General features: G+C 41.0%; 1 long non-coding RNA gene across 1 annotated transcript; it reads right to left on the bottom strand.

Moving 5' to 3' along the window:
• Window positions 1–18,177: 18,177 nt before the first annotated feature.
• LOC148189871 (uncharacterized) lies at window positions 18,178–60,140 on the bottom strand. The gene is made up of 4 exons (XR_015776181.1): window positions 58,506–60,140; window positions 41,372–41,568; window positions 20,818–20,989; window positions 18,178–19,426 (listed from the first exon to the last, which is right to left on the bottom strand). It is a non-coding gene; the product is annotated as an uncharacterized LOC148189871 (long non-coding RNA).
• Between the last annotated feature and the right edge of the window lie 11,949 nt (window positions 60,141–72,089).

Below are 72,089 nucleotides of genomic sequence, written 5' to 3'. Positions count from 1 at the left end.
ATCAACACATTGTGGCTAATCCCAGACTAAGATTATTCCTAACGGGAAATCTTTAGTGGGGATGCTCTGACTCAATTTCCATCTGGGATTACTGAACTCTTTCATTCACAGGTTTACATCTCACTGTGGATAATCAGCCTTTCTTGGCTTGCCATTAAAAAAATGAAAATATGATATATATGTGGTGTAAACACACATGCTGGTGTGCACCCCCACATGCACACACACACACATACACACACACACACACACACATTTATCTACTGTAACGTGGTGATACTGTAACCTCCCTGGATGAAGCCGAGTGTGAATTTGAGATGTGTTCTTTGCTTTTTTTCTTTTTTTTGAAGGGAACATGAGGCCTAGGACGCCCATGTAGGTCAAAAACAAATCCTGCGCCTCGAGCTGGGAAGCCAGAAACTTCTTTGAGCATCTGAGGGAAAGGAGCAGGAGCACTGAGTTTCTTCCAGGTGCTGCTTTTCACAGTGGTAATCCTGCCACGGCGTGACTGTGATTTTTACAGAAAATCTCTCCAAACAGGGCCCAGATGGTGGGAGGTAGAAGCACACACATACACAGGAAACACATTCATTCACAGACGTGCGCGCGCGCACACACACACACACACACACACACACACACACGGGACTGTACACAGACACAGGCGTACACTTATAAAATACAAAGCTGGTGCACACACAGACGAAGGTGAGAAGTGACTTGTTGCTCCTGGGTGGTCTCTGTGTAAAGATAAGGGCAGGCAGGAATAAAGCCTGTTACATGGAGGCACAAGTTAGGGACTGTTCCGTTATGTTCCTCTTTTATACACATGTGGAATGTCTGTGGCAGAGTATGAGCTCTAAGTTTAGCTCCGATTACAGAGGGCTCTCTTAATGACAATGAGTCACAACTGGAGCTGTGTAAACCTTCTTCTCGCCTCGATTTCGACTCATCAGCTTTGTTTGTGGAGGAGTTCTACCATGTGGTGTAATTAGGCCGGACCGTCCGAGTCGTCAGCCCTGAATGTTTCATAAATAAGACTAAATGTATAGGCTAAATATATTTTTCAAAAATAATAACAGGCTGAAGGGACTGTTCATTATTTACTAGAGGATGGGGGGTGGGGGATGGGGGGACTGGAGTGGGACTTTGTTTTGTGTTTTTGTTTGACCCTCCACCATGAATTAGTTATTAGATTTTAAAAATCTGACCCTTTGATGTTAGAAAGTTGAAAGTAAAGGTTGAAGACAAAATCCTGGATATGAAAAAAAACCTCTGTGTTTCGTGCATGCTGGTGCAAATGCTTCGTGTTTGGCCAAATTTTAAATGAGATGTAGAATAAAGTGAGGTTGGTGAAATATTACTAGTTTTAGCTCAGATTTGGTTATGTTTTTTAGAAGCGTTTGTCACACATGATGTGTTCAAGGACCGTCAGATATTTGAAAAGCCAACAATAATTTGTTTTATAGTTTCTGGAAACGATAAATCAGCCAGTTCTCATCCCAAACTCTTTGCATGATGCCAAAAGGCAACAATGTAATATAAGCAAGATTAGAGCACCTGTCGGTCAGTGGATGAGTACAACAAACCCTGGACTTTCATGCGAGAGTGTTTTGTTCATTTGAATGTGATGTTTTTTTTCTACATATAACCATGTTCCTCCTTCTCCTAATTCTAACCATCTGTGCCAGGATGTGCGTTTGTTGACATCACGGTAACAGCATCCTGCAATGTAAACAGCAGATGCAGAAGGATATTCGAAATGTAATAAATAGAATCAAAAGTCCACTTCAACATGTGACGAGTTGGGATTAGAATGGGTTTGATAAATAGTGTAATTTTGGTGGCATCTGTGGTAAAGAAAAAAAAAAATCAAAATGTAACTATTAAAAGTTATATGCCCCTCTCCTAAACCAACATTAAAAAACAAGTTCATCCTGAGTGCTTAAAAAAATGATGTGACATGCCTCCCCCTTTTTGCACCCCCAACCCACCTCTGTCATAAGTAATGAACAGTCCCATATTATTTAAAAAAGCACGATTTAATAATGTGTTCATACTTGTACTTTAACTAATGTACGTAGTTACATTACACCACTGTTAACATAAATAAATACATTTAACTTTTTTCCAACTTTAGTTGTTACATTTTTAATAACAGCATTTATAAAGTAATTAATAACAACTATTGATATTTTTCCCATTGCAACTCATAAATAAACTGAAGAGTAAAAGAAGAAAAAGGTTTTAAGGGTCAACAAGGTGTCAGAGAGCATGAAAGGCATAAAAAAATAGTTCAAATAAATTTTCCAGACCCCATTTTAAAGTCTGGGCTAAGCCCCCTATGTCATCAAGTTCTAGAGACACCCCTGGTTCTACGTGTCCTAATACAGGAGACAGCTGTGCTTTGTAGTGCTGTTGGTCAGGCATGATATCCTGACAGTGGTTAGCATGTGGAGGCTGTGGATACGGAGGACGTTTGAAATGAAGAGATAAAAGAGTTAATCTTTTACCGTTTCTAAACCCATTCCCTCCATAGCTCCCTATTTATGTACAAGGAAAGAAAGGAAGAAAAAAAAACTTGCTCCATCTCTCCCAGCCTTTCTCCATCTCTCCCTTTCTGTTTCATGTGGTTACTGGAACAACAATGTACATTCGGAGTGCTAGGCCTTTGATGTTGTTGCATTCACCGAGCCGTCTTAAACCGGAGGAGAAAAGAGAGGGCGAAAAAGACGCAGGAGAGATTCTGTGGTGTGCTTTCTCTCTCTCTCTCTCTCTTTCCATCTCTCTCTCTCACTGGCAAGGCATCTGACATCTCCCGGCAAAAGACAAATTCGGTTTCGCCTGTTAAGTCGTCAGTCAAAGCTGCGCAAGAGTTTTTTTTTCTCTCTCTCTCTTTCTTGCTCTCTCTCTGCCTCTTTCTCTCTCTCTCTCTGTGTCTTTGCTTCATTTCCGTGGATGCGGTGTTGTGAAGGCCGCTTACACGCTTTTCAAACAATAACAGCCCCCCACCAACCCCACAGCCCCAACCCCACCACCACAAGTTTCCTCTCTGCCAGAACCCTACACATGCCAGCACATCCTTTAGAGAGCCTTGAACCGACAACAAACGCTAAGCATTTTCACCGCCGAGAGAAAAGAGGGGCCCATCCGCAAGCCCCTGTGTAATTAAACTAGATCTAATACTGTTATATGTTTCTCTTAGTGAGAGGGAGCGTTTCAGGGGCCTCTTTCTCACAGCACTGAATAGCTGTTTCCAGGTCAACACAGTGCCCTGCTCAGAGCGGGATGAAGCTATAGGAAAAGGACATTTCAGGTTTTTAAACGCGCTTTTTCAGGCCTCGGAGAGTGAGATGTGCACTAGAGCACTGAGCTCAAACATCCCATTGAATGAACTTAACCCTGTTTTTGAGCTTCAACTGCCTGAGCCTACAATCACAGCATTTGCACACATTTAAAGACTAAGAGTATCCTATATTTCCCTATAGTCAAAAATGTCATGATCAACAAAATCATCTCGCAAAACCATCTCTTGAAGGGATACTTTGTTCATTTTCTCTCAGATTTGTATCAAAACAATGTGGGTAGTATGTGTAGATGATCTGTGATGGACTTTCCTCCATCTATGTCACGGCCATCTTGCCTCTTTTGTTTCTACAATGCCGGCATGCTGTCTATAATCACACACTGGGGTGTGTTGTGCATGTGATGCTGCCGTCATTTTGTTCTTCGCAAAAATGCAAAGGCGACATAAAATGGGACAAGTGCCTTCTCTGTGTGAAAAGGGCTTGTGTGTGTACTGAAGCAGGAACTACCACAGTCACAGTTAGCCAGGTGTTTCTATCTCTATGTGTAGACAGATTTTGTCACTTTGATAACCTCACAATTGTGCAAGACGCAATCACAAAACTTTACAGGTGTGTAGCTGACATCAAAATGAAGGCCGCGTTGTGGTTATGGATGTGGTCTAGAACGAGCCCCGGAAGTAGGGGAGTAGGAGGTAGGGAAGGAGCCATTGGCCTTCAACCTTATGTCCCTGACCCACATTCATCCTAAATTGCGGATCTCTGTATCTCAGCTGGAGTAATCCTATCACAAGATGGTCTCTGGTTTCAGTGGCTTTAGGAAAGCAGTGGCTTTGGCACAGGGGACTAACATTTATCAAGTTTTGGATACACATATACCGTTTTTTCCACATGGAATCGGCTCATTTCGGTTGCGGCACCTAATGTTGAACCAATCAGAGCATTTTTCGACCGAAAACAAATTGGTTCAAAACCTAAAAGGTTGGTTCTCAGATGGAACCAGGTTGGAATAGCAGGTTTTTCCTTCACCTGAAGTGTGAAATGTGAAGATATCAGTAATATTCTACAGACCATAATGGGTCATCCCACCATGTGGATTTGTTGACATCCCGATGATGACATCACGGAGTGTAAACAGGTGACACATACACATACTTTTAGGTGATACCTAAAAGTCACAAGTAGACGTAGAAGGTCGCTGACCAAGCGGCACCATGTGACAAGTTGGGATGAGAACGTGTTGCAAAGTCAAGTGAGAAATCGTCATTGTGCAGCAGTCACATTAATAGTTGGTTAAAGCTTGTTTTTTTTGGTAGAAACAAATATCTGTGACAGAACAAAAGATAATAAATGCATTCTGTGATTTTGACAGTTTACTTTGGTTGTGCACTGTGCAACACCCTCCGGCTGGTTCACTAGAAGAAAGTTCCAGGAATCATGAATAGAACCAGTTCAAGAACCAGAGCTAATGTGGTGTAAAAGGAGTATGATGGTACTTATTAGTATCAGATTACATCATTTATGATTTTGGTTTATCATCATTTTGTTGACAACTGAATAATACGGACTATCACCAGAAATATCCTTTAACCCTCATGCACTGTTTCAATTTTCTGACCAATTACACATTTGGTACAAAAAATGTACCCTGTTAAAAAGTGCCATAAAAATACTATATATAAATATTTCTTTCAACTTTCACTGCATTAGATTTTTTAACCAACATCTGTCCTGATAATATCTATCAAATATCTATTAATTTTCAAGATTTTAACTCCTTAAATCCAGTTTGTTTACATGATACCACTGTTTTTTAATTTTGTTGTGGATTATCACAATCTCGGACAGGTCAATGATTAGTGGCAATATTGATTTTTTTGTATTAATATTTTTTGTGTTAAGACATTTTTTTAAAAATGAAACTTCACTCTTAACATGTTTGGAACACAAAAAATGTAACCTGTCAAAAAGTGCAATAAAATTGCTATATATAAGTATTTTTTTCAACTTTCACTGCATTACATTAATCAACCAACATCAGTCCTGACAATAACTACCAAATATTGAATCATTTTTAGGATTTTAAAAAATACAGGTAAATTGCCCAAGCATAAAATACTAAAATTTATCAAAACTTATCCAGCACCACAGAATGAAAGCCTGCTATTATGGGATGCATGCTTTAATGCTGGAATGACAGTGGGATAAAAAAAGAGTTTTTCATTTATACAGTGTATTATCGACATATTATATGAACTGAGGCTCAAATCCTAAGGAGAAAAACAAAACAAACACCTTTGCTAAAATGTATGCAATATGCACTGACATAGCCAAAATGATCCAAAAGTTAAAAAAACTAAAAATGTACCAATAGTTGTATGCGGGTTAAGTAATCTGATTATTTAAGGCTTCCTGCAGTAACCTCACACCTTAAACATCATGAAAATGAAAAGCTTGCAGCCTTTTATAGGTAATCTATTTAAAAGTACACTCATAGTGAAGTAGCCATGTATCATAGCACATACAGTATAACCACACAGCGACAGAATGCTGTTACAATGCTAATTGTACTTGATGTCCTTCTTTGCAGCTCTCTGTTACCTATAAGAGACAGCCTGTGTCTGAAAACCAACATCCCCCCAGCGCCTCTGTCCATCACCTTGGCAGAAACGCATCACATCTCAATCTCTCTCCGCTGCGGTAGTCCGCTAGCCATGGGTTCACCTCCACCCCGGCCTCGCTGCTTAGACTGAAAGCACGAGGAAGACATGAAAGAGACAATCAAACATGCGGCATCAGAGCTGTCACTGGTGCCTGCAGAATGCAAAGTGTTATCAGGAATACAGCTGAACCTGATCCTCTGCTGCTCCGTCCTTCCCACAGGCAAAGTTATCCTTTCAACTCGCTGTGGCTTTCAATAACACACAAACAACAAAATAACGCCACCGCCGTCGACTTCAGAGGCGCCTCAGCGTTTGAATATTCACACAACACAGCACTGCTAATGGTGGGATATCTAAAATCTGCTCCGAGTACAGCTGCTAACGGAAAAGAGAAACAGGAGCTGAAAAAAAATAATGTAAATGACTGTATTTTTACTTTAACCCTTTGAAACCTGAGCCACATCACTTGTCTTTCCTTTGAACTATGTGCAAATTGGTTTGAGTTCTTTCACAAACAAGACAATGAGCAACTTATCGTCAACTTAGTGTTAACAAAATTATTTTTTTTTAAACTAGGGAAAAATGTCGAGGGAAAAAAGAAAAAAGATAGGGAAATCGCTTCACAAAAAAGCACTTCACGAGAGAGAAAAAAGAAGACACACGAAGACATGAAGAAGGAAATAGCAATAAAATATACAAATCATGAGAATCATGAGGTAAGATACAACATACAATAACACTACAATATTATTATTAGATCAGTGAATTAAGAATGAATCAATATCATGTCACAATGATTATATTTTCAGAATTCTCATAATTACACATTAGAAATTGTGTCATAGAATTATATAACTGTTAAGCATTTTTGCCAAGTCTTGTTACCTTTTTTAAAAACTTTATTTCAGGGTTTTTTGTGTACTTTTTTTTTTTTTACTAATTTCTTGCTAATTTGTGGATCATTTCTTCTTTTGTTGCTTATTGCTTTCTACCCATGTTTTTGGAAAAAAAAAAAAAGTCAAAGCCACCATACAGGCCTGCAGTTTTAGTGCATCCTGGGTAATTTCACCTTATTGAAGCATCTAAGTCATGGGAACATTTCTATAAGACAAGTGAGCGAGCTGAAGTTGTTCACAGTGCAGTCGGCCTATAGCCTCTTTGAATCACTGAACACAGTGCTACTATTGTCACAATAAAGGGGATGTGTGAGGATGTGCAGGGAGAATACCCAGAAGCCTCAAATACCCCACTGTCGGTGCAGATGAAAGGGCCCACCAAGCCAAATCACTTTATCAGCCCAACCAGCCTCTCTTATTGTGGGCCGCCTCTCAGACGGTGGCTGCCGAGATGTCACACCGCTAATTGAGAGTCACAACAAGGACCTTTGTTTGGCCTGTTCCACCGCTTGTGTACAGCTACTGTAATCACCACAATAATTTGGCTCCCTGAAACATCAAGTGGCGGTGTTGTGGAAGCTGCAGGAATTTGCATTGCACCCTTTGATCTGGGAAATTGAAACAAAGCGAGCTCTCACTCTGCGCAGGGTGTGAAGGTTACAGCGTCCTGCCCTTCCCTTGTCTGCCTGTCACTCCTGCCCCAGTCTGAACCACGACTACTGTCGTTATTATTTTGGCGACAAAAGCAACGGAGCAATACAAATCATGCATTAAAGACAAATATAACCCGGGGCTGACCAGGCTGCTTGTTTATCTATTACACATAAATGGAGACAGACACAGTTTTGGCGACATACCAGCAACAGTCTCGAAGTCTTGGTGATGGTGGTTTATGTTTACAGTACATTTCACAGGAGGAGGAAGTTTTAGGTCTCTAAGTCTGAATACATTTCTGAACCAATGCATCAGTGCACTTGAAGGCCCAGTGTTTTGGATAAACTCTTTAAAAGTCCTTTTGTGACTCCGCTGTCACAAACAACTGTTCAAACAATCATTCCTCCCATTTGAAATTTGCATTATTACTCTTTTTTAGTCTTTTTGGCTCTTTCTTGGTTTGTTTGTTTGTTCTCTGTACATATCTTTATTATTATTATTGTTATTATTATTTTATTCTATTCTATTTTATTCTATGTTAAGTGAGTTCTTTGTATATATATATATATTTGCATTATTTTGCCCTTTTTGATGCATATTTCATTCAGGTGCTGCTCTCTTATTTGCTGCTATAACAGCAACATCATGGGATTAATTAAGTATTTCTATTCTATTCTATTTTAAATAATGTGAAAAACTTTATTTAGTAATTATTTAGTTATTAACTTAAAATGTGTGTTCATAAATATGGTAATTAATACATAACACTTTTTGGAATTTCTTTGAGATAATGTGGCAAACTTAGTTGGAACAAATTAACTTGTACGGGTTATCAACTTAAAAACATGTGTTTATAATTATGGTAATTAAGTAATTTATTACCATATTTATGAAAATGCATTTTTTAAGTTGATTACTAGGAAAAATTACATTGGTCCAACAGGAGTAATTTTAAGGTGTTATATCCTTAACTGGAATAATTATAGACACAGTTGATGAAATTATGTTATTGCAACTAATTTTTTTCACATTATTTTAAAGGACTTTTAAAGTGTTAAGAGACAGAAATATACAGAAATATAATATAATAAGTATTTTTCTTTAGTTTATAATCACCTGAAAATAAAAAATGTTGAGTTTTCATTGCCTTCAAATGAGCCATTTATATCTTCATAGGGAACTGTATGGGAATTGCCATGTTGCACTGCCATGTTTCTACAGTAGCCCTGAGCACACTAACCAAACACTGGCTCCAGAAAGGACCATTCGCGTTTTTGCGTCTGCCGCTGTTGTTTGAAGCCAATCTGCAATGAGCAGCATTGGCTTAACACTGTTTTGTAAAGTTAAACTATTTTATTTAGTGTTTGTACTGGTCTAAATCACCAGGTCTGTTTGTTTGAGAGGAGGAGACCTTTGTGGATAATTCAGCTTCCAGTGAAACCCTCCTAAATGTCTGAATCATACGTTAATAGAGAAAAAGGTGAGCACACATTGGCATATGGTGGATGAGCCGCCCATATCAACATGCCAAACATGTCACATTTAGTGGCAGAACTGCCTGCAGCGACATGCCAAACAGCATAGGAGATACACTGATTTTTAACGTGAAACTGATTCATTCACTATTTTTACCAGTTTTAATCACCACGTTCGTTTGTTGTTGAGAGGAAGAGAGCTCTGGATAAATCGGCTCCTGGTAAAATCCTCCGGAACAATGAAAACTGAAGTGATGTTAGCTGAGAACGCAGCCAGACAGTTATGATACGCCGCCAAACAGTACCTGCTGCGGCAGCATGATTCAAGGACTGGTGGCATCAGTTCATAATGAGGCCAGACTGAACTTGTAGCATCCTATTGATATGCCACTGGATGGTGTCAGGTTGAAATGCTGCCGGTAATAACGTAATATGAGGCACACAAAGGTCCCTATGGGGTTGTGGATGGATCTCACAAACCCCGGACTCATGTGGGAGTCTGTGTTCACTTCCCATCTTCATATGTTGTTTTTTCTACACCTTACCATACGCCATTTTTGTCTAAACCTAACCACATGCTTTTTTGTTGCATAATGCCACCATGTGCTTATGTTGACATCCTGACGTCAGTAGCAGCATCCTGGAACATCAACAGCAGAGGCAGAAGGATACCTAGAGTGTAATATATAGATACAGAAGTCCACTGCAAAGTGGCAACATGTGACGACAAAGGATGAGAACATGTTGAAACTTTGACCCGGTGGTGGCCCTAGAAGAAGAGTCAGGAGATATGAATACGTAAGCATTCATCATTTGGCCACTATGGATCTGCAAATGTTCACGGCTATCCATTTAACAGCTGATGATATGTCTCAGTCTGGACCGAAGTGAAGGACTAACTGAAATACCAGCACACCAACATCCCTGAATGGCTACTGATCTTTGAATAAATTATTAACTGAGATACAACAAAATAATCCAGCACAGAGTAGTATTTTATCACCATGGCTACCATTTTGTTCCTTCATGGCATAATTCAGCCTTAATTTTGAGAACTACTCCTAATGAACACACTGAAACAACAATCAAACTGGGCTCCAGAAATCACACGCAGAGGCAGATAAAATACATGTTGCCTCATCTGCATTCCTTATCTGCTTCCCAAGCAGCTAAACCCGCCGAGGAGGAACACTTGACACTGATCTCACATCATTGTCTGTGAGCGACCTCATCCTTTCCTCCTCTCCCTCTGTGGCCCCCTCAGTGAGATCTGTGAGCTCACTCAGCCATGTGTACTGACGTCTAATCAACAGCAATTAACCCTGGCCTTGTTCACAGGCCGCCGAGCTAGGAGATAATGAAGACACCACTGTGTGTTTTATTATTTTTTTTCACACTGCTGCTTTTGTCACCTGGAGGTTTCCCTCATGGCTGACTGACAATGGAATGTGATCGGCCAACTCGGGGAAAGTGTCCCCTCGATATCGCTGCGTCTGCCGGGTCAGCGCGAGCAACGCTGTGATGTGGGAAATAAGATACTGTGGGAGGCTATTTCGATTTTGTGCGGTGTAAGATGTTATATACACGGGGAGATAGTGCTGCCGGTGTGTGACAGACCTTGTTTTTGGGTGTTCTAATTCCATTTCTCATTCCTTGTCGCTGAGATAATGGAGTTTCTGGCCAATCCTTCTGCTGCATCTCTGGGCTTGCTCCAATCTGACTGCAAGACTGTAGGACGACCTAGAAAACAAATAGGCACAGGACACATCCACACAGTGTTACGCTCTTTTGTTCGACACAAAGGTATTTTGCATAACAGAAATAGCGAGCAGATCTCAGATGGAGTTTTGGAAACCACCTTGTAATGTTGAGCAGAAGGACGATTCAAGTGTCAGTCAATCTCCCCTGTGAAAAGCAGTCAGGCTCGTTGGAGCCTTGGATGCAAAAATAGCATGGGAGATAGAGGCCACCCCTGCTCTTCCCCCACAACTGACCTTTGAAGAAAAATGTCTACATCAAATACTGTGAATTATCTATTCAAATGCCTGGAAACAATCTTTAGACAATGACACATCAATCAAACGCTCCCTGAACCGGGGATGGTTGTTTATATAAACGCTGTCCATCTGGGGGAGAGATCTCAGCAACGTTACATCTCTTTTTCTGTGGGGAGATGGCAGAAAAAAGAAAGAAGGAAGTTCATAGAAAAACTTAAAATTCTGCCTTTTTTTTCTCTCCTCTCTTTTTTTTCTCAAATCCCAGCGTGAATGTGTCGGCGAGCTCGTGGTATGCACCAAGATGAAAAGTAGAGGCCATCCCTTTGAAATCCTCCTCAAGTCAAAATTACCATTTCATTTCAACTCCAGCCAGGAAACGGAGAGCGGGGCCACTGCTAACTGCTTTGGGCATATCGTTATTTATTGTGTGTAAACTTTGGAGGAACATTGTTGCCTGGGAAAATGTGCTGTGTGGGTGGTGGAAGTGAGCAGTTGGAGCAACCACAAAGGGAGAGATCAGGCCTATTTTCTCTGTAGGAGGAACACATAAAAGTGAAAATAATGCCCATTATTACAGAAAAACAACATCAGACTTCTTTGCTCATAATTTTCTAACAGCCAAGAAGTTACCGCTGATGCTAAACCACCAACCAGTTGACCCTTTTTGGGTACCAGCATTATCATTTTTTCTGCTCTTTTAATTAGTGAGTTCTCAGTGTTAAGTGGGCCATTATCTATGTTGGAACTAACTGTTTTTTCCATAATGGTCACATTAAGTCTGTCATGTCGTTTTATTTAGTTGGCTTTATTTACCTTTCCACGGCAGGGGGTTAGCATTACCTGAACTACAGACAATGGACCTACTCACAAATAGTGGCCGTTGCAACATACTATAGTTCCTAAGCCTTTTAATCTGCAAGGTGTCTCGGTTTTGACTTGTGTTTTTGCTCCATTTTGTGAAATCCAAGTACTCAAGTGAGGCAGGTTTATTTTGGAATACAAAAAAGCTACAGCGCCTGCAGCAGGCAAAGTCCTTCCATTATCACATCTCGTCTAGTCTACAGTCCACTACAGACTTGATGTCCTATTCCTACTTCACGTAAAATGTTCCTAGACGATAAAGCACATTCAAAAACTTACATTGATCCACACCTATGCAGACTTCTCTTCATCTTCTAGCACGACGTCATCCTGCCTTCTTTTGTAATGCCCACTAATCTGCCATACATAGTAGTACATAACTTAGCCTGCAACCATCAGAAAAAAATATATATAAGTAAAGCAAATACAAAACTTTAGTTTAGTCTACTAATATACACAATTCAAAATATACAGAAACTGTTGAAGAAATATACAGAAATCTTTTGAAAATAAATAGAAATCAAATGATTTTTAAATGTATGCCTTTAATTTGAGGCAATGCATTGGCTTGATGGATGCTAATCATCCTAGACAACAGTAAAGGCCCTGACACACTAATGTTAGGGCTGATCACTGGGCCTAGTTGCTGCGGTGTGTCCCTCACTAATGGTCCTCTTTAACCCTCATTGGCTTTTTTTTAATCAATCAATAATCAATGATGAATTGGCGTTTAAGACGGCAAAGCCTGACGGTCAATGAAATCACTCTGACTGGCAGCACATGTAGATGCAGCAGTCAGTAGCTCCTCAAATCCTTGTTACTTTTTTGCGATATTTTTCCATTTTTTTGACTCCATTGCCCATTCTGCTGAAGCATGACTTTTCTACGATAAAGAAGCACTTATCTACATCGGGAAAATTTGTGTTGGATTTGGACTGAATGCAGAAGATCACGAGAGGATCCCCACCAATGGCACACGCTGGGCGGCCAGTCAGACCAGAGTGGAGAAACGAAACAGAAAGTGCCAGACGAAGAGAGTGAGGAGTGCTGGCATCAGGGTGAGGCTGACCTGACTTGGACCGAGAGCTGTTCCTCTACCAATCCTTCTTCTGGCCAATGTCTGTTTACAAGACAATGAAGTGGATGAGATTTGGCTGAGGCTCACACGCAACGGGAAATCAGAGACTGCTCTACCCATACCTTCACAGAGACATGGTTAACCGCTAACATCAAGCTGTTGCATTGGATGGGTAGACCTTTTTCAGAGCCAACAGGACACAAGACTCAAACTGCAAATTTAAAAAAATGCACCACAAGAATGGTATGATGCCATCAGCAGCAACATGCCGAAGCAACCGGATGGAATTTTCAAAGCAGCTGGTGATTTTAATCAACTCATCCTTCAACTCCAAATATGTAGCAGGATCAAGGACAAACTTTAATTGCAATAAATCTGCCTTGTATCTTGTAACTTCAGCTTAATGCACCAGAAGAGAAACTGAAGTAAGGAAAGTAAACAAGTATCAAGAGGGAGTCAGATTGAAACAGCCTTGTTCTATAAGGTTAGACTAAGGGGGGACACTAGGACCCAGGCACAATTTGGCCATTCAGCATGACAGCACCTAAACAGTTAAAATGATCATGGAGCTCAGATGTGTCAAACTCCTTCCTGATCTGTGAGTACTTCTGTGCACATGATTCCCTGGCTCCTAACATTTCAGGTGGCAGGTTCTTGATTGGCAAGACAAAGTGATGGTTGCTATTTATTTTACATTACATATTTCATAATTTATTTTAAATTGTTTTACCAGTATTTTAGCACATATTCATTTATAGTTTTCTCTGTTTTAGTGCTGCAGCTGGTGTTGGCCTTGCAAGAGTGGCTGGTGCAGTGGAAGTTCACCTGTTGAGTTGTGGTGATATAATTTACGGTTTGTGGTGGCACTGGCAGTAATTTGGGTGTTTTTCTGTTGAGGAAAAGAGGTTTGTCTTTTGTATAGTTTTGGTTATCCACTTCCAGTACATTGGCTTGCTAATTGGTGGGCCACACCCCTGCAGCAAGACGCTTTAACTTTGAACTGTTTTTATAGTATTATTGTTAGAGACACTGAGTTTAATAAAGAGGCTGTTAAGGTGCTTTGACTCTCACTGACTGTTGGAAATGCGAAAGTTTAGTAGGGTGTCACAAAGTGGGTTTCCACAGATTTGTGCAAAATTTAAACAATATTAATGTAAATAAATGTTGCTAAAAACAACTGTGAGATGACTGTGCTTCCATTGAGTGATGTTATGTGACTTCTCCTGTGGCGATAACATTTCATGAAGCATGGCGAATCCAAGGCCACGTGGCATGTAATGCAAGCGATAATGGAAAGATAAGCCCCTTATATGTGAGAGTGGCCACGTATGATGGATTTCGGGAACGATTTTACAGAAGAATCGCAGATTCAAAACTTCCGGATGATCTGCTCAACTTTGAGTTGAGCTCTTGTAGCACCTGCTGCATCATGCCCGTGAGAGCCAGCTGCTACTAACAAGCACATAGCCGTAGTATCATGTGACCTAGAAAAGACAAAAAAGTGTTTCCATTGCAGTTTTGCCAAATACGGTATGGCTTTTTCGAATTGCTTGAAATACCACATCATGCAAGTGTAAAAACTTTTTTTACGATAAATGATAAATGTTTTTAAGATTTTTGTGTTTTTATTAGACGTAGTTCATACTTGCAATTTCAATTTGCGCGGATAGAGGATTAAAGGAAAGCCAAATACAGTACAATAGTTTTTCTTTAGCCATTGAGCTCTAAAGCAGAAACGTTTCCTTCATTTTCAGTGCTGCATGGGAAATATGCTTTGTTCTTTTAACATTAGATTGTATCATGATTGAGCTAACTGGCTAACTAATATCAAAACAGGCTTCTGGTTTCTCCTTTTAAATGCTAAATGCAAACTGCCACCATCTGCTGGTATGGAGATTTATCACACAGGAGCAAAATGTACATGCTAGTTAAACATTGGTTGTAGTCTTTGCGATGTGTTCAAGTACAACTTTTTGGCCGAGACACAGGTGCAGTAAGACATCACAACAGTAAGCTTTCATTGCTGATGTTGGGTTGGTGTGTCTGGGCCTTATGATGCAACAGCAACACTACAGCTCTGTGAGGCTGCACACAGCAGTGCTTTGAGCTGCTAGCAGATGCTTAAATTCCTACGATACTAAAATGCTAATGTTTACCATGTTCACCAGTTAAGTTCAGTGTATTAGCATGCATCATTTATCACTTGACACAAAGTGTATCTAAGGCTGATGTGAAAGATGGTACAATTTTAGAGTAACACATTTTTTAACATAATAAGAAATTGACCAAAACTGAAAGACACAGGCTGCAACAAGTGGGACAATCACAATGCTAGGAGCGGACTGATATCTTAGACCTTATGATACTATTTCTTCTGTGACATGTCACTTTCGGTATCCATTGGAATCGGACTCCCATCTCCATGATGGGGAAAACAAACCTTTTCTATAACCACAGGTCAAGTCAACAGAGCATGTGGTACCTAAAAAACAGATTTGACTTCATAAAAGGTTTTTTTCATAAACACTCCATCATGTGAATAATTGTAATATGAAAGGGAATGCTTCTAGTGACAAACTGACAGGTAATTAGCACTCTTTTTTAGACCCATAATCAGCAGCAGGGAGCTGCTTTCAATGAACAAGGTTCAGATGAAGCAACCAAACAGTGCGCCACTGGCCATTCTCCCCTTAGCAACTAGCTGGCAAACATAAGCAGTCAGCAAGATTGATTTTGTTGTTGATGTAAGGTTGATATAGACCAAAATGGAGCTGACATGAGCATGAACATGTGATTTGTCATGTAGACAGAAGCACGGCTTCAGATGAATTCTGATGTTGCTCTGTGGCTGTTGGTTGTCTAAATAGGTGATTGTCTGATAACATTTTAGTCATCAACTTTTTTAGGTGATATGTGTAACATCTGTCTCCAGCTTGTTTGAACCAGGTTTCGATTCCCATCCCTAGTGGTAATTCTAGTTGTTGTTGTTGTTGTTTTGTTTTTTAACCATGCAAAACTGTTATTTGGCAGAAAGTCAAACTTTTTGCATTTTATGCCAAAGTTCTTCATCAATAGGTCAAGATTATTTAGAAAATGGACAGCCTCTGCTGCTGTCAGTCAGGAAGCTGCAGACACTGTCACTTGACGTGGTCAATGGCAGCTGACTCAGACTGAAAGAAAAAGATAAGTTGCAGTTTGACAGCTAGCATTGTGCTGATTTGGCATAGAGGGAGAGGTTAATGTAAAAAAGAAACAGAGACCGAGACATTTGCATAACACACATTAGCCTCAAGTTTGGCTGTATGATTAATACCATCAGTCATATGTTAATGTTGTGCTATTCTTCACTGGTGTGACGGCTGTTATCATGTGCTTCATAGAATTAAGAGCACAAGGAGAGGGTGGGGACAGAGGCCGGTTGATTCATGAGCAGCGGGGAAGCAGCAGAACTTTGTTGACTGTGTTCTCGTCTAACAAAAAAGTACATCTAATCTTAAACATATGGCTGACGCTGGGGATTCCTGCAGAACAGCATGCAGAGTGTGGAAAAATACCGCTGTTGTCTTTTTTTCTCTCCCAAAAATTTATGACTGCTCCTTTACGTCCTGGATGTTTTGGCTGGTTTCAGACATTTGGACGGTAAGAAAACCCTTTTAGGTTGAAGACTGTGCCATGTCATTTTTACCAAAATGAACTCTCACTTTTGGTGAAATATTTCATGGCTGCACTTTTCTGCAAGTTTTTCAAGATAGAGTGAAATGTAGGGAAGAGTCACCACAATTATAACTTTTTTTTTTTTTTTTAACTTTTACACAGAGATTGTTTTACCTACATGTGCAATACTTTCAGGAAAACAACCTCCATATGTCTGCTATTAACAACCACTTTAAGTTTTTTGAGAGTTTAAACCGAAAAGTGTACTCTTGTTACAAATGAGGCACATGAGTCTTAACTTTAACAGTCTGAGTTACTGTTGTAACATGGATGAAAAATAAAATATGTTCACGGCTAATTAACAACATTTAATTTAAGAATATTTTTCTACATTGATTTTATACCAGGGATGTGATTAATTAACATATAAACATAATTATATTATTTAAAACCTGCCGATTAATGTTATTTTGTAAATATTGTTATACTGATTATGACCCATGAAATCCTTGCTTTTTTTATGTTTTATAAATATTGTCATGTTTTTTGTATTTGCTTATTTTAGAAATGTTATTGATACACTCTGAAAAAAATTAATGGAAGAGAGGTGATGCTGATAATTGGTCATGCCACTTGCATTTATCACACCTGTGAACACTTGTGTAATTTTACGAAGCGTACCTGATGAAGCTACAGGCAAAACACGTCGCTCGCTCTAAATAAAGTCACAGTGTGTTCTTCAGTGTGCAGTGGTCGACTCAGTTTTTTACTTTGTGTTGCCACTGACGATCACATGCTGTGCATGGGGAGTTCAGGGAGTATACATAAACATATATATATTCTACTTTTTCATGATCTTTTTGCCATTATCATCATGAATATTCACATAACATAGGTATTTTTTATATTCATACTGTGTAACATGCTGTGTAATTTCCTACTGTTCATTATTACTTTATAATTACTTACAGTGCAATAACATTTATAGGGTATATTTTTTACAATGAATACACACCATGTGAGTATTTTAGTTATCCAGTGCAACTATCAATCATGTACATACAGTATCTGTATAAAAAAGGCTGTATATAGTGTATTTAGGTTGTTTAATCAATATTATGTTATTTTTATTTTATCTAATTTGCATTTTGAAATATTTGATCCTTGTTTTGCACTCACATCACTTCTTTTGCAATGTTCCCTGTTTCTGACTCTTAAGCTTGCTGTAACGTGTGAATTTCCCTGTTGTGAAATAATCACTCTTATTTTAGGGGCCATTTACACATGAAACATGAAACGTTAAACTTTTGCTGCAGTTTGGCCTTTCGTACATACGACACAGCATGGCATTTTGGGTACCTGAAAACACAAGCTTTTGAACCCGGGTTCCAGAGTGTAATTTTTGGGAAATGCCACCCCTTTTGTCATCATGTAAACTGGCAATGCACGGATCCTATGTGCATTACGTTTCACGCAAATAGCCATGCACGAGTAGGAGGACAGCAATAACAACAATGGTGGACAACCCCTCAGTGTCTGTGCTGCTGACTCTACTGACGCTGTCGATTCTCCTGTGTGTGTGTGTGTGTGTGTGTGTGTGTGTGTGTGTGTGTGTGTTTGCTATCGTCTTCTTGTTTGTTTATAATCACTGCTCTGGAAAAATTACACCACCAGCTACTGGCCTGGCATGCATACTACAGCATTTTCAGTTGTTTTTGTGGATCTGTGTACACAAGATTTGTTTTCACAATGTTATCATATGAACGTGGATTTTTTAAAAATGCAAAGAACAGACTTTTTGGTTTTTAGTAAGGCCGTTCTTGTCTAAATGTAGCCTTAGATACATGCAGACAAACTGTGGAGTTTAGCAACACAACATTAAAATACCAATTTATATTTAAAAAAATACCGCTGGATCTTAATTTTTTACTTAGTTTGTCTCAAAGTGGTTTGCCAGCTGCCATTCCCTGCAGAGTGGACGAATCCTGTAGATATTTCTCAGAGATGTTCGCTACTGCACTGGCCACACGCCAACATGATGACGTCATGATGACATTTATGTAGCAAGAGAAAACACGTTACACCTGTAACACGTTACAATGAAGACAGCTCTTCCCTACTTTAAATGAAGCAGAAGAAATGAAAAAGTAGGACATAAGACATAAAGGAGTTTGTTACAGAATGCAACAAAACACAGACTGTTTGGTTGATTCCCTTTAAGATGCTGCAATGCCTGGTATGTCCAAACAATATGGTGCAGCAGACTGACACGACTCGCTGCATACTGTGTTCTTATGTCAATACTTGCCCTACTGTAATACAGATGAGAGCTGTATTGTAAATTTATAGCAAGGGAGTAGATTTTTTTTGACCTGCACTGTGAGCAGAGTGAATTCTCACTCTTTTTACTTCACTTGTTGCAATTGCAGTAAAGTGACTCATAATTTGTCTGTAATGTAGGTCCAACAATTCTGCTCTGATTCACTCACATCATGCTGGCTGTGCTCAGAGGAATTCTGCAAACTTGTCAGTTGAAGGAGTTGAAAAGCAAGCTGGGTGTTGCGTATATATTTGGACTACGAGGGCTTGTTCATTTGTTTTATCTATTCCACTTTTTGCGTCCCCCACCTCAATTTATTTGTACTGGCCCCAGCGACATTGGACTTGGCTGTAACACTTATATATTTAAACAAGGACTGCTGAGGGCAGAGGGAAGTGTTTGACTAAACTCTAGTCGGGTCTTCTCAAACATTTAAACATGGATCTGTCCGTGGGGGCAAGATGTTTACCTCAGCTGGTTCTGGTCCCGCTGCACAGGCCGCCAGTCGCTCTGCACTCTGCAACTGCAAAAAGTCAGAGAAGTAGAGTGTGTGATAGATGTAGAAACAAACAAAAGCTGTGTTCCAAACGGCTCCCTGTCATGGAAATAGTGCACTATATAGTGTGTTCACCATTTTGTAGTAGTGTTCAAATTCTCAAAGGTTAATTTCATCCACTGTATAGTGCACTATAAAATACCCACAATGCACAGCAAAGAGTGTAAACACAACGTACCCTGCATTTTTTATTCCTGTATACCACAATGCAATGCGGTCGTGTATTTCCAGAGGAGAAGAAAAAGGAGAAGAAGAAGAAGAAGAAGAAGAAGAAGAAGAAGAAGAAGAAGAAGCAGGAGGAGAAGAAGAAGAAGAAGAAGAAGAAGAAGAAGAAGAACAACAACAACAACAACAACAATGGAAGGATCTGGCGCAAATTTAGTTTATCGATGTCGATATCGATAAACATGTCAGTAGCCTAGCTTTTGTACATTTTTAAACTGTTGTAAATCATCAGAGTTTGCTACTATTTGCCATTAGGTGAAACATCCTGTTTGTTAATTAGCATCTGTTAGCTAACACTAACAATGAAATGGGAGAAGCAGCACAGTTGTAACTCCGAAGCCAATGTATTAATTCAATTATCATCAACATCAGGATAAAGAAGTAGCATTATAAACATTCACATTGGAGTGATGAGAGTGTGTGTCTTCTCCTTTGTTTGAATTTCTAATGTACATTGTGAGCAGACACCTCTCTTTTATCTTATATAACATTTATCTTAACATATTTGGGATTTAAGTGAAAACTTAACATGCAACATTGATATAACCTCTGTTCATCTTTTGTGTACGTGGTACTGAGCGTGCTCACTGTGATACACGAATATCCAACACGTTCTCACTTTGAACTCGTCACATGGTGCCGCTCTGTCAGTGACTTTCCACGTCTACTTATGACGTTTTAGGTATCCTTGTGTGTCAGCTGTTTACGCTCCTAGACGCCCTTAAGGTTATGTGGTTGGTAAGTGGGTGGGTGAGTGAGCGGATGATTAAGACAGTATGTATATAGTATGTGTCTAAAATGTATTTCTGTAATATATTTCTTATCATGTGATATTCAATTTAACTTTCTTGTGCAAAATGTTATCATTTAATAATCTGTTATTTTGCTTTGGCAACAATGTAATGTAAACATTCATGCCAATAAAGCTGAATTTGAATTTGAATTTGAGTGGGTACGTGAGTGAGTGAGCGAAGGAGTGAGTGATTTCGATCACAGCTACAGACAGTTCCAGGAAGTAAACAAACCAACTGAGAGGAACACAAGAAAAAGACAGATGGAGACAAAAGGGAGTCAGCCGCACAAGAGCAGATCATCTGACAGGAAGCACACGCTCTGATACTTTAGCCACTGACCTCTCGTGTACAGGAGTGGGGGTGGAGGCGACAAGGGCCCCATCTGCATGGCTTGTCCCCGTCTATGTGGCCATGTGCAGCACCTGGCCCCACGCCAGCGCCCAACGCCCCTTTGTGGTGGCCAGAGTGGCCGGTTGGGGTCTGCCTTTGATTCCCGGCCAAGTATTCATCTCTAAAGGAAGAGGAAGAGCAAAAAAAAGAGAGAGAGAAAAAGACAAACAGAAAAAAAGAAGGGGGGGGGGGGGAAGAGAAAAAAGTCAACCTCTGCTGCCAATTATTGGAAAAACATCAAGGTCTTTTCTGTGTGTGTAAAGAGAAAGAAGAGAAACGAGGGAAGGGGAGGTAGAAGGAGAGATAGCTGTTTGATGGCTTGGCTCAGTGTTAGTTGGGGGATTGTGACGAGGCGAGGCGAGCCAGGAGCTGACCTGCAGGAGGTGATTACAGGTGGAGAGAGGTGTTTGTCTGGCTGCTAAGACTCTTTCGTTTTTTGGTGTTTTTCTTTTTCTTCCTGTATGCCCTTTTTTATCTTGGCCTCTTTCACTATCGCTCTCAGACTCCCTCTCTTCCTCCTCTTGTTGCCATCCTTATCAGCACCTCTCTCTCTGTTCCCACCATGTGCTGTTAAACCAGTTCACAAGGACAAATAAAGGTCATGTGTTTGTCTCCGTTTGTTGAGGTGTTTCTTGTCTCTCTCTCCCTCCCTATATATAAATGTGTGTGCATGCGCGTGTGCGTGCGTGTGCATGTCACCAAAGCAGGAAGCAAGTGTGCATGTGAATGACAGCCCGAACGCTGCAGAAGCATGTCAGACAAATGATGAGGATGTCATGACAACAAACAGAGGAGAGGATTATAGTGTTGTCAGTAAGCAAGACACATTTTAAAGCCTGTGAAGAGCAGAAATAATCACATAAATGATGCAGGTTACACTTCCACACGAACTCTTACTTGGCCTAACAAGCTCATCTTTCTGTTATTCTCTTTTTCTTCTTATTTAGGCAAGAATTTGGCTTAATGTGCTTTACGTCACCAGTCACAGCACATTTGCTCATTTTAAGTATAATATTTTACTAATGGCTATATAGAATCAAATAACTGTGTTACTGAAATGACTTTTGGTGTAATTTTTGTTAGAGAGGGAAGTGTCACTCTAGTCACGACCTTTTAACCTGTTCAGGGCTGTTATCACAGTCATCTCACTCCGAACTCGTCAAATACATCCGCTCTGTCAGAGCTTTCTGCATACCAGCGTGCCGCCAGAAGCCACCGTCTGCGTCCAACCGGAGCGTAGTTGGATGGCGTCATATGAGAGCACACTCGGAGAGAACTCGGAGAGAACTGGTGGTGTTGTTATTATATGCCGACCGTGTTGCATCATCCCACCGTAACAGCATCCTGGAGTGTAAACAGCTGAAACCTAAAACATCATGAGTAGACGCAGAAGGTCGCTGACAGAGCTGCCTCTGTATGTGTATGCTGAACACTTTTATCAGGTTTTCTGCACATTTCCATCTCAAATCCCATGCTTATCCTATCCACCTTATTCCTGAGGGCACTACTGTAGAAATGATTATGTGTGCAACTTCCGGGGAGATAGCGGAAGTACCAATAAACTTGTCAGTCCAAATGAATTTCTGTGGTTAGTCTCAGCAGTTAATCATGGTGGCCTACCACCAACTTTTGGAAAGAAATATGCCTTCAGTTTAGGAAAGACTGCTTTGTTTTTAACTAAATTAACATTTAAAAATGTCTTTACGTAAGTCTGATACCTGCTGTGTTACCCACATCTGTAAGCTCTTTCTGTAATGCTCTGAAAATAAGAATCGTTGTGTTTTTGTTACTTTAAAATGAGCTGTTTATATCTGCATCTCCATGAAGTCCACTGTGTTGCACCGCCATGTTTCTACAGAAGCCCAGAACAGACAAACCAGTCACCGGCTCTACATAATTAACAGCTCCTCAACAACAAGCAGCATCTGAAAACACTGACTTTGAAACTTTAAACTGCTTTATTGAGTGTTTGACTGGTCACTTGGTCTGTTTGTTTTGGAGAGAAAGAAAACTCTCCATTTCGACTCTTGGTAAAAACTTCCTGAACAATGAACTCTGAGGGAACTGGCAGAAGTTTCAGCTGGTTCCAATCTACAATCCTCACTGCTAAATGCCACAACGTCTCCCAAAATCTCACACACCGCTCCTTTAAACAACCAAAACTTCTGAAAATAAACACACAACATCTGAAAAAAACATCTGATTCTGAATATCTCAGTGTAAAAGAATTGTGACAGAATGATGTGGGCTATTGAGCAATAAATTTGTCAGTGCCTACTTTATTTGGAAGTAAATTCAAAAGTGAGGGCATCTAAAATATGGGCATAATTCCTAGTTGCACAGGGAACATTCACAATGACTAATCCTCTATGAGCGGATGTTTCTTGTCCTGTCCTTCTCATTTTTTGTGAAGTCAGAGATCTTGTCATTTAACTTCATATTGCAACTGTTTTAACTTTGGAAATGATCAATATTACAAAACTAAGATCCACGCTGTAACAAACTGCAGCTATAAAATAAATGATCTACAGCAGTTTTTAATGTGTTTCAGACAAGGGCCCCAAAGCTCAAATAGACATGGATCAGGGAGCCCCCATTACCTATGTTGTATAAAACTGAGTTACACTTGAGATAACCCTCTGAATATTTTTGGGTCTTGTCTCATTTATGCTCGTCTGCAGCTTCTAAGTTAACAGTAGCTGTAGCATGGTTAGTGTTGCGTTAGCCTCAACATCTGCACTTTCAGCGGTGGTTTGTGATGTGGACGGTGTGTCAGTCTCTTACTTGAAAATGTATAAAATCATCCACTTTGGCGCACAAGAATATCTGTATGCATGGTATAATAACATGTTTCAATAGTGGGGGTGTAAATCACCAGTTCATTACGATACGATATTATAGGCTGTCCATTCTTTGGAAAACAACCTGATGCTTGCCAATAGTACAAAGTCTGCCACTATATGATTTTGATTCACTTTGATTCAGGGGCCTGCGATGGATATGAAACATTATGCTCTGTCCATTCAACACAATCTATTACAGAGGGAGCTGCCACCCCTTCAGTTTCTGCTTTTAGCATTCAAGATGAAAATATCCGATAAACAATGTTAATAATTGTCACTGGCTAAGTGAAGTAAAGTCACTTTAAATCACCTCCACTCACACACATTAAACAGCAAGTGATAAGTTAACCTTAAGACTTTTCTTCATTTTCGCTCAAATTATGATAGTTTTCCTAAAACTTCATGACTTAAAACTCTTAGGTAAACTGCTCCCAAAAGCCACGAATCAATGATTAACAACGAGACCTTAACAAAAGTATAAAATTTGGTTCATTAATAACTGTCAAGGTGCATAGACAAAACAGCTGCGTGTTTGCTAGTGGCACAGTATGGACAGTGTGTACAGTGGTCATTTACATTTCAAAGGGCTGTAAATCTATATACACATATAGACAGACAACCTTTCACGCTCACAGTCACACCTAAGGGCAATTTAGAGTCACCAGTCAACCTGAGCTGCATGTCTTTGGACTGTGTGAGGAAGCTGGAGACCCCGGAGACAAACCCACGCAGACACGGGGACAACATGCAAACTCTGCAAACAGAAGGGCCCCCGCTCACGGACCGAACCCCATTTCAACCGTTCGAACCAGGGAACCTCTTGCTGTGAGGCAACAGTGCTAACCACAACACCACCGTGCCGCCACAACAAAATTGTGGCTCGTGAAAATGCTGAGTGGCTAATAACTTTGGAAAACCACTAGCCACAGTGGCCGCTGAGCAAAAAAGTTAATGTCAAGCCCTGCGTGCAGCTATCATTAATGTTATTAATTACACCTGTGCATTTCCTACTTTGACATGTCGAAATGTCCGCGGTGAAATAGGTCTATTTGCTTTAGCACTTAAACATTGCTTAAATTAGCCTAGCGGCTAGCTGGGTTTAGTTTAACAGTTTACATGTATAATTTAGCCTGTAAGCTTTTTCGTACTCACCGCTAGCTTAAGTCACTGCATCTCCTGGCAGAACAGCTCGGTTGAATTTCAGACTGCGTGTTAATTTTTTCAGGAGCAGCTAACCTCGCTGTGTTGTTAGCAGAGTGAGATGCTAGCCAGGCAAGTAAGATAAGGTCGTCGTTAATCCCGTCACATCATTGTTTACGTCCGACATGTACACTGTCTGTTGGCCCTCATTTTTTTTTCTCTGAAATCCAAAATATTTTCGTACTGCTGATTCATTTCAGAGTAAATGGTGTCATCCTCTTCTTTCATCCTGCTTTTTGATTGTGACACAGACTTTCAAAATAAAGGCAGGCAATTGAATGTTGTCCTTAATCCCATGATGTCACTGTTTACATCTGACACATATGATTTTTGTTGACCCCTATTTTATTCAAAATATTTCAACAGGGCTGATTTATATCAAAGTTAGTTATCCTCATCGTCTTCTTCCTGGCTGCTTGCTATTATCTGCCTGCTGCTTTTTGATGGTGAAGCAGAATTTCAAAATAAAGGCGCATCCTAAAGATGACGATAGGGATCGATGTTTTCACTTTGCATGGATCAAATTGCATCGCTGATCATTTACACCATATATGATTGCACAAGGATTCATATATATATATATATATATATATATATATATATATATATTTATTTATGCATCTATTTTTGTATCCAATGGATTGCTGTTGATTTGAATATCATTATTCATTTTTTTTTCTTGTATTTATTTATATCATCATTTAATTGTATCTGAGGCTTTGGCAATATTGTTTTACAAACATTCATGCCAATACAGCAAATTCAATTGAAAAAAAAAAAACATGAAATCAACAACAAACAATAGGGCCCCCTGTTTCAGACTCAGGAGCTGGTGTTTTGTTAAGGAAAAAATGTATCTACAAATCTCAAGTCTGCCAACATGATCATACATACAGTACACAGTATGTCCTGTATTCATACGGCACACACACACACCTACATGTCAGCCGCAGTGCAGTTTTATAGCCAGATTGTGGTCAGGCGTGCGCTATAAGGGGCCTAAATAGTGTTCATATGCATCACTTGCCTCCTCTCCTCTGCCTTCGTCCTTGTGGACAAAGAAACAGAACAGACAATAGAACATGCATTGATCACCAAGGACGAGTTTCTATCGCTCTCTCTCCCTCGGCCTCTCCCTCTCTCTCTGTCTGTCTCTGTAATTTTCCTTTCATGGCTGTTTTTCCGGCTGTCTCCCGAGACCTTCTCAATCGACGAGAGAAAACACAAACTGAACATTAAAACGCCCCGCAGCCCTTTAAACACTTGTCATTTGTCCTTTGTACAAATCATGGCGAGAGTTGCTATAGAGACTGCTTTTTTATTCTTGTGTTTTTTTTTCCTCCACCAGTTCTTGTTTCATTAAGTTTGCTGGTGAGAGACAGAGAAAGAGGGAGAGGAAAACAGACAGGGAGAGAGAAAACCAGTCAATTATGAGTACGGGGGAATGATCAAAAACGAGCCGTTTAAAAATCCAATTTGCCACGGGGGTGTAAGATGAGAGATGAGTGAAGGACAGTCAATGTACTGTGGATCTCTGTGGGCATATTGACCAACATACAGATTTTTTTTTCTGAGACAAGACAGATGAAAGGGATGAGAGCGTTCTTGGATGTGGAGTCCACAGTTTCATCATGACGGATGAATATTATTTTTCTGTAATCAGACTGTTTTTCGCACCCTTTTTGCAATATGTACGCATCTTTCCTGTGTCATCTTTCTTCATTGTTTACGGGTGTGGCCTGTGTGAGTGTGTGTTCATTAGGCTCCCAGTACCTGCGTCCAGCCATGGGCGTTTAATTCAGCGAGCAGGCAGGGGCATTATCACACACCACCATCACTAATCCCCGTGGAATGAAACACCGACACTTTGATGTCTGCCAAAGAACACTGCAGTAGTATTTGGAGGCAAGACGGTGCATCATGTACAAACCATAATTAACAATCTATAGCTGGACTGGAGCCAGGCAGAGCGGTGGAGGTGCAAGGAGAGCGGGAGATGAGAGAAGGAAGAGAGAAAAAGGAGAAAGACACTGGTGGTATAGAGCCAGAGGCAGGATGGTACAGCATGAAAGGATGAGTTATATATGTGCACTATATATGTGTGTGTGTGTGTGTCTGTGTGTGTGTGTGTATAAATGTACATGGGGGTGAGGTTAGTGGTGGAATGTAACGTTATGTCGGTATGTTTACTCAAGTACTGTACTGAAGTACAGTTTTGTGGTTTTTGTATTATAATTTCCATTATATGCTACTTTTACTTCACACCCTCTGAAAGCCAAAATGGTATTTTTTACTCCACTATTTTTATTTGACATTAGTTACAAGTTACTTGGAAGATATACATGATATAATACATCTAATAAATGATTGAAACAGTTCTTCCGGCAACATTACTGAAGCAGACACATGGATGCATCGCTACAAAAATACTATTCCAATTATTCTGTATAATGAGTACTCCTACTTTTTAAAGAAGTGATCACACTGAGACGCATCAAGCCAGACATGACTGCTCCAAAAACGCCTCCGAAGTGCATCTGAAAAAACAGCTGGGAGCGCCTGGAGCGAGGCTGCGTGCACATACTGCGTGCGTACGTCCAAAGTGATACTGGTGAGTGGTGCTACTCTGCACCTTGAGCTGAAAAGTTTTAAAATATTTTACCATTCAAAAAACTGCCGAAAAAAAAAAGGAATCGCACAGCAGCAAAAGAGGAGCGCCAAAAAGGTACACTTTGTTAGGGATGCATCTCGCTGTGATCAGCCCTTAAGTATATTTTGATATTCTCTAATACTTTTACTTAAAGGTCCAGTGTGTATGATATAGGGGGATTTACAGGCAGCTAGAGATAAGATTGCATATTTGCCATCAGCTGAAGCTTTCACAGTTCATTGTTCGGGAAGTTTTTACCAGGAGCCGAATTACCCACAGAGGTCTCCTTCTCTCCAAAACAGACTGGACATGAAAACTGGTGAAAACACTCAGTAACAGTTTCATTTTACAAATCAGTGTTTCTCCTATGCTGTTTTGCATGTCACATACAGCCTGCTTAACCTGCACCTTCTGATGTGTGCTCGCTTTTTTCTGATCTAATCTAGACTTTTACTGCAAGCCAAATTATCCGCAGAAGTCTCCACTTCATTAAAACAGATAAAAATACTGAATAAAGCAGTTAAAAGTTACAAATCAGTGTTTTTCCAATGCTGCTTGTCATAGTTGGGCTGCAAACTACGGTGGCCAATGCGAAAAAAAACCAAACAAACCTGAATGTCGCTATCATGAGCCAGTGTTTGGTTTGTCTGTTCAGGGCTACTGTAGAGACGTACTTGTAGCCTGTAACAGAGTATTTCTACACTGTGGCCACTTTCAGTTAAATAAAAGGTCTGAGCTCTTCTTCCACCACTGGTTAAGAGAGGTTGAAGATACACCACCAGACATACCAATGTGGAAGTGATCAATGCTGGACTCACACACACACACACACACACACACACGCGGTAACAACAGTGTTGTTGTCTCAGTAACAACCTGCCGGGAGCTCAAAGAACACGGGGCGCTGAAGTAAGTACTGGACAACAAAATGAAGCCGAGCAGCCGCTGGGTAGAACACAAACCCCTGGACTTTTTGTACTTGACGAGGACGCAGAATGAAAAATTCAAGCCCTCCAACGCTGACTGGTGCTGAGAAAAGTCCCTCAAACACACACACACACACACACACACACACAAAGCAAGATTCCTCATGCCACCTACTCACATTCTGGTGAGAAAATGATATCACGGTGTGCCAGTGTTCATAACAGCACGTGTGTGTGCGCGTGTGCATATGCGTGTTACACAGACTATAATACATACACCTCGTGTAAGAGGATAAAACACCAAAAAACCAAAGACTTTCATCAAAGCGAGAGAGGAGAGGATGTCAGAGATTTTTTCTAAAGATGAAAGCGAGGGATATTCTCTCATTTCGGCTCATCTCTGCCTCTCTCTCTCTTTCAAAATCCTTGAAGTATCATCCATGTTTCGACGACAAAGAGAGGGAGAGAGAGAGAGAGAGAGATGGAGGGGGGGTAAAAGTTATTTACGTCCCACGCTGTGTTATGTGGTCTGTCACTTCTCATTTTCTCCCAGGGCTGTCCAACTGGAAGACTTCAGTCAACTCTCTCCAAGCCTGTATTTGCTGAGGTAATTACAAAGTGACAGCTTCAAATCCTCTACCACACACACACACACACACACACACACACACACACACACACAGAGCCAAATATGGGTAAATATGGGATATGTGCTCTGCAGCCTTTCAGATTTAGTGTTCAGTTAGGTAAAACCTGAGACATGAATATCTCTTTTCACTCAACCATCCTGTGTATCCTCATAGAACGATTCATATGATATTATATGAAGATGCATGCACAACAGTTCGTATGATATCATTCAAATTAGCACCCCATGAATGACGGTACGTCCTGAAAGTACAGTTTTCAAATTAACGTACAGTTATGGAGGTTAGGTTCAGGAACAAAATATGGTTTGGTGTCTTTATGTTTAGGCAAGTCACTGTGGTTGAGGTTAGGAAAAGTAATACGCAGAACTGTACCTTAAAATGACTCACAATGTTTTGAACACGTCTTTGGGGGAAAGTCCCAGGGGAGAGTCCGAAATTGTGTGACCCATCACCAACCCCAACCTGCCTCCTTGCAAGAATGTTCTGGATTGCTTCCTTATTTGCTGCTGTCAGTGCATTGCTCACGTGAATGCAGCCTTTCAAAATACAAGCACGGATGTGGGTGCATCCCTTTTTGTTGGAAAACGTACAAACAGTTTGTGAGAACAGCCTGAATCAACAGCTTTCAGAGATGCACAGATGACCTTTGGATGTTCCACTCGGCAGAGTCCCCCAAAAGTGATTAATAATCCTGATAATTATATAACATAGGGCGGGAACTCTGAGTGTGTCAGTGAAGGCGCTTTTTGTTGGCTATCTGCATTCCCCATAAAACATGTGGGATGCAAACACACACACACACTCGCGCATACACACACAAACACGTCCACCTCACATATTCACTTAGAGGTGATTGTAAGAACATCTTTGATCTTTTTTTTTTTCCTTTCTTCTTCAAGGAGATGCATTGCCTGTACACATAATCCATGACAGACATAATGTGATTTGGTAGTATCTCTAAATGGCAGGGAAAACCAGCTGACAGAAATTAATAAGTTACCGCGGAAATGAAGGAAGTGGAGGAGGAGGGGTTGGGAGGAGATGGCGGAGGTGGCGGGCTAACCTGGCAGTAAAACACACAGATCATCACATTATCTTTTCAGGCATATCGTCATGGTGAAAGTGGCATGCATGTGGAGCTCAACCTGCCCTATCTGAGGCTGCACACAGCGCTGGTCTGTCGGCTCCAGTTTGGATCATTACTCCTTAAAAATGAGGGTGGTGGAAGTCACAGGCTGGATGTTTGGAGCACGCTGCAGACCTGTGGGGACCCCTGTGCCTCATTCTGTCACTTCAGTCAAGATCGATACAAGGAGGGCTTCGGCTGAGCTCTTTGAGCCCACCACAAGTCCTCAGGATTGAGTGGGAATGTGTGGACACTGTGTGCTGCCCATAAACTCTCAGACAGGAGATGGTTTAGTATACAAACATGTGCATGGGTGCATATAAGTGTTTAAAGGTAACTTTCATTCTGAACTTCTGCACAGAGCTTTCTTTCCCAGCTTGCAACTTTTGGTTCTAAACATGTTCTGAATGTTGCTTTTAAAATGTTCTTCCTTTGTTCTCATGCAACATAGTGGGAATGTTTTTTAAAAGAACATTCTATGATCTGTCACCTCGAAACATCACCAAAACATCCTCAGAGTGTTACAGTTAAAAGACTACATCTTAATCAGCATTTGACCTTACAGGGACGTTATTTGAAATGAAAAACATCCTTAAAAGGTTTTTTGAACATTAGATTGAAATGTTTTAGTGGCAAACTGTCTTGATAGATCAGACCTGGAGTATAAAGCCACAGCACAAAAAAACCCACTAACACCTCCTTATTTTAGCTCCTTACCAGCGATGAAATGCACCACGAAATACCTTCAATTTCCAGCCAAGCAGCACCCAAACATCCATCCAAAGTAATACTTTCACTGCCCTCCATGCTGCTCTATACTGCCTGCTAACGTCCGCCTAATGTGTGCACGGGCATCATCACTCAAGAACGCAGCCAGACAAAACCTGTCGAGTGTGCATGAAATGCAGCAGGAATGTAACAATGTAAAATGAGGAGCATGAGGGCGCTTATGAGTGGGTGGGAGGAGAGGTGGATGGGACGAACAAACCCAGAATTTAATGCAGCAGCCAGTGTACGCTTTCCATGTGAATGTGTTTTATTTCTACACCATGTGCCTTCTTCCCCTAATCCTAACCATCCGTGTCAGTATAATGCTTTTGTTGCCTAAACATAACCACATGCAGCATCATCCCACCATGTGCCTGTGTTGACATCACGGTAGTGTCATCCCAAAATGTAAAGAGCAGACGCAGAGGGATACCTAAAACGTGATATTTAGATGTGGAAGCTGCAATATGTTACAACTTGGGATGAGAACGTGTTGTCATATCTCAGGAACAGAAGGAGTCTGTGTGCAGTCACAAAGTAATCCATACTCTCACTGGAACAAATCTAATTTGCTATATCACTACAGCATCATTAGTGGCACTCTTGATGCCGCATTAGACTGCAGACAATGTTATGGCTTTGGACGGGTACATTCCCATCACTCATACTCAGTGGCTCCACCCATCGCGGCATTGTTCTCAATTTTCACTGCATACGCCACCATGGTTTCCAGGCAACAGTGGTAAACAGCTGCACTTTGATGGGGGAAGTATTACGTCAATGTATAATCGGAACAACAGTAAACAAGTGCGAAAGCAGTGTGGCGCGGTTACGGGGGGGTCGAGCCGTGGTGTGTATAGTATGTGTTGGCTCATTCACAAATCCATGTGCATGTGTGTGCATGTAGATATGTGTGTTACATGAATGCTTCATGCACAAGTCCCAACATTTGGATATAATTTGAAATCTGATATTTAGAGAACGCAAAAAAAAGTTGTATATAATTTAAAGGAGGAAAAATGGATGGAACTGTAGCACTGCATAAATGTTTCTTCCTGACTGAAATGCCACACATAAAGGAAAGGATTTTCAAGGTGGCAGAGTGTCCAGTGAGGAGAAGTGGGCCAGATGTGGCTTTATGGGTTGCTGTTGGCTTGGATATGTGTGTGAGAGCATGAAAGAGAGATCGACAGAGAGAGAGCGAGAGAGAGAGAGAGAGAAAGAGAGGGACGGAAAGCAGAAAGAGGGTGTGAGGGAGGGAGGTATGACATGCTCGCCAAACCACTCAGCAAGACTCTGATTTATTTGGCAACTGCTAGATGGTGGTCTGAGTACAAGAGGCCACCTACACCAGTGTCTGACCTCCGACCTGCTGCAACTTCTGAAATGAACTCAGCTGTCCTTGCTAAATCTACACCCCAGACAGGAGGGATGAGCTGTTTTGGGGGGAGAACACACACATGCAAACATACCCACAAACACACACACAGACACATATGCTTGCATTTAGACTGCGGCAAACACACGTACAGGTGTGTGGGCAAACATCCACATATGTGAATGCAACACATGTATGTGGTCAGACGATCTGGAGAGGTACTTTACATGATGGAGAAGAAAGAAAGAGAAAAGGACAGACAAATGAGTCAATGCCACTTTTGACTAAATAACTAAATTAGCAGCTATGGTGCCATGTGTAGAATTTAGGAGGATATATAAGCAGAAATGGAAGATGATAAAGAATCCTTGTTTTTGTTACGTTCGAATGAAATGTTTATATCTACTTAGGGACCAGCTCCTTGTCCACGGAGTCCACCATGTTTCTACAGTAGCCCAGAATGAAACAAACCAAACACAGCATCAGCCACCATAGTAAGTGGCCCTCCACAAAGAGACTCTTGATTCTTGTTTAAACATGAAACATGTTTTTTTTTACCAGTTTAAATCACCTGGTCTGTTTGTTTTGAAGAGGAAAAGACCTCTGAGGGTAATTCTGCTCCTGCTAAAAACCTCCAGAACAATGAACACTGAAGAAGTCCTAAGGAGGAGAAGTTTTAACTGGCTGCAATCTGCAGTCCTCACTGCTAGACACCACTAAATCCAACACATCCCAAACCGTCACATATTGCCGCTTTGTCAATGGATTTCCATCCACTGTCCCTTCTGACTGCCATGTAGGGACCCTCATGCTCCTTAAATAAATGTAAATGTTGTTATCAGCAGCCTTTCAACCTGACACCATCCAGCTGCGGATCAAGAGTACAATCAGCATTTACTTCTGAGTCTGATGACTTTGCAGTAGGCATGTGGCTGTGGCTTCAATCAGCAGTAATGGATTATGACACCCATGTGGATGTGCTAATTTTAGCCCCTTTGCCTGCACGATGCAATGACGCAACGCCACAAAATACCATCCACCTCCATCCAAGCAGCACTTACCATTGTTCCAAATTAGTCTTCAGTTTAAAAGAGACTGAATAATTAAGACTTTTTTTTAAAAAAAAAAAAGTAACCACCGTAACATTTTCACTGGCCTCCGTGCTGCTGTCTACTGTTTACTAACTGTTTTCCAGCCTGTCCATTACGTTTAATGCGACACACCAGAAAAAAAAGCAAACAAGCAAACAAAAAACATAATAGCATGCTTGTCTGCTGCAGAGCCATGCACACAGCTCTGCTCTACTGGCAATGGGAAAGAAGTCTTTCACCTATTTTAAGCGGGTTCTCCTGGGTTTAAAAACACTGCATACATGCGCAAACTTTAGTGAAAAAAGGCTTTATGTGACATCACCTGTTTTCATATTTGCCCCACCTGCTGCAGCTCAATGAAAAAAGCAAAGACAAAAGCAGAAATACAATAATCTGTCATGTGAAATAACCCAAACTACTAGCAGAAAATAATGTGTTCTTGTAGGACCCTAATGCTTACACCTCAAACTAAATTTAGTCATCTCCATGTAATGAGGTGGAAGCAGAAATTTAACATACAACTACGAACATCCCAAAACCCGGACAGCTAAAACCAACACTGTGTGTGCATGAGTGAATGCTATCTGAGGTAACTGAGAAAATGTGCAAAAATGTAATTTGTGTAAAATGACCCTTTCATGTGTTTTTGGGCCCTCTCCTCCTACTTTTATCCTCCGTCCCTCATTCTCCCCTTCCCCATACACATGGTTCTGGGCTTTGACCTTGGACAAACACAGACACACACACACACACACACACACACACACACACACGTCCATCTGCTTGCACTTAGACTGTCGTAACTCTCTCTCTCTCCCCCCAGTTCTCGTCTCTTCCTCCCTTTGTCGTCCCCATTGTTGTTTCCATGCCTTTGAAACTTAAAATATCCCACCCCGATTGTGTTCTGTACATTTTGTTACCATGGTGATTGCCATGTAGAGCAAGCAAAAGGAGTGTGTGTGTGTATCTGTGTGTGTATGTATGCATGTATAATGTGTGTTCGTGTGCCAGTAGCAGTGCTATCAGCCAAACACAGAGTCTACAGCTATTTTCTGAGGAAACAACAACAAAAGGAGAAACACCCACCATCCCCTTTCTTTGGTTTTTCCTCCCCTTTTTCTCTTCCTCACATCTTTCTCACTCTCTATCTTTTTATTTCTCTGTCCCTCCCCTCTCGCCATCCCTATCTCCCTCCACTGCCCCGTTCCTTCTTCTCTCTCTAGCCTTTCCATCTCGCAGCCCCTCCCTCACTGTGCCAGCCTTCAAACGTCCTCCATCGCCCTCCTGCACCCAAAGGCAACAGCCCAGAGAGGAGGAGAGAGACAGAGGGAGATTGACAGGAGGTGTCTCAGAGGGCCTTGTGGGAGTTGAACTGTATGTGGTGGTGATGCTGAGTGAGTGGACTCATCTGGCCCACACATTGCAGCCCGCTGACGACGGCAGCATCACGACATCAAGGTGTCAGCTTATACTTCGTCACCACCAGTGGTCTGAGAGAGGAACACAAACTCCGCACTGTGGAAGTGATTTTAATGAGGGTGACCCTCTGCATGTGTGCGTGTTGCTGTCTCTAATTTCTGATTTTTCTGTGGGTATGAACGTGGATTCATATTTTATGTTGTGATGACGTCTCTCCTCTAAATATGTGCATGTGCTACTATTTGGCATCCCGTGTGCACACATGCCTCTGTTAACCCTTTGAAACCTGAGCAAATTGTCTTGATTACTTTCAAATTCTTTCTTCATGCTTTTCAAAGGCATTGAGCAAAAAACAATACCCTGAATAAGGCAAGAAATTAATTAAAAGTAACAAGAAAATTACCTTACATAAGCAAAAAAAAAAAAAAAAAAATCAATCAAACAAACAAACAAAACAACAACAAAAAGAAAAGTAAAGGAATAAAAATAGGCAATGAAAAAGTCTGAAAAAAGCTTAAAAAATAAAATAATAAATATAGAATAAATAATAATACATATTTATAATAACTTCAATATACAAAACAAAAGAGAAGTAAAATATACAATTATAAATATGGATATAGTTTTCTTGATATTTTTCCTAGGTATTTGATAATTGTCTAATGATTGTCCTGTTCTGCTTTCTTTAAGATCACTTTTTAAATTTTTTTTCGTAATTTTTTAATTTCTTGCCAAGTTGGTCATGGTCTTTTTTTCTCATGTTTTCAAATAAAATTACTCCAAATCTGCTCAAGTTTCAAAGGGTTAAATTCTTGTGAATGTGAATGTCACACAGTCAGTGATGGGTAGATATTCCAATCTGTGTGTATTCTTGTGTGCCATGAAATTAGAATCATATTATTTAGTCATACGACATTTCCTCCTGTTTTGTGTCCGTGTAATTATGCTCATATGCAGCTCTCTGTGAGTTTGTGTATGTTTGAAGATGTGCAAGACTTCATTCCTGCTGATCAAGGCAGCAATTGGCTCTTTTAATCTCGGGGTGGTCCCCATGTGCATCCACCCCCCTGGGCTGATCAAGGGCAAAGCAACAAGGGAGGAGCAGCCAAAAAGGCCTGCTGGGTCTGTTCAACTGACCGAGTCAGCTTGGAGAAAAAGTGCATCTCAGCAGCCTGTTACACTTAGGCAGGGATTAGTGAAACCACAGAATGATATTGATTGATCTATTTCTTCCTGGTTTCAGTGTGTCAGGTGATAATATACACCCTCAGGGAGTTATTTGAGCAAAGTGCTGAAACAGAGAGGGAGAGAGAGAGGGGCATCTGCCAAAATACAGGATCTGATGTTACTGCCCCAAAGTGAAATGCATTGTGTAGACACCTGGCTTAGGTGTTAACAGATAATTCTGCTATATTGCAACTTAAGTCTCAAAATAATTTAACGATTTCACTAAGAATTCCCTCATTGGTCTTCATTTCTTTTCCAGATAAGACTAAACTAAGTTTTATTCAAATCAGCGGAACTGTTTTGTGTTTCTTCTACTGTTGACTTTTTAATGATATCACAGATCTCTGTTGTCGAATCCTTGAAAATAAGTTGTAGAATAACTTAATTACTCATGCTTGATAGTGGACAGTAGTGATGTTCCCGTCAGCCCACACGTCCCGTGTGTTGACCTACATGTAAAGCAGTTCAGGTATGCATAAAGTGATAAAGCAGTGTGCTAAGTCAGTAGGTGGGTTTTCATTAACCCTCAAACCCTGCAAGGTCTGTAAGGTGGTACTTCAGGCAATTAAAAAAAAGTCATATTTCACAAAACTGCAATAGAAACACTTTTTTGGCTTCTATAGGTCACATGATTCTATGGCTATGTGCTTGTCAGTAGGAACTGGCTCCCTCATGATGCAGCAGGAGCTACAAGAGCTGTTATTGCATCGCATAACTCTTCAACAGTGGCCTATCACCTTCCAGAAATTTCCCGTACGTGGCCATGCCCATGCATAATGGAATTGCCTTTCCATTATCGCTTGCATAACACACCTACATGGCCTTGGATTGGAAATAATGATAGCTAGTGCGGTAGCTGCAATAGAAATAAAGTTGCTAATGTTTTGAACATCCATTGCCATGCTTCTTGGAATGTTATCACCAAAGAAGAAGTGGCATAACATTGCGAGAGAAGTTGTGGGACATCACTTAATGGAAATGCAGTCATCTTTAAATTGACATTTCAAAAACATCACTTAAGTTTGCACAAATCTGTAGTGGAAACCCACCTAGTTATTACAATTAACAGAAAAAAAAACCCATCATCGTATCGTATCGAACCATATCGTATTGTATCGTATCGTATCGTACCATATCGTGTTGTGATGTATTGTTTCTATCATACTGTATCATATCGTACCATATCATATCGTATCGTTGCATCAGCATAAAAATACTGATTAGTGCAGCTTTTTTTTCAGAAGGAGACAAAGCGAAAATGTTGCCATGTTGTCATTTTTGTGTATATAAAGATAAAATCCAGGTGCCCAGCTGTAGAGGAGTAGAGGGGGATAATGTTGTCAGTCCCAGTCACATTTAATGGTGAGTGCATTCCGATAAGCTTCTTCCAAGAAGTCCTGTGTGTCCATGGTTGGTAATTACCTCTGCTGCAGACTGACCAGGGTGAAAAATAAATCTAGACATGTGTGGTCTGGAGGGATGATGGCTTTAGCTAGTGGCAGGGGTGACACACACAGAGAAACACTATTCCTCAATCTAAGAAGAGAAGCATGGATTTGAGACAGGAGCTTTCCTCTTGGCTAACTAATAAACTCCTGTTAGCAGCTCCTGCAGCCAAATCAAGTCTCCAGCTCGCGTACATGTGCCCACACCAGCTGTAATGTATCCTCACTGTCTGCTTCTCTAATATTTGTAGCACTGTGAGCTATTGGGTCTGATCAGTTGTGATACCGCCTCTCTCGCCTACACCTTCCCAATCCCTTCAAACAAACTTGTTTTAATGAAAATACATTCCTGGGTTTGGTGGATTTACTGGATTTTCCTCCCACTCTCATCTCTCATTCTCTGTCCAGGATTTTTTTTTTTTGAGGGGGGGTTGCTGAAGCTCCAGCTGGAGAAGTGGTGGCAGCAGCCCATTTTAAGAAGTGCTGACGCCACAGTGCTGAGCATTTCTGGGTGTATTCAAGGAATGAAAAATGTATCTTCAACCGGCTTAGAGAGAGGCTGAGAGAGGGCAGAGGTAGGGAGTGTAGAGCAAGGTAGAAAAAGTAAGATAGAAATGAAAAGACATAGATGGCGGTAGAGAGAGAAAGAAAATAAGAAAACGAGGGAAATAAAGTAAGGAAGACTCCAGGAGCTGTATTCACAATGCTTCCTAATACCGAGTCGCTCCTAGTAACAGGTTTTGTGAGAATTTCCCCTTAAAGTTGTGACTAGGTCCTGGTAAAGATAAAAGTTATTCTCAAAGCATCTTAGCCCCTAAGTGAGCTCCTAAGGTGTAAAACTGTTTGGAGTAGAAATGACTTTTAAGAGGCTTAAGAGTTTCTTAATCAGAGGAGAAAACTGTGGAAAGAAAAAAAGGAAGGAGAAATGCTGGATGACAGTAAGTTCATGAAATGCTACAGATTAGATGGTGAAGGGATGTTTGTAGTCCATCACATTAGTGATGAGCTGACATCTCCAACCCAACACAGCAAAGATGTAATGCCAAAAAATAAAGTTATCACAACAAGTTATCACAACAATATTTGGCACCTGGAATAATGCAAAAAGTATGTGTTTTTTTAGGTCTGTGTCAAGCTTCCATCAGCAGAGAGATCACACTAACAATCACAGCACTTCCAGTCTCATATTGTGATGCAGTTTATTTCATTTCCACTGGGTATCCACACCCTTAAGGTGCACAAAAGGGTGTGTCTGTGACAACCAATCACACCTGTTAAAAGAATGCATCACACCTAGTAATGAGCTCAACCACACCTCCTCACTAAGGCAAATGTATGTCCCTTCCTTGTTAAGAGTTGCTTTGAGAATTTTTCTAAATCACTCCTAAACTAAGACTCCTTGCTAGATTTTTTTAGGCAAAGTTACAACTTCTCAGAGTATTCTCAGATTGTCTGTGTATATAGCCTTTAGTCATGCTCTGTATTACACCTTCACCATCAATGCTGCTCTGTCCTGGTAAAAAGTTGAGGACTCACATGTTGTCCACAACTGGACAACAGAAGAATACTGAGTCTTATTTCTAGATAATAGTTTCTAATGATTTTCAACCAGCTTTGAATTAACAAGGTTACTAACCAGTGCGTAGATAAAACTACAGGCTGTATTTGCGCATTTTCGTATCACTCACCACCCATGCCGCCACCATAGACAAAAAGATTATAGAAGCAGACCAATAGACAGACCTGCCCCTCTCTCTGTCTCTCAAACTTGGACCACAGTTTTATCAAACAATAAAACTAGGCAGTGCTGTTTGAAAATAAATCAAGATTATGCTACTGTACTGCCTATTTCTTTACTGAAAGGTTTTCAGAAACATATTCTAATGTCCTGTTTCATGGTAATAGTTTGTGAACACCAAGTGGGTGCTTAACTGTTTCCTACACAGCGAAAATGGAGCCTGAAAATAAAATCAAAAGGTAAAACTAAGCGATGCTGATCAAGATTCTATTACTTCATATTTGTCACCTTAAATGTTTTCAGAATACATACAGAATATATCACAATTATCAAAAGAGTATAAGGGGTGACATATGGTGGCAAAACGGTGGGGGCCCTATCAACCCACAGACATTCCCATACCACAATAATCCACAGCAGATGATGCCTGACACACACATGTGCTCCATGAGGACAGTGGCTTTGATGGAAAGCACCGTGGCCACACAGCCGTGATCATTGTTTCCTGCACACTGATTTACCATACATGCATCTGTGATGCATTTATAATCACTGATATCATGGACCATGAGCGAACCCTTCCTAAATATGCCTTAAAACCATGTGAATGGACCTTGTGGCTATTTTGATTTAGATGCAGAAAAATAAAACGTCACATCACCAGCCAGCTGGCAAAGAGAAGCCTTCTGGTCGGGTAATCTGAGGAGTGACAGGAGCTACGGAAACAGCGACACGTCGGGCCAAACCACAGCTCTCTCACAGTCCCTCACCCTTTATGAACTCCACAGCATCCATCCATCCATACTTGCCAAATCCTCAAAACCTCATCTGCAGGGATCGACACGTTAAAGTGTTGACCTCCTACACAGCTGTGAGTGGTGGTGAAATCCCTTTCCAAGGATGGTTGAGGTAAGGCTGACAGGCCAGAAGTCTGTCAGCAACCACAGCATGAGGAGAAGACACAGGGAGCCATCCCTGATAAGAACAGTAACTTAAAGCAAAAGGGTCATGAAGAGGGGAACACAGTGGAGTCAGTATTACAAATCACTAGGGCTGTCAGTGTTAACGCGTTAATCTTGATGCAATTAAAGTTCATACATAGCACGTTTATTTAAAAAAAAAAAAAATCCCGGCAGACATTTCTGTCTTTAGGAGGCTGTGCCAAGCCAAATTTTAAAGCTAGAGTGATGATACTGGTATCATATGAAACAAGAAGACCTAAAGTTTCCTTGTATACGAGCTTGTCAGAAATTCTAAATTAGACTCCAGAGTTAGGCTAAATTTTGGAAAGGAAAAACAGCCTGACCCCTTTAGAGGGATCCCTTGACCTCTGATCAAAAGATGTCTGAATGAAAATGTCTAACATGCCTACTTTATGCTAGTCCCATGCAGACAAGACACAAAAACACACTCAATATTTTGCAGCATATTGAGGGCCCTAAAGAGTCTTGAAATTGCTCCCACTGATGAGCTGAGCACACGAGTGCCACTAATCAGACTGATGTCAACAGACATCACCAAAGCCAGCAAAGCATTATTTTGGAGTGTGTGTACTGCCACGGACCTGTGGATGACACTAAACTGATGACGTTAACTACAGAGCTGCTAAAGAAAAGAAAGACAGAAACTGACTGCAGACCAGCAAATATCAGTCAACAAATGCCGTCATCTGATTCCCAAACAAGACGGTATGGTAAGACTTCCTTTACCTTGGACTTTAAAACTGTTCTGAAGTACAAAAAAATTGTAAACATGTAATAAACAATGCAATTAATCGCGATTGACTATTTAAATTCTGCGATTAATTGCGGTTAAAAAACAAATCTTGACAGTCCTACAAATGACATGAAATGAAAAACATGAACATGTGCAGAACAACATAATAAAGTGGGGTGAAAAAGAGGGAGTGGATGAAATAAAGAGCTGCATGCTTATGAGAACCACTTGCATCGGCGTACATTCAGAGAAATGAGTCCTATGGGGGCTTTGAGATGAACAAATGGGAACAGAGAGCACACTGAACATCACTTGTTGTCTCTCACTCTTGACTGCGGTCCATAGTGTCTGCTCAGAGAGTGAAGAGTCCTCCGCTTCTCCAGCTGTCCCTTGTCATCCTCCAGCGTCCTTGACTCCCCACTTCAGGCAGCTCTCGGCCCTTGGGAGCCCCAGGCACTGCCAGCTGAGCCACCTTGTCAACAGCCCTCTCCCAGGCCTGGCCACCGCTGCCTCGCTTTGTACCCTGGAACAGACAGGAAGAACACATAACCCCCTGAAGATGAGCATGGGAACATTTCATCATAGGGAGCACAGGTGACAACGCTGGTCCAGGACAGGTGGATATATTCTATTATTCACAGCCCAGCAAGGGCGTCAGATCTCCCCGGCCATCGCTACAGAGGCGGGTGTCAGAGGTGACATCAAAAAGACAAGGGCTCCGGTGACAGCCGCCGACCACGCCACTGTCGAGGTAATTCCCAAGTGCCCCAGCAAGGGTCCCCACTCTGGAGGTACCAGTGGGATCAGGAGAGGTCACCTAGCAACACAGGTCAACGCTTTGATCCAATCAGAGGGAATCCAGCGGGTAACTTTCATGAGTGAGGGGTGGAGGGAAATGGTCGGCTGTCATTTTGTATTTCAGAGGCAAAAGCATGGAGTCAAAGGGAAGCAGGCAGCAGCAGCCCCATCATTATTTAATACACAGCTCGCTTTAGTTGCTTCCACTAAAACACAAGCTGGAAACAAAAAAGGTCCCACGATAAGCGTTATTATTAAACTGCATATTTTATGAGGCCCCTCCCAATTAGAAAGTCAATTGGCGGTTATGTATTCATGCAGGCAGCGAAAAGGCACTGAGAGACTGACCCTCAAGCTTGACCTCGCACGCTTTGAACTTTTTCTCCTCAGCCCCCCCACCCTCCTCCTCCTGTCTCTCTCTTTCTGCCTGCACTCGGTCCCCGGGAATGAATGCTTTGGTTCGGGCCGTCCAGCTGCATAAGTAAACCACATTACATTTTAGGAATGTAAATAGCAGAAAGTGCTTTTGTGAAAAATTCATTGGATGCTCCCGACTGGACCACATAATTATTTAGAGAGCATATTTAAATACCTCTTACGATTATGGAGGAATGTACGCAATTTCCCCTTTCAATGTCCTAACCGGTCATTTGGTGCGGAGATAGGAGGTCACAAAGACGGAGTGGGAAACTATAGAAACGCTGTGCACCATGGCAATGACCCGAGGTGAGGGAGGTGATCCGCCCTTTGGACCCTTAAACAAGAGTCAGTATCCATATTCACTATCCATCATCTTGATGTAGACTTGGATGACTCGGCATCAATTCACAAATATCAATAATCAATCATCCACATGTGTAATAATAATGTAATGCTGACAGAACAGAAGAGGCAGAACTCGACTGCAAAAGCAGTGCACAACCCGGGTTGGATTATAGCGGGACACGCTAGCGTTAACCCTTTGAAACTCAGGTTGACATCACTTGCTTTGTGCTGCATTCACATACCTTTCACAAGAATTTAAACACTTGAGTCCTGGAAAAAAAAGTTTGATTTCTTTCAAAAACATGCGAGAAAACATGCAATGAATATCTTGGTAAGCGATGTTCCAAAAATTGCAAGAAATGAAAGCAATTAAAATTTCTAAAATTATTTTTAAAAAACCAAGGATTTTTCTGTGGTCATGTCCTTTTTTAAGAAAACGGTTTTGTTTCACTTGGGACCCTGCATGGTGCTTGCTTTCTGTGTGAATGTTAAGACAAACAATGATGTTTATTCTAAACATAACAATTTGCCCTTGTCGATATCCCCATTGTGTCACGACCCCAGGTCCCAGGTGACCCCAGGTCCCAGGTGACCCCAGGTCCCAGGTGACCCCAGGTCCCAGGTGACCCCAGGTCCCAGGTGACCCCAGGTCCCAGGTGACCCCAGGTCCCAGGTGACCCCAGGTCCCAGGTGACTCCTGTGTGTCTCCGTGAGTGTCATTTGTATTTTTTTCCAGTCACTTTTGTGTATTTGCTGTGTGCCTGTTGTGTTTGGGTTTTGTCTCTCTTTTGTTCTCCCTCCTCTCCTTGTCTGCACTCATCAGTCAACACACCTGCCTGCAATCAAGCCAGATATCTACAAGAGAGCCAGCTCCACAATCATTCCCTGCCAGATTGTTGCCATACACAGTTTTCTGTCCAGCTTTATACAGATCTTTTCAATTTTTCACCTGCTTGTTTTTATTTGCTGAGACCTATTTTGTGATCTCTGCCAGGATTCCCTGCCACAACCCTGTCCACACCTCCAGCTGAAGAAAACCGCAAGAACATGGATCACCTTTAGCAAGTCATCTTATCCATCGATCTCCTGCAGAATTGTAATTAAGATTTTTTTTCTCTAACATCCGTTTTGTCTGTCTGCTTTTGGGTCCTTAAGTGTGACATATTGGTTGCAGCATCCTGGAATGTCAGCAGCAGATGCTGAGGGATACCCAGAGAATAATATGTAGACGCAAATGTCCACTTACTAAAATTTGCTTCATAATACTAGTAAAAGTAAGATGAAATAAGATTAGATGCAAAGATAATTGGTTTAACATTGAATTGAATCGTGCCGGGATCGAACCCCTGCTGGAATGTCATCCACATCCACAGAGTGAGTGCTCCCAGTTGACGCAGCTGCACACATGTTATGATATCATCCCAATAGAATACCATTCGTCAGGGTTTTAATGCACAATTTGTCAGAACTGTCAGCAGAACGCAGTGTCATCCCGGCATGGCCTAAACAGACACGTAAAGCTGGATAACATACATGTTAAAATGTGTCAAATATGATTCCTGCCAAGATAACACTGATACACGCGTGATGTGCTGAGCTGTGTATATTTTCACAAAGATCAAGTGTATACTTTACACTGCGCACCACATCTGCCGTATGGAGAAACATGGCTGTGCTCAAATGGGCTGCCATCGCTCATCACTTCCTCCTCTCTGTGAACTTCACACAGACAGGGCTGACTTCCTGTCTGTCTGGGAGATTGCCTGTCTCTGGAGAAAGGGGACATGTCTCTGGAATGACAGAACTGCTCTCTTTGTGTGTGTGTGTGTGTGTGTGTGTGTGTGTGTGTGTGTGTGTGTGCCACTATCTGCAGTAAAATATGCACTGATTCTGCTTTGCCAAATACAATCACTCTGAAACATGGAGCTAAATCTCTCCTCATGTCCTTCTCATGTCCTCCACCATATATTCTGTTTTTATGCAGACAAACAAAGGTACAGACTGTGTACCCCCCTCCCATCCCACCCATGATCAAATACAACAACACTGACAACCAAACATCTCCTCGGCAACATCCCCAAAGGTGGGCTGATACAATACGAGTGAATCTGTGGAGAGCTGTGATCTCTTTCTCTGTCAAACATCAGTCTCTTCTCCCAAGACAAGAGATTGGTGACAAGACACAAAAACACACTCAAACAATAAACGGTGTTATTGAGGAGGTGATTGAGGAATAATAATTAACGATGAGCATGCAGCAGGACAAAGATGCTCTCTAAAGACTAGCCTCCTGTCCCCCGAGGGACAGGATGGGGCTTCAATTAACTGACAGGCGGGCGTATTAGAATTTCTATCATGGGCCTTGGTGGGCTTGTGAGATGCAGCACTACAATGCTTTGAAAACCAGTGTGGTTTCCCCATCAAACACGTCCTCTAGGTCCTTTGATCTGCTGGGTGGTATGTGTCCTTGGAGATACGTGTCTACTTCCTCAAAGCTCTTTGTTGCCAGCACCTCATTTTCCTGCTCCGAGTTTTAGTGCTGCAGCAACAGCAGGCTCAGCTGCATTCACCCTCACACTGCACACAGCGCACATCCACACCGTGTGACGGCAGGTGATTTTAAACATGCATGATGAATACAGCAGCGTGTGTGTGAGTGTGTGTGTGTGCGTGCATGTGTGTGTGCAATGAGAGGCAATGCAGCTCATGAATACAGGTGATATGACAATCTCAGGACTGAACATATAACAGATTTGTATGTATTTTTTGAAGGTAAGCAAAATCTAATGTGAGTAAGCCACATGCAAATAAAAATTGCAGTTAGGAATTTTCCCTATGTTGCCAACTAATTCTATTACCACTGACCTAGCCTGGTTCTAGAACTTTGAATCCACATCTTTGGTTAGTTAGTTCAATTTGTATTTCGAACATGCAAAATAAAAATAGGAGAAGAAAATAAATTATGTCAATGCCCATCGAATGTATTTAGCGCACAAATGTCAGTATTTCCAACACATTCTCACTCCAAACTCGTGACATGGTGCCACTCTGTCAGTGATATTCCACGTTTACCTATAACATGTTAAGAATCCTTCTTCATCAGCTGTTTACGCTCCAGGATGCCATTACGGTGATGTCAACAAATGCACATGGCGGGATGAAATCATGGTGGAATGATTCAGCCCCTCACTGTAATGTCACAGCACGCAGAGAGCAGCATGGTCCTTATGTTTACACGACAGTGCTGACTCTCACAATGGTTAAAATTAGGCAACACAGTCACACGGTTAGGTTTTGGTAAAAGAGGCACATGGTAAGGTATAGAAAATACACACACACACGTGCACACAAACACACACACACACACACGCACGCACACACAGGAAGCAAACTCCACGCCATGAAAGTGGGATGAAAGTTGGTTGTTTGTGGATCAGTCCACCACCCTCACATGCTCCTTATAAATGATGTGTGCTCCTTATATTACACACACACAACCAGTTCTGCCATTGCCACATTCTCAAGTGATGCCACCCGTGTGCTCTGCATGTGGATGCACCCGGTGCCATGCGGCTGCCTGCCAGTGAATAATAACAACGCCATTGGTTCTGTCCAAGCGCGTTCTCATCTGACGCCGCCCAGCTGCGCTCCATTCGGATGCAGAGAGAGAGTTTGGAGTGAGAACGGGCTGGTATCTGATGTCCAAAAAGGAATAGGAGGAAGTGAATACTTATCAAATCCTACCTCCTTTTTTTTTTGCAAACTTTGATTAAAAAAAGTTAATTTTAAACATGAATATTACTAATTTCTTCCTCAGTATTCATGATACACACCTTGATCTAATCAAACAAAAATTAAGATAAAAACAAGAACAGATCAATCTGAATAAACAATACACACACACACACACACACACACACATCACAGAACAAAGAAATACATCAATAGAGAAAACAAAGTCACACTATCAAAAGTAACCTGCCTGTCTTGTATCATATCTTACTGTGCCCTCTCTGTTCTACCATGGTTTATTAAGTAATTTATAAAGGTCTGGTCTTGTGTTCTGTAGTAATCGAATACCGCCGCTTTGACAGTGCTTTCAGCGTACGATCTCAGCACCAAAAGCCACCTTTCGAGTCTGTCCTGGATGGCATTGAAACACTGCTGTTAGTGTTGTGATATAAGGAGTGCAGGGGAGCACATAGGGCAGGAGGGAGGGGTGCTGGATGGGTCCAACAAATGCCAGACTTTCATATGGGAGTCAGGTGTTCACTTCTTTTCTGAATGTGTTTTTTTCAACACCGCACCATGTGCCTCCTTTCCTTAATCCTAACCATCCATGCCAGCATGACATCCTGGTGCTTTTGTTGTCTAAACATAACAACTTGCAGTGTAATGCCACCATGAGCTTGTGTTAACATCACAGTAGCAAAAAAACAACAATAAAAATGCAATACTGTACAGGAGGTGGCTAGACTAGTTTGGCTTCATCATGTTTCAAAGCCAAAATGAAACTGATTTGACCATTTGACCAATTCCCAAATATAATGCAATCCATGATGTGCATCTAATGTCATTTAGCATTGATAAGAAATGAAAGTTATGATGGTGCCAATTTCACTCAAGAGATGAAGTTTTGAGTCATTCTTTGGATCCTTGAATTTCCAGAGTTATGTAACCCCTCCCTACGTGGGTAAAAAAAATATGCAAGAGGATGGAGATAACACGTCACAAAATTAATGTGGGATTGTTCACATTCCAGCGCAAATCATGGCATAGTTTGTAGGATGAGCATGCGTTTTGCACCGTGCGTCAACATACACATACAAATGCTTATGTATTGGATGTAACACTGATGTTAGACCTGCTGCAATCAACTGCAGAGTATCAGCAGTGATAGTTTATGGGGCAAAAGCTGAGCGGCCTCTCTGCCTCTGCCAGAAACCCCCCACATCATGATCACTGACGTCAGCAGGTGTTCTCAGCAGTCGGCTCTGCCTTGAACTGCTGGGTCAGTTTCCTGTTAGGCCCTGACACAATATGCATGAATGCTCCATCTCGCAGCGCTGCTTCCCTGTGAAGTGGTGTTCAGGTTACATTCCTCCCAGCTAAAGCCCTTGGCCCTCCCCAGCCACAGCAGATCTGTAAACTGTTTACACTTCACTTCCCACACCTGGAAGAGGGCCAAGGCAAACCTGGAACGAGGCCCACGAGAAGGAACCAACAGATAGGCCCTTAGATTTCAGCAGGAGGGGAGTGATTGTGTCTTGGGCTGGAGTGGAGTATTGACTCACCACCAACACCACCCCACACTCCTTTTCTCTCTTCTAAAGGGAGCGTACAAGAGGAAGTTTGAACTGAAAACAGATCCATGTGTTCAACAGTCTGCTGGCTCACAAAACTAACACGCAGTGTGCTCTCATCCCATAAATATCTCCTCCAGTCTCCTCATAAGACTATTAACTATTTTTCTGATGTACAGTAATTAAAGAAATATTTCACTGCTGGAAAGAAGGATTTATAATAAAACTGGGCTGTCTCTGCAGTTGAAAAATGTAAATACTTTTGAAATTGGTGCCACATGACCAGAAAAACTGAGAAAAATGACACGTTTGCTCAAAAGGTAGAAAACCAACATCTACATGAATGCACTGCGCCACACCAGACAAATAAATGCTCCTGCTAGTGGGGGACATAATGCAAACTTGCATGTGTGAAACAAAGGCAGCCGGCCGACAAGGAAAGATCTCATGTTACAGTAAAACATTAAGCTAAAACGTTGTAGGTACTATATCAAAGGCAACTAGACTTGCTTGAGTTTCTTGAAGACATTTCTCTAAATTGTTTCCCCTCTCATCCGAGTGGAATCTTCAATTCTGGACCTGAACTGAAGAAAAAAAAATGTTTAAGAAACTCAAGCAAGTCCAGTTGCTTATGATATAGCACCTAGAATTATCATGACCTGTATGACTGAGAATCTTCACCAACATAAAGTAAGTACATTTTTCTGAAAACATTTAAGGTGAGAAATGGGTGAAGCAGTGACAGGATGTCAGCACTGCTCAGTTTTACCATGTCCACAGTGGCAGGCATTGGGTGGTGGTTTGAAAATGACATCTTTCTTAAACCAAGTACCATCACATATCGGCGCTTTGCAGTGGACTTCTGCATCTACACATTACACTCTAGGTATTGTTCCAGGATGGCACTACCATGATGTCAACAAATGCACATGGTGGGATTATGCTGCACATAGTTATGCTTAGGCAACAAACACACATGGCAACCAACGCCGCGACCTCAACTTACGCACATGCTGGCATGGATGGATAGGATTAGGGGAACAAGGCACATGGTGAGATATAGGAAATACGCCATGGTCAGATGGGAAGCGAACACTTGACTTCTATATTAAAGTTCTGGGTTTATTGGACCCATCCACTACCCCTCCTGCCTTATATTATGTCATTACTGGCAGAGTGATGTCACAAGTGGTCCAGAATGCATCACTGCTCCAGCCCCGGTGAGGGTATTGTCTAATGCTGCCTTCACATGCTCCTCGGAAATATAGTAGTTACCATATTTACAAGTTACGAGCACGTGAACGACCCTCCAAAGCTGGAATTAAGTGTGAGTCAACAATTTAGGGGAAAAATGATTTTTCTTTCTGGTAGCTATCATTTACTTTCAGCTGCACATTTTTGTATATGCATCTATTAGCTGTAGCAAGTAAGCAAGCTTTGAACTCTAAAGCATGCCAGGTGACTATACTAACATTGATAACAACATTATTTTATAACACAAGTTGCCAACTTGATGTCATAAATGCATAAACATGGCAGCCAAAAGTTAATGTTTAGTCAATGGCAAGAAACTTTTTAATTAATTCATGTATTAAATATCAATTTTTGATCACATGTAAAGTGTAATATGGCATTAGTGTTAACTGCTGTCTGTGTAGAGTGCCCGAGATCAAGTATACAAATATATGATATAAAACAAAATAAAAATGAGATAAAAATATAAATAAACTGGAAACAGCTATCACATGTTTAAACACTTGTAGCATTAAAATGCAACCTGTCTTCTCTGTAGCATTCATGAAGTTTAAATGAACCTCAAAAAACCTTAACCTTAAACCTCAAAGCACATCAACACAACAAAGTCGGAAGAAGGACTTCCTAACTCAGAGACTCAGAGAATGCAGCATAAGCCACACACCACTTCTGCCATGTCAGTTTTCAGGCACGCTACACCTCATGTAAATGCAAGTCCAATCCCTGACATGTTCTGCAAGTGTGATGTAAGTCGAAGACAGAAAGAAATCCTCTGTTCCCCTGGTGCTTGCAGTGCAGCTCTAAGAACGAGGAAAACAGGCAACTGAAAGAATGAGGGGGGACCCGCTGTATGTGCTATACCATTAAAGAGAAACTGAATCACTTAGTATAAAAAGGGCAGGGGAATTCAGAGGGTAGGACACACATGTACTGATACACACTGCAGGCAAAAAAGAAACTAGATTATGGAAAGATACTATGCAAAAGTGAGCCATGTGAATACCAATTATTATGTTTGATGATTATATTTAGAACTGAAATTATGGAAGAGGGATATATGCACTAAATGTACCGAGGGAGGGGGTGGGCAATTAGTGCAAGACTTAATGTTGTACAATAAAGCTTCCATGTAGAGGCTGCTCTATAGTGAGAGGGGATGGGGACACATCCCCAATGTAGCAGGCTGTTTCAAAGCCATGCTTCATAATACAACAGAAATGGAAAAATATGTCAACCACATTTACAGTAGAGGTCGGCTCGGCCTATTAATTGCCCCTGTGTCCAATTTGCTGTCTTCTTTACAAGTGACAGCAGCAAAAAAAAGGCGTTTCTATGGGTGGAATTAGGAGAGGATGAGAGAGGGAGACACAGAGCAAAAAAAAGGGAGAGAGAGTAAACCCATAGCCCCAAACTAGCATGTCCTGCAGTGACATGTATATTGAATACCAATCAGAGGCGTGGGGCTCGCCAGCCCCAGCGCAGCACTCATTTCCAATGCACACACTGTAGCTCAATCAGTAGGGCCCTGGCAGATAAAAAGGGATCACTTGCCTGGCTCTCTGAATATTAGCTAATGCCACATTTGCAAGTCTTCAAGAGCAAAGGGAGAACGTGTGAGTGGGGGGCAAAGAGAGAGATGCGGGAGATATGGAGGGATGGAGAAACAGAGAGGGGAAGATAAAGATAGAAACAGAGTAAAAGCAAGAGAAAAGGAGGAAACATAAAAACTGTGCTCTGTTTGGAACTGTGGCAAAAAAAAGATTATTTCTTGCAATGAAAAAAAAAAAGAGCTGTGAATGGCTTTGTAGTGCACAAGTGATGGAAGTGATGCCTGGATGGGGATTATGCTCTTTTCATCATAAAGCCCCATCTGGTATACTAGCAAGACCACGTCTGTCCAGGCCCCTCGCCCTTTAAAGTGCCGGCTTGGGTTACACATCAATCCAGTCCAATTGCAGCTGTGCCGGGGAAAAAAAAGAAAAAAAAGAAGGCAGAGCGACTCTACACATACATGGCAAAAGCACACGCTACCATGCACACACAGTCACTCAAATAAATGCTCATCAATTACAAAAATGTGTGTACGCATGCAAATAGACAGATGGACGAATAGTGGAGGCAGACTGAAGGACAGACAGACAGAGATCTCACACACACACACACACACACACACACAAACCCCCTTGCCCCCAGAGTCCCACAGAAACAATGGTAAAACACACAAAAAGGACAGTTCTGTTTTTGAAGCATGCCTATTTCCAACTTGAAAGAGCCAACCATAATTAAAACCAATGGGCAGCAATGCGAGATAAATGAATAGCAGAGCATTCACCAGACCCCTCCTCATCTTTTAACTCAACCACTGGTCCGGTGTCTGACAGATGTTCCAGCTCTATTTGATGTGCAAGTGCCCATGTGTGTGCATGTATGTGTGTGTGTGTGTGTGTGTGTCTGCATTGACTGGCAGGATATTATCATTTGTCATTTCCTTCTATGCTTTCTGCGGAGATCCATCATGGCCGCTTACATACATAAACCCATCACGGGCTCAGCTTTTTATCAGAAGCAGATTTGCTGCACTACAGTGGCTGCATGTGCAACACACAGTCATATGGTAGAGAAATGGTATAGTAAGTTATGCTGTTCTACGTTATGGGACAGCTTTGGTGTGATGATAGCATACCTTCTGTAGAGTTATAGTGTCTAATATCAAGGGATCTAATTAAAATACTTATGACTGTATGTTTAGTCTTTTATCATATGAAAATTTGCCAAATCGACTTGCACTATGCTACATAAAACCTTACATATGTTTTCATTAAATATTCAAACATTTAGAATATTTAACAAGTAATTCAGGATTCTTGTAACCCATCCACTATGGGTCTGTGGATGATTTAGTCTCTAAGGGCAATGGCCAATACTTCTGGGCTTCCATTGTAGAAAGCGGATATCAGGAAAACAGATACAGTATGTCGGCTAAGCCATCTCAGACCCATCAGCTATTGCATGTATGTACAGATATCTCTTTATCGAGATGAATAAAAAGATAAATCTTTGGCAAGATGATGGGCGATGGTTTCTGATATTGCATTTTGGCCAGTGCATCCTGCCTCTTTTGCCCTCCACATGGACCTGCATGCAACCAAAGCACGCTCAAATGTGATTGGTCAGGTTGTACTTATACACTGTTCGCAGGTCTACCTAGGAAAGTAGTGCACCAATTTATATATAACCCACGTAATCATGAGCCAGTAACTCATGTATAATTTGTGTAATCTATAAGGCTGCAAACACAAGGCCAATGCAGTCTCAGAATGCAACAGCTTTTTGTCTGACAATGATAAAACCCTCTGGTCTAAACATATACAGCATATGAATGCAGATGCAGTTGAAAAAAGTGAACATAAAACTCAGTCAGACGATATAGCTGATGGGCCCTGAGATCGCATTTCAGCCAGTGCATTCCACCTCTATACCTGCTGTTCATTTGTGATTGGTAAATACTACTCAGATTTTTCTCAGATTGAAAAGGTTTAAGGTGTGCAAACACCATGCTTCTGTTCCTAAACCTCACTTAACTTACCTTGCTGGTTTGTTTTTTTTTAAATTAATTTTTATCTGTTTTTGCTTTTTTTAAAAAAATTATTTCTAAACTATTTCTAATTTCTAATTACCTTCTTCCCATGACTGTAAAAGAAAATTAGCCAGTTTGCTCAGATTTTAAAGGTTTAAGGTACGCCATCACCATGTTTCTACTTTACTTGTATAAACCTAAAGATAACCAACAATGTTGTTTTTTTAAAACCTAACCCACATAACTCTACCTTAGGTACATAACTTTATGTTTAACTATATAACATCATACACTGGGGTGCTAATTTATCAGATATCACTGTATGAGGATACGTTGGATTGGTCAGTACTAATCGGACAAAAAAGCAAAAGCATCATCTGTCTGATACCAAAATCGCATACAGTTGCACAGAGATTTGGTCTATTTATGCAGTTATTAGTTTGTAGAGTTAAGGTATTTGGTGATTAATGCAATGTAGTGAGCTGAAAATGACAATGAATCTGCTTCACATCTTAATTCCAGACCAAAATGAAGATGGATTTAAATCTCACTCTTTTTTTCATGCTATTTTCTTTAAAGGAGATGACATTTAGCTGATGGGTCACATTTCTCCTGCCGATGTACAATAACTCTTTTCAGAAGAGACATCTGCCTTTCAGCCACAAATGATATTAAAAGTCACACATTAACTTGAAGGACGTGTTTTACTTTCTAGCTATGCTAGACCTTTAATTCTCCTGTCTAAATTGGCCGGCGAGGACGGTTCCTCCTCTTTAGACCGTGACATCGTCACATTGGGTCTCATTGCTGGAAGAAAGGCCCCACCATCATTATCTCGTGATCTGCCTATTCCTGGTTGTTCCTACACCAATAGGACACGAACAAAGCGGATAATATTACGACCGGATAAAGATAAATGGAACTCAATTTCACTGGAATTTAAAGAAGCTTTTGATTCACTTGTAAAAAAGAAAAAAGAAAGGATAATAAGAAATTTAATTTGATTTGTTTGGCATTAAAGATAGTTTGAGCTCTCCTTTGACCACTCTGGATGAAGAAATTAGCTTCTCTCTCAGTGCCTTCAAAATAATGAACAATGGAGGAGAGAAACAGAAAGAGAGAGTGAGATAGGGAGGGGGGGTGGGGGGTTTAACGTTATGACTCTATTGAAAATTTTGCTGTTAACAAATTGGTGGGTCTCAGCTGTTTTCCGAGCTTCAGCCTCCAGGTGCATTTGTTTGCCGCTCTCTTGCTTCATTGTGGTGTTTCTTTCAATGCCGGACTTTCGAGTTGTATCTGGACAGCCCAAATGACAATGCTGCCGGCAGTGGAGAGCTAGTTGACGGGAGAGAAGTGAATAAAAAGGGTCCAAATCACAGCCCCCCCTCCCCCCCACCTCTTTTTCTCTCCCCTCCTCCCCTGTCAGCTGGTCCGGACAGCCCCGAGGAGATCAAACCTGTTTGTAATCCCGCTCTTCCTCTTCATGTCTGTGTGTTTACAACCTGACCACATTGCTGCTGTACGCTCTCTCAAAGCTCTGTCTGTGGTCCACGTCTCTCTCTATTAAATCAGATGGAGGAAGGTGGAGGAAGAAATGGGATGTATTCATTGTCCTTGGCTGACAGCTTCTGAGAAAGACAGTTTCACAGTGCTGGTTTTTCTGCACTCCACTGACAAGTGATGGGCAATTAATTTGCACCAAGAGCTCCCGCATTTTTACATGGTCATAATAGACATTGCCAGCCCAGGGTCTGAGTGAACTCCGAAGTGTCTGCTGTATGACTATCATCGCATGGTTACTTCTAGTCCTTCTTGGGAAGAATGCAACATTTTCCTCTGGAGCAGACTGGGGGCCTTCTATCTTCTTCGTCCATGCTCGGGTTCTTTTCAAACGCAGTAATTTGCGGAAGGGGACCCCAGCCATAGATCACAGGATCTGGATCTGTGGGGTTGGTGGGCAGGGGGGAAACGGCCTTTGGGGTTCAACCCTGGAACTTCTTCAATGAAAACCGCATGGCTTTTAATGGGCAACCTCTGGGTGGTCCAATCAACCTCAACATGACATTTAGTGACACATGTGTCTCTGCCGATTGATTGCAGCCCATGAAACATCAGCTTTTATCCCTCTTTCTTGTTTCAAATTGTGATTTATGCACTGCAGTTGATTATATGATGCTGTAAATGAATTCCAAGCAGGTTGCGTCGGGTTTCCCATGAGCCTTTGTGGCTTCTTTGACATCTTCATGCAACCAGCTTTTATGGCGCTTTGGGTCTTTGGAAAAAGCAACTTATAAAGACAAAAACAAGCATCTAATAAAATCTAATTTCATTCATAAGAAAGGAATAATCCAACATGTAAACATGTTTTTGATTCTTTTCTTACAACACATCATTTGCGTTAGGATTACACCATTCACAGTCAATACAATGCTCCTAAAATCTTCCAAAGCCTCGAGGTCACAAAGTAAACAGGATGGTGCAGAGCTCACCACATCTGACCCCAGTCACCAAAACCTTACTTATCTGCATCACAAGAACAGCAATCATCTCACTTGAGTGGTTTTCCTGCTGCAAAGCCTCTCGTTCTGCAACAGTCTGACATCATCGTCTGCAGACTCTCCAAAACATTTGTGGTGTGTCATTTCAAAGCAATGGGAAAACCCCTTCCCTCCAACTCGGAAGTGACCGTGAATAAGCAACTTTTCACTGGGTTAGCTGGTTTCACATGGACATGACATGATATCCACGCCTATTGAGATGCTTTAATGCATGAAGACAGACTCAGTATGGGAGCTAAACATGGATAGATATATGTTGTAAATAATGAAGCCATAAACACATACATAATTCATACACATTGCATTAAAACAATAAAATAAATTTAAAAACTTGTCAAAGACTTCATAAAACTCTTTTTTTTTTGCATCTCTGAGTTTATTCTAAAGGTCACTATGAGCAGTTGATCCTACTATGGCTGCCATAAGCTTGAACTGTAGTTCAAGTAGTAGAGGTTGTTTTTAACCCTTTGAACCCTGAGTAAATTGGTTTAATTTCTTTAAAAAAAAAAAAAAAACATGGGAAAAATATAATCCTGCATATTGCAAGAAATTAATAGATTTAGAAAACTATTTCTTAAAAAGCTGGAGAAAAATGTCCATAGAACTATGTTTATTATTACCATAATTAAAAATAAATAACTATTTTACAGAATTACGAACATTAGTAACATTTTCATGTCATTTCCTTGTTGTTTTTTTCTCCTTTTTTTCTTTGTTTTTTGTTTGTTTTTAAGCTAATCTTGATTGATTTTCTTGTACTTTTTTACTAATTTCATGCTAATTTCTGGGAAATTTCTTTCCAAGTTGCTCATTAGCTTCCCATGTTTTTGAAAGAAGTCAAGCCAATTTGCCCAGATTTCAAAGGGTTAACAAGTAAGGCATGTTGTCCCTGTGCTGTGGGCAGCGCTGATTGCCATCACAATTGACATGGTAGTGTGTCCAGTTGGTTGGATTATAAATGCTGAGTTGGTGGAAATAGTGACAGGCTGGCTGTGTCTTACTTTAAGCTTTGTATCACTGTGACTGGAGCCAACTTTCAGACTCCACAACTGTGAATTCAATATTTTACCTTCAATATAGAATTACAAAATGGGGGCTTTTCCTATGTGCTGAAAGTGAACAAACTGACATGTATAGATCAATCCAGTAATAAGCCCTAAAATCTAGAAATCAGTTAGCATTTCAGCACTTATGGTTCTTTCATCTTAAAGTCAGTGGGTTTTTTGAATGGATTTTTGGTTAGAATCCTGAAAATGTTCAGTGCTAGGGAACATTATCACAACATTTGCTAATGTTACATAGAAGTTGCAATGATGTTTTAAAGAAAACATTTTAATCTAATGTTTAAAGCTAATTTTCAGGATGTTTATCATTTCAAATAATGTTCCTGAAAGTTGAACGTTTTAACTGCAATATTCCAAGAGTTTTGGTGATGTCGAGAGGTGACAGATCATAGAATGTTCTTTTTATAAAACATTCCCACAATGTTTCATGAGAACAAAGGAAAACCATTTTCAAGGCAACATTCAGAACATGTTTTGATTATGTCATTGAGGCCTGAGATTCCTGTAACATTCCTTAAATGTTAAAAAAAACAAACAAACAAAACAAAAAAAACATTTTGATAATGTTTATAGAGAATGTAAACTAACTTTAAGAAGAACGTTCGGGGAATTAAAAGAAAACCTGCCACTGAAAACATTACTTAAACACTGCCTTGTACTCTTTAGAACCTTTTTCTGCAATGATCCAGAATCCAATGGAAAAAATTCATAGGCTTTTTGACAAAGCAACCAGGCCGGCGTTGGCTCCCGGGCTGGCCTACGGAAAAACATCATCCCTAGGGCACTTTACTATGGTCTGCATTATCCCACAAAATACTTCAAAACTATTCTGCCTCTCAAGCTTTATCTCATTGTTTGTCTTTGAAATTTCCATATACAACAATCAATATTGCATAAAACATTTGGTCATTTGTGTTCACTGTCAGTGAGGTTAGATTTCAGGTCTCTACAATATTTGAGACCAATAAAAAAAAAAGAACCTGTGATCTTAATGACCCAAATAAGGTAAATAACAGTTTTCAGACAACAACAAAGGCAACATTTATGGTATAGTTTTAGTTTTAGAAATATAGTTTTACATTATCAAATGGAACTGGGCTTTAAAATAACATAAACTACTGGTTCACCAGTCTTTTGACCAACACAATGACCCCAAAGCTGTCCTGCTGGGTCGTTCTTCTCACTGTGGAGCGTCATTTACAAAAAATGTACAACTAAAGAGAAGATTTGAGAGAAACATGCTGATATCCAGCCAGGATCTCATAAAGGTGGCTTTGCCATGCTGACAACCTACATTTCATTCTCAAGTTTGAAGAGTCAAACACAACCACTACTGGGGGTCAGTCTGTCGAATGGCGTCCCACAGAGAGCCCATGATAGAGGGATTGGAGCTGAGCGAGGGAGGGGCAAGAAGATTTTAAATGTTTAAATCAACTGCTAAAAGAAATAAAATGTAGAAAGAAATCCAATTTTATGAAGAGGCCAACATTTGAAGAAAAGGAAAGAACATTACTTGTAGACAGCTACAATTCGATGGGTTGAAATAATAAGCTTAAGAGGGCGATGACCATAATGGCTACCTGCAGTGCCTGGAAAAAAAAAAACAGAGTGCGCCCCCACCAAGCCCTCCATCTTTCACAGAGCTACAAACAGCCTCTGCTTCTCCTTTGGTCAGCCGGCAGCAAAATGAAAAGAAAAAGCCTCCCCTGGGTTTGAAATAAAAGGCCTGAATCAAACTAACACCAGGAGAGTTTTTCGGTCACTTTGCTACCTGCAGTTTCTGCATATTAGCCTCTGCTACTCCTGGTCCACATCCCGCAGTGAAATTAACACCAAATTACATGAAAGTTAACGTTACATGACATTTCCCCCCTTTTCACTTTGTTTTTTTGTTGTGGTTCTTGCAGCTCTTGCACATTTGTAAAAACCACCTGCAGGAGTGATTTGACAATTTGGTAAAGTGCACCTGAAGCTGTCCGATGGCTACGACCAGCATCCCGAAACACCATATAAGCCATATTGATTGTAATGTTCAAGAACTGCATGCCAACAGCAAAAATAAATAATGCATTAATACTTTGTATTAATAGCAGCGAAGAATCGCGGCTTTAACAGCATCAGACATGATGGAGACCCCCTACCTGGCAGCCCCTGCATCCTCGACCCCCGCTGTTTGTGTATTGTCGAACCATGGCAGCCCATTGACAGCCTCCCCCGGATTGCCAATTTCCCGTTGGTGGTCCAGGGTTTCGCCTGTCCTTTCTCAGCATTGTGCAACTGGAATAGGTGCGTCCTCCCCTGTTCACGCTGCGGTTGTAGCTCCACGATCTGATTGGACAGCGCTGAGCGAGACTTCATCAGGAGAACATCCCTGTCGTCATGACAACTTGCCAATATCCCAACAGGGGTGTGTTTGTGGGAGGGTGGGGTTGCGGGGAGGTTGCTTTCTTGCCTCCGACTGGAACACGACAGCGATTCATTTTTTACATCATTGTTACCTCACCGCTCGCTCCCCTCTGTTCAGTCCTAGCGGGCTAAGCTAATCTGTCCAGTTTGCGATCTCGGAGCATGTATGGGCCACTCCGCAACAATCTGTGAGTCTTCAAGCAGCTGTCCCATCAGGGTTGTTGCTTCTCAATGTTTCGCACCACAGGACACCAGATCAGCTTAAAACGACGGCCATAATCATAAGTCCGTCACAAGATTCAAGGTGCCGATAGCAAGTGCAAAGAGAGGGACTTCTAACTCAAGCAAAAAAAGTTTGCTCTAGAAATAGCTTTAGCAAACACTTTTTCCACAATAAATAAAAGGATTTTTACAAAGCAGACAGCAGTTTGTTTGAAACCATGGCAACATAATAGAAACTTTGGAGAAAGACAAATTACTTTGTATCCTCAAATGGCCTTTGTCGTTGTACCCCTAGACCTCTCACCCACAAACTTCCCATGGAAATCTGAGGACAACTTATGCTAAACTAAAAAGACCATTGTACCATTTTATCATCCTGCTAACTCAGCATACAGTTCAGTTCAAAGAGAGAAACCCAAATCCCACAGAACTGGGCTGGAACAGAGCAAAAGAAATCCACAAAAGACGGAAAGAGGAGAGAAAAGAGGGGGAAAGTGAGTGGAAAGTAAAAGCAAGGCATTATCTTGTTGTCAGCCTCGCTATCAGCCGCACAAACAGATGAATGTTTGGCGGGTGAGACACCTGCTGTGCTACTAGCCTGCTAGCCTGTGATTAGCACAGAGCGGGCGGCTGGTTCCCAGGGTTCTCTCCCAGTTACCTCCTGCCGAGCCGGAGACGTTGACCTTGGCCACTGCTGGAGCTCTCCTCCCCTGCTAGGAGTGAATGGCGTGCCGGGATGGAGGGCCCGAGCATCCGCGCTCCTTTGATTGCTAATCCCCCAAACATTGTGCACCACCCGGCACCCTACCTGGCCTTGCAGCCGGAGGCGGCTTGGTGGTGTCCATTGAAAGCAGGTGATGAATGGGGCAGAGCTGCTGGAAGCCGGGCTCCCTGGGTAGCAGATGAGCTCTGCGGGCCAACAAAGCTGCTTAAAACAGTCCAGTGTGGTTCTCATCTGTTTTGGTGGATTTCAGATGGAAAAAGGATGCCCCCACTTAGTCCTTGTTATTTTAACTATTGACGAGAGGATGCCATTTTTCCAAAAATAGCCATATTTAACGAGAATTTGGCATTCACAAAATGTAAACAATGTCTCCCACGAGGAGAGGGCAGAGGGTGCTACGATGTTCCCATCAACACACTCAGAAAACTCGAATAAAGAAAAGCAACTGAAAAAAATCATAACACTGCTGCTATCTAGAAGAGCCGGCAAAAATTGATCGTGCGTGGTTTGAGACCTCTTAAAGAGATAGCATCCTCTTTTCTGACCACCGCCCAGCATGGGTTACAGCTCAAGTGTCAACGTAATGGCAGTGTGTCAGCTCTGAGCCTTCTGTTCTGTGAGGAAAGTCACTGACAGTGCTTTGACCATTTTATTGGCGCAGGATATAATGTACGGAAATTCCAAATGACAGCACATGAAAAAGCGATTTCCCATGAAAACTTTTCAAAAATATCCCTCAGGACAGACTGACAAAGGCTAGATATTGTAAAGAATTCACCATGACAAACAGAAGGCACCAATACAATAACACTTCTCACAGGGCAATGGCGGTAACATTCGATTCTGCCAATTCAGATTGTCGCCCCAGTGACACGGAATCCCAAATCGCTGGCGAATACCTTTCGAAGACGGCGGCGGCGGGAAAAAAAAAAAAAAACGAGCGATGCCACAGACTGAAAAAATGAAAACACAAACCTTCTCATTGTAACGTCAGCAGCATGTTCAGGAGAGACTGCTGGATGCCAGACTCTTAAGGGGACCGGAGCTGAATTCAATGCCTCTTGTCAGGGGAGCTTGATGTGATTATCGCCCCCTGCTAGGGCTGGGATAGTGAAGTTGTCTGGCGCTGGCAAGGACGCTCAAACAGCACTGCGGGATGCCCTCTTGCTGTCCCCCCGCTCCGGGAACATCGCTCCGGACGCAACGGGGGGTGGGAGGCATCCACCATCTTCACTAAAGCGTCTGTGTGTACATGTGGCTGTGTGTGCAGTTGCTCATGTGTGAATTCATGTTGCATTGATATTATTGTTCAGCAGTTTCTCACTGTTGTTGCTGTTGATGATTCGGAGAGTGTTGACACAAGGTGGGCCCCTTTACCGCCCAAAAAACTTCAAGGTCAAGGTGCTGCTGCCTGACCACTTATTACTTTTTAATGCATTACGCCTCAGTGTGTGAAGCAATTTGAAGGTAGTCCCGAGCGTGTGCACACACTTGTGTTTCCTTGTGAGTGAATAAAAATCATAGTATGGTGCGCCTAAGGAGTATTCCCCTCCCCCTCCTCTCCACTGAGGAGTCTGTCGCTTCCGGCTCATATCGACAAACCCTCTGCTCACTATTGATCTATGAATTTGTACAATCTGATGGTAACAATATGTCTGTTTCAGTCGTGGGATTGTGATGTATCTGTTTAATTGTATTCATCCGGTGTGTGTTTTCTTTCAGATGCTTGTGCAGCAGCAGCGATCATTTTGTGCTAAGTCTTTTCAGTCTGTTCTAATGAAAAAATATAATAATAATAATGAGAAGAAGAAGAAAAAGAAGAAGAATGACTATTTATATAGTGCTTAAAAACAGAGTTTACACAGTTCTTTGTCAAACAAAGCAAAGCAAAAATTGGATAAATAGATAGCGATACAGCAAAGTAAAGCCAAAAAATTCTACTGAACACAAGTGAGATGAAACTAGGGTAAATTTTGGAAAAAATTAATAACCTGAAGACAAATAATGCAGGATGCTGGACAAAAAAATGTCAATACAAGATAAGACAAAAAAATAGACCAAAAACAACAACAACAGAGGCAATAAAACCACAAATAAAATAAATTAAAATTGAAAATTGAAAAGGTAAAATAAATAAAAAGACTACACCACATTAAAGCAAGTCTATAAAAATGGGTTTTAAGAACTGATTTAAAAGAAGTCACTGATTCTGCAGCATTATCTCCTCATGCAGGTCATTCCAAAGGATTCATGCCTCAACTTTGGAACGGTCAGAGGGGCCCCACCTGAGGATCTACGGCTGCAAACTGGCTCATAAGGGATCAACATTTCTGTTATGTAGCTTGTAGCCAGAACCAGACGGTCAGTAAAATCTTAAAATCAATTCTAAAACTAACAAAAAGCCAGTGGAGAGAGGCCAGAATTGGTGATGTTGTCCCTTAAAACCATTAAGATAGAGACGCTCATCAAGATGCACAACAAAATTATGTTTGGTTACTCTCAGGATGACAGCTGCAAAAGCAAATGATGTGAAACAAATAAAAGCTATATTTAAAACAATAAGACAAGATAAAAGAGTGACAAATAACTCTTACCATAAATGATAACAGTAATGATACTATGAAGTGTGTCTGTAATATCAATAAATAAATGGCAGCAGCAGAGTGCAGTGTGGCTCAAGTCATTGATGATATAAAGTACATAAATCAGTGCTCAGCAGCTATGGGCTAGTGCATCTATGTGCTTGTGAAGCCGCCACTTTTGCAGCGATTTCGGTGCAAGATCCTGATGCAAAAAGCCACCTTTGGCAGCTGGTGGCGTCGGCTGAGAGCGTGATATGGAAGCTGAAGCATCTGCATGATACACTGCCTGACGGCGTCAGGTTGAAAAGCTGCCAGTAACAATGTCATTTACATATGACGGCAGTGCGTCTAATACAATTGCTAAAAAATTGCATGTGCCTCAGCAGATGCTGAGGTGGCTAACAAAGTATTGGTATATGAAGAACTGGGAATGAACGGGTTGGCGTTCCTTATGTCTAGAATAGGTCTAAGATTTTGAGCAAAGCTGCTGCAATGGCCCGTTCTCATTCTGAAATCATCAAATACCGACACTTTTGCAGTGCCTTCAGCATAAGATCGCAATGCCAAAAGCCACGTTTTGCATGCGCATGATACACCACTGGATGGCATCAGGTTAGAAACGCTGCTGGTAACGACATAATATAAGGGTGGGTGGGAGGGGTGGTGAATGGGTCCAACAAGCCCTGGAGTTTCATGCAGGAGTCCAGTGTTTGTTTTCCTTCTGAATGTGATGTCTTTTTCACACCTTACTATATGCTTCCTTTCACTAATCTAATCATAACCATCCTTGAAACATAATCACATGCAGCATCATCCCACTGGACAGCGTCAAGTAATAACACTGCTAGTAACAACGGAGTATAAGGTGCGTGAGTGTGCATATCGGGCGGGCAGGTGGATGGCACCCACAAACAACTGACCTTTATATAGGAGTTTGCTTCCTGTGTGTATGAAAGTGTGTAGTTTTTTTGATTGTTCATTTTTCTACACCTTACCATGTGCCTCTTTTGTCTTAACCTAACCATCGTGAAAGTCCACGCTGGTTGCCATGTGCTCATGTTGTGTTAACCTAAGGACGTGCTGCATTATCCCACCATGTGTATTTGTTGACATCACGGTAACGGCATCCTGGTGCAGAAGGATACCCTAAATTTCATAAGTACACACAGGAGGTCACTGAAAGAGCAACACCATGTGACAAATTGGCATGAGAGCGTATAATCCCACCATGTGCTTGTGTTGACATCACAGTAGCAGCACCCCGGAACGTCAACAGCAGATGCAGAAGGATACCTAGAGTGCAATATGTAGACACAGAAGTCCACTACAAAGCTGCAATATGTGACAACTTGGGATGTTGGTCTTTTCTATAGCTTTTCTTGCTCTGCTGCAGCGGCCTGTATGGATTCACCTCTCCAGGCTTGGAGCTATAAAAGAATTACATTTGAGTTAGAAATTAGGAGTGCAAAATGTAAGCAAAGCATAAATAAAACAGAGAGTGATGAAGGCTGCGGGGTAATGAAACTCTCTCCTCAGGACATGTTTATGCATGCAAAAAAAAAAAAAAAGAACACAGCTGACATAAAAAAGAAAAATCATAGCAGAAAAACAGGCTGTGCACTTTGTGACACAGTGACACACATATCAGATCGCTGATGCATTCTGTCAGCTTTGACCATCCAGCCATGACATCAAGACAGCAGTGCCTTTTGGGTTATCAGAGCAGATTTCCCCACATTGTATCCCCAACCCCCGCCCACCTTTTGCTTTCTGTGCTGTCCCCCTGGAGGCAAAGGGGGCAAAATAAGACTTCAAAGCAGCTCCAAAATAGTCCTGACACACACTCATTTCCTCATGTTACATGAAGGGGGCTGGCAGGCCGGCGAGACGGCACAGACTCTGGTATGTCTCAGCCTCCGACTCTGCGCTGCCTCATAACGAGCGGTGGTGACGGGATGCCATTTTTGACAGAGCGATTATGGACAGTCTGACATCGGCTTAAAAGGAGCCAGATGGGGAGGAGAATTTACAAGGGCCTATCTGCGGGTCATGCTGCGCTCAGATGAGATGAGGAAATGGGAGCTCATTTAAGGGGATGCTATTAGCAGTGAGGGACCACAAATGACTGCAGCTTGGAACTATATTAAGGCGAGGCAGCAGAAGGCGGGATAGCCTGCACACTCAGCTGGTAAAACTTATTCTTGACATTTTGGCCACAAGACGTCCTGGGTTCAGACGGAGGAGTGTTTGTATTAAAAACATGAGTACAAGCGTCAGTTCACCCCAAAAAGAAAAAAAACAACGTACCTCTAGTCGTATCCAGCTGTGCAGATAGTTTGGGTTTTACAGACTCAGGATTTGAGACATATATAATGGAGATGAATGGAATTTTTTTTGTGATGCTTTAACAGGAAGTTCCAAGCAAGCAGGGAACGTTCCCACAACATTGGCTTACGTTACCTACAAGTTGCAGTAATGTTTTAAAGAAAACAGTTTAATCTAATGTTCACAGAACGTTTTAAGGATATTTATCATTTCAAATAATGTTCCCGTAAGGTTAAATGCTGAGTAAGATGGGATGTTTTAACTGCAACATTCTGAGCATATTTTGGTGATGCTGAGGGGTGACAGATCATAGAGTGTTCATTTATAAAACGTTCCCACAGTGTTACATGAGAACAAAGAAATAGAAGAAAATGTTACTGAGGACTGAGATTACAGAACATTTTTTGGATGAAAATATAATGTGATATGTTAACAATAGAATGAATAAATAAATTAATAAATTAGATTTTTTAAAAAATATTTATAGAGTGTTGCCTGAACTTTAAGAAGAATGTTCTGGGAACATGAAGAAAACTTGCCACTGAAAAAGTTACTAAAACATTCAGTAGTTGTATTGTATCATTCTCAGAACGCTTATAGAACCAAAAATTGCGAGCTGGGTAGGTTAATTGATTCATTATCTGTTGTCAGGTTTGTCGGCTGTAAGTGATCAGAGAAAGCTGTTATTTTGTTTTGATCAGCACATGACATTAAACCCCCCTGCACTGTGGAGCATAAAAAACAAACAAAGCCGTCACAGGCGTTGATTTTATCCATCTAAAAATTAAACCTTAACTGGAATAAATTGAATTGAATTCATTTTTCAAAATTCTTATAAATGCTCAGACCTGGGAAGTGGGATTTTATGAATGTTGCACTGTAACAGCTTTTTTTTTGTTAAATAATGTCAGAAAATCCTTTTCATAAACTTGTTATTATTGGACAGATATTTCCAACTTCTGGTGGTAAACTAAACAGATGCCTTCATGACAATATAATATGTCCATTGTCTTCCACGTGTTTCACTCTAAAAAGAGTGTTTTTCATGTACGTTTCATGTAGATTCATATAATCAAGTCATCCTTTCAATAAACATTTGGGCAAAATTATATTGTTCTTGTTCTATTTTAGTTATTAGAAAATTTGTCTTAAACTTGATTCTATGTGGCGTTAAAGAAGTCTTAAAAAGTCTCAAAAACTAATATCTAACCGTGGAGGAACACCCTGGAGACTCATTTTAAGTTGCCTTCATTAGTTAGCCTGGCTGTACAGTGTAATACTGTTCAGCTGACTGTGTTTTCCTCTCCAGTGCTCCTGTGCTGCCTTTCCTTCATCTCCACACACCTGCTCAGCATCACCCTCATTAGTCCTTCTTTGCTCCTCACTGTCTCTCAGCCAATCAGCTCCCTGCCTGTTCTTCTGCCTCATCCCCTGATTCCCCTCACCTGAGCTTCTCCTCCCCTTTTCTCCACCTGCACTTCATCCCCTCGTCAGTCAAGTCTGTATTTAAGTCCTGCTTTTCACTTCAGTCTTTGGATCCTTGTTTTGTTTGTGTGATGTTCTGTTTGCTGTTTCTGTGCTCTAACTGGGAACAAACATCTGTTTGAGATCCAGTTGTCTGCAGTCTCCTGCATCTGGCTCCACCTGCTCTGCATTACATGACATAGAGAGTGCTATGTCAACAATTTAGCACTGCACTCCTATGACATTGTTATGCAACATTTTTTAATTATTGTTTTTATTTCAAGCATTCTTTCTACAAAACTGGCACCACATTACCCAAAATGCAACTTGACTGTAGACACCTACGAAACGAGTTGCACAGAGCCGGGCTCTCCAGCCTTGCTCTGAGCTAACAGGCATCACGAAGGTGGTTATCAACTTTCTTTGTTAAGTCAGACTTTCTTCTTCCCAAATGCGTCATTTGACAATAAATACTCGGTTGCATGCTGCCTACTTCTTTAACCCCCGTTCCACTTTTCTTTTGTTCTTACCATATGGAGAATGCAGGTGCAGCTTTCTTTCCAATAAAGATTCACGGTTCAATTTTGCTTATTGTTTTATTGCAAACAAACAAAAATGGTGCAGTGATTTTAGTGTCCTTTTTTCATTCTTTGACTGAGGTGTTTTTAAGTCATATTCACACAACGCTGAGGCTTGTGGTGATGTTGAGCTGGGGCTGCAGTCAATGGCGGTATCTGCTGTCACCCGTCTTCTCCCCACCATGCACCATGCGCGCCAACTTAAAGGATAGCGCCGTCACCACACGTGGAGGGTGCACACTTGTAAACATACAGGGATACCACTGAGTTATGCTGATACGAACAAACATAAACCCCAACCATAGTGACAGTCCGCGCTGTTGTGTGAAGAGATGTCGTGCCGCTTTATCCCACCAAACGTGCATTTGTTGACATCACGGTAACAGGCTGCGTCATCACACCATGACGTCATCCCACCATCCCACCATCCCACCATCCCATTACGTGCTTCTCTGTAGCGGCATCCTGTCACGTCATTATCGCTGTATGCATTTCAAAGCGTTTTTTTTAGTTTTGTTTTGTTTTGTTTTTACACAGGAACCTAGTTTGTCAGTAATACAGCCCAAAAACCAATGCATAACGTCACAGTAGCTCTGTCCATGATTTTTTTTACAGCCTATGGTGTTTTAGAGAACCAAATTAAAGCAAACAAACCAAACTTTGCAATCAGTCTTCAAAAAATAACACTGCCATGTATAATCTTCCAATATTTCACTAACTTTATTTTCTGGCAGTACGCTTGAGATAAGGAATGTGTGCAAAGTTACATACTGAAAAACTCAAAGGGTGTTTTTATTTCACAATCATTAGTGTATAATTTACGCTAGTAATGCCCATTTAAAATGATAAGGAAAAAAATAATGTGTCAGATGACCAAAAAATAAGTAATAAAAATAAAGATGTGTGTGTCTGTGTGTGTGTGTGTGTGTGTGTGTGTGAGAGAGAGAGAGAGAGTGTGTGATCATGGCCCCAAAAAGCTGCAAAGATTTACACGGCCCTGAACTTGACTTGGCGGAAATTCAATCAAGAATTTGACACACTTATTACTAAGAAATTATAAACTGGCTTCAGATCTGAAGTCTAATTTGGAAGGAGACAACCCTCCCTGGACCTCTTCCTATCAAAGGGAAGACTCCATTTAAAACTTCTTAAATTATTTCACTGTTTTTTTTTCCCCTTCCTCCCACCGTGGCTGCAGCCAGCTCACGCTGCAATGAGGGATAACTGATATTCTGTCAGACGCTGTATTCAGTGGTCAGGAAGGAATCTGCATGAGAAGATGCCAACAGCACGACCAGCAGGTATGGAGCTGTTGCTATGGACTCCCCTCCTGCTGCAGCACTTTGATGCTGATTGGTTAATGCATTTTATCCAGCGTGAGTGGGGCTGCTGCATTATATACATTTCTAACTACACAAGCACTGAGATAATAGTTCAGATAGGATTTTAATAAGGATTCTTCTTTCAAAAGAAACCATTTACCCCCCAAACAATAGAACTGCCTTCTGAATATATTACACCGAGTCATCTGCATGATATATTTCAATCACAGAGTGAAATGAGGTAAGATTATTAATCAAGATTAGGTGATACTAATATTAGATAAGTCCAGGATGTAATATAGTTTCTGTAATGAAAATAGCAATGAACCTGGGCAAAGGCAGAAGGTAATAATTGGTACAAGCATTCAATCTGCTCACAGATTGAATGCTTGTAATTGATGCTGTCACATTAGCATCAGCACCGCCTCCAACACCACCTCCTACACATATACACACCCACATATATACATGAGTGCAGCAATGGAAGACGTATTCACATCCTGTACTTAAAGTAAAAATACTAATATCACACTGGGAAAATACTCTGTTACAACTAAATGTCCTGCTTTACTGAGGTTTTACTGTGGTTTTTCACTGAGGTAAAAGGATGTCGGTAAAATCAGGAACATGTACTTAAAGTATTAAAAATAAAAATACACAATGCAGGGAAATCTGTGTAAATCTAAAAGAAAAAAAACCAACACAGCCTAAATAAGTCAGGTCAAGTCAACTTATATAGCGTGTTTAAAACAAGCAGGTTGACCAAAGTGCTTTACAGGGTAAAAAGGCGAATAGAATACATCACACATCCTAAAAAAAACATCAAAATTATTGGCAATACCAACAAAAACAGTAAAATCTGTTGGGATAAAAACATTTTCATCTTAAACGGAGGCCAGGGAGAAAAGATATGTCTTCAGCAAAGATTTAAAATGCTCTAGCGTCGGGGCAGGTCTGATTTTAAGTGGTAAACTGTCCCACAGGTTTGGTGCCGCTGCAGCAAAGCTGGATCTCCCCTGGTTTTAAGCCTTGTTTTAGGCACATCCAGGAGCAGCTGGTTAGACCTCAGTGCTCTGGCTGGAGCATGAACATGAAGCAGGTCATCTAAATAGGGCGCCGCCAAACCATTAAGTGCTTTAAAAGTTAACAACAAGATCTTAAAATCAATTCTGTAGTGAACAGGGAGCCAGTGCAGTGAACGCAGCACAGGGATAATGTGGTCCTTCGTTTTAGATCCTGTTAGGAGGCGAGCGGCCAGGTTTTGGACCAGCTGCAGACGCTGGATGGACAACTGGTCCAAACCAACATATAAAGAATTACAGTAGTCCGGACAAACTCTTATCAAGGCGTGTATCAACCTCTCTAAAACGTTAAGAGGGAGATAAGCTTTTACTTTGGCCACCAGCCTCAGCCGATAGACACTGGACTTTACTATTGAAGAGATCTGCTTGTCAAATTTAAAACTATTATCAAAGAATACACCAAGACTCTTCACAGAGGAATGCAAACTAGAGGCAAGAGGGCCAAAAGCTCACATCAAGAAGCCCAGGGTGTCCAAATACAATGACCTCCGTCTTGTTTTCATTTAGATCAAAAATTCATCCAAGTTTTAATGTCTCTTAGACGATCAAGTAAAGGCTGCAGTGAACCCTTAATTTTTAATTAACAAAAAAAAGAAAAAAAAGATTATGGATCATAAGAGAAATAAATAAAATGAAAAACAAATATAAAAAAGAAGAGGAAAAACACCTAAAAAACTCAAATTTATGTTAAAAAGAAGATTAAAATGTGAAAATATTCCTCCAAATATCTCAAAATTATAAAAAAAAAGAGGACAAAACACCTCAAAACTATTATTTTTAAGGAAGATGAAAACAATATATGAAAAAAAGAAGAAGAAAAAACACCCTCAGGACTCAAAAATATAAAAAAAAAAAAAAAGTAAAAACATGAAAAAACTCAAAATCATAAAAAGACAAGAAAATACCATCCAAAAATCAGAATTAGAAAAAAAATAGAAAAAGACTAGATTAAGATTATCAAAATACTTGGCAATTACCTTTCCTTGACTTGACAGATTGATTATGTACCAATCGTTGCAAGGGTATAAACGCTTTAATAATATAATTTAAAACAGAACTTTTTTAAAACTCTTCTTGAGTTTTGTGCGTAGGGGAAAATATTAACATGTAAAGTAACTGAAGTGTTCAGATAAATGTAGTGCAGTAAAAAACTGAAATATTTCCCTCTAAGATGTCGTGGAATACAGATTATAAAGACGCATAAAAAGAAAATATTCAGCTACCGTAAATTCATACTCAAGCACAGTACTTGAGTAAATGTACTCAGTTGGATTCCCCCTCTGCCTGAGTGAGATGGAAAAAAAATACACGCATTAACATAGTTATGATTCATAAAGCAAGATATCAGGATATAATGAATGATGGATGAATAAACGTGGAAAAATTGATCCATCTCGCAAATTGCAGCCGGGCAGAACTGAGGATCTCTCCATCACTCCGCACTAAATATAGATCCCATGAAAGCTATTGACTTTTTCATTGCTTGAGGATACATTGATTTTTCTCTTTGATTGTGTTTTCCACAGACGCAGGAAGAGGAAGAGCGGCTTCAAACTGATGCGCTGATAGCACAGACGTTTCCACAAAAGAAAGGATCCAAAAACAGCTACCTGGCAGGACGGAGCAGGCGAGGACACGCGGTAAAAAAGCTGCAGACTGAGAGGAGTGACACGAAACCTGTTGAGCGACTCTTCCTCCCTCCTGTTGGCTGCTGGGAGGAGGACACTTGTTTCTCGCGTGGAGGGGTTTTGATCTTTTTGCATCGGCATCCGCTTCCTCCATCTACAAAGGCCATGAAAGAGAATGAGTAATTCATCTATCTGTGTGTGTGTGTGTGTGTGTGTGTGTTAGGCTTGACCTATTTCTGCTGCACTGACATGAGGTTGGCATTTCAGCCTCACAAGTATAACTGCAGACACAGGCGCACAGTCGCAGGGCGAGCTTGTTGTTCCACATGTTGAAAAGAAGAATGTTAATCGTCACTTGAAAACACTAAATATTTGAGGGAGTGTGCATTTCACTTCTAGATAGGCCTGCTTCTCCAGCTATCAGCAGTCCTGTCACACGTTAACATGAAATGTTTCATTACTGCTGTAAATACTGTATTTCTGGCAGTATTCATTTTTCATTCAGCATGAGTCTAAAATATCATTTTAAATGATGAATGATTATATTTTCTTTTTTCCAGTTTTCAAAACTGCAAAGGAAAGAAAACATAACTACATTAAAAAAAGAAAGAAAACTAATGATAAAAAAGCACACATACAACATTCATTATTGCTGTAAAAACAGCATGGGTCTATAATATCATTTAAATTGTATATATATATATGTATTAAAAATATATTATTCTTAACTTCTTATTAGAGAAAAGATAAATCTTTTTTTTTAAAGAAAGAAAACATATGAGAAAATGCACACATGCAACATTAGCACATGAACAAAAATGAGGGGGGATGGGTTTTTCGAAAAAGATTAATAAATAAAAGATGACTGTGAATTGGTACAAATATTTCCTCTAGTTCCTAGAAGAAAGCCCCACCCCAAATATCCACTTTTCTGGGTTTCAGATTTCCATTTGAAACATTTCATTTTACCATTTTTTTATAGCATGGAGAATCTGATGATTTCCAGTCTCAGAGTGCAGAGTTTGGCACTGTCCATGTCCAACAGTAATATTTGTTGGCGGCTCCAAAAAACCTCCTTGTCAACAGATTTAACCCCTATGATTAGTCGACATTGGCTTTTATTTCTCACAGACCACAACTAATTGTAAAATCAATCTTTTTTTTTCCTCTTCTGACCATAAAATCAATATGTGGAAACACATTGACGTGGTAACCATTCATTTTGACCCAAACTGAACTTACCGATGATGGGGAAGCGTCAGAATTTATCATAAAGCGCTGTTATTAAACCAAATAAGGAAATGTTTTATTTTATATCAGCTATGCATGAAGAAACAGTATGTTGTCTGACAAAGTGACTTTATCTGATACAGGGTTCTTGCAGCTTAAGGC

Source organism: Plectropomus leopardus, chromosome 3 (assembly GCF_026936395.1).
Source record: "Plectropomus leopardus strain MGB_pleo_1.0 chromosome 3, ASM2693639v1, whole genome shotgun sequence".
NCBI classification, from domain to species: Eukaryota; Metazoa; Chordata; class Actinopteri; order Perciformes; family Serranidae; genus Plectropomus; species Plectropomus leopardus.
Note: the sequence above shows the minus strand (reverse complement) of the source record. Positions and strands in the feature narration are given on the sequence as shown.